Source organism: Hordeum vulgare, chromosome 4H, assembly GCF_904849725.1.
Source record: "Hordeum vulgare subsp. vulgare chromosome 4H, MorexV3_pseudomolecules_assembly, whole genome shotgun sequence".
NCBI classification, from domain to species: Eukaryota; Viridiplantae; Streptophyta; class Magnoliopsida; order Poales; family Poaceae; genus Hordeum; species Hordeum vulgare.
In genome coordinates this window covers 372,808,843-372,880,931 of record NC_058521.1, presented here as the reverse complement: position 1 = coordinate 372,880,931, position 72,089 = coordinate 372,808,843, and positions in this window count along the sequence as shown.

Sequence of the window (72,089 nt, the reverse complement as noted above, 5' to 3'; positions counted from 1 at the left end):
TTGAAGATCTTCTATTCCACTGCTACGAGCCTGGACTTCTTGCTTCCCTCCTTCTTGGGACCTTGAACACCCCGGATGTGAAGCACCCCCCTCATGCATCTCAATGGCTTGAGGGTGCCTCATCACCTCCGGCAGGTAGGGGTTGATGACCTTCTTCGAAGAACTTGTCCTTCGAAGGGCATGGTGAAGTCATGGCAATCTAAACCTGTCTGAAAAACAACTCAAAACAAGAACAAAGGAAAATCTCGTGATGCGATGGTCCAAACACCTGGGAGTATATATAATGATTTTCTCCAGGTAAGAATACATGGTCACAAAGAATTCGGAGTCCGGGAAGTGTGCGAGGGCCCCACGAGCTATCAGGGCACGACCAGGGGGGCCGCACCTTGTTAGCTTGTGCCTCCCGCGTGGGTCCCCACGACTCTATTTTTATTTTTGTATTTTTTCTAAAATACCAAAACCAGCAAAAAATATTATTTTTTTGGAATTTTTGGAGCCGGTTTACCTATCGTACCACGTACCTACCCCTTTTTCACGTTTCTTGAGTGTCCGAGAAGGCTTCCTTTATGTGCTCCTCCGGTGTTATGACTTGGATGACATTAGTTCCCTCGTTAGTGGATGTACGTGAAATATAATGCTTGATTACTTGCCCATTAACCACTCTTGGGTTTTTACCTTTGAAGTTATTAATTTTTATATCACTTGAGGGATAAACCTCCTCGACAACATAGGGTCCTTCCCATTTGGAGAGGGGCGTCCCTACAAAAAATATAAATCGAGAATTGTACGAAAGCACTAAGTCTCCTACATTGAATTCTCGTTTTTGATTTCTTTCGTCTTGCCATCTTTTAATATTTTCCTTAAACAACTTAGCATTTTCATAAGCTTGCGTCCTCCATTTATCAAGTGAGCTAATATCGAATAACCTTTTCTTGTCAGCAAGTTTTAAATAATAGTTGAGTTCTTTAATTGCCCAATAATCTGTATGGTCTAAGTCAATAGGTAAATGACAAGCTTTTCCAGAGACCATTTTATATGGGTACATCCCCATGGGATTCTTATAAGCGGTCCTATAAGCCCACAAAGCATCATCAAGTTTCTTAGATCAATTCTTTCTGTACCTATTGGTAGTCTTTTGCAAAATTAATTTTTATTTCACGATTGCTTAGTTCAACTTGACCACTAGACCGAGGATGATAAGCTGATGCAATTCTATGGTTAACATCCGACGTAGCTAGCAGTTTACGGAAAGCACCATGAATAAAACGTGAACCACCATTAGTCATTAAATATCTAGGGACACAAAACCTCGGAAATTCAATATCTTTAAGCATTTTAATAGAAGTGTTATGATCAACACTACTAATTGGCATAGCTTCTACCCATTTAGTAACGTAACGAACAACAACTAGAATATGAGTATATCCATTTGAATAAGGAAAAGGTCCGATAAAGTCTACACCCCACACATCAAATGGTTCAATAGCAAGTGAATAGTTCATAGGCATTTCCCGACGTTTACCAATATTACCTAATCTTTGGCATTCATCATAATAAAGGACGTACTTACGAGCATATTTAAAAAGAGTAGGCCAATAGAAACCGGATTGTAATACCTTCTGTGTAGTTCTGTCACTAGCATGATGTCCTCCGTAGGCCTCAGAATGACACTTCCTTAGAATTTCCTGTTCATGCTTAGGTATACAACACCTAATAACACCATCTACTCCTTCTTTATAAATATGTGGGTCATCCCAAAAGTAAAGTCATAAATCATAGAAGAATTTTTTCTTTTGTTGATAGGTGAAAATTGGTGGAATATATTTAGCAACAATGTAATTGGCATTATCCGCATACCAAGGCGTACTACGCGAAGTGTTTATAACAACAAGTTGCTCATGAGGAAAATTGTCATCAATAGGCAGTGGGTCACCAAGAAAAGTTTCCATCCTAGACAAGTTATCTGTTATAGGGTTTTCAAATGGTAGGTTCCCATCACGTGGTTGAAAAATAGGTGCGGAAATTAGGGCTTTCTTAAGTATCTCAAAGGCTTCTACACAATCATCATCAAAACAAAAGGACCATCTTTTTGGAGAAGATTACTTAATGGCCTAGAAATCTTTGAGAAATCTTTAATGAAAGGCCTATAGAAACCAGCTTGGCCAATGAAACTTCTTATACCTTTGATATCTCTTGGACAAGGCATTTTCTCTATCGCATCAACTTTGGCCTTATCCACCTAAATACCACATTAAGAAATTTTATGCCCAAACACTATACCTTCATTCACCATAAAGTGGCAGCTCTCCCAATTCAAGACAAGATTAGTTTCTTCAAATCTCTTCAAAACTCTATCAAGGTTTCTCAAGCAATCATCAAAGGAAGTCACATAAACGAAAACATCATCCATGAAGACCTCAACAATCTTTTCACAAAATTCAAAAAATATAGCAGTCATACATCTTTGAAAGGTAGCAGGTGCATTTCATAGATAGAAAGGCATACACCTGTAAGCATAAGTTCCAAAGGGGCAAGTAAAGTTCATTTTCTCTTCTCCTCTTTTGACACAGGTATTTGAGAGAATCCAGAGAACCATCAAGAAAACAAAAGTGTGTGTGCTTAGTTAATATTTGTAACATTTAATCAATAAAAGTCAATTGTTAATGATCTTTCCTAGTGGCGTTATTCAATTTCCTAAAATCAATTACGATCCTATAACTAGTTACTATCCTTTGTGGAATAAGTTCATTTTAATCATTAGGAACAACACTTATACCACCTTTCTCAGGAAAGCAATGAATAGGACTCACCCACCTACTATCAGCAATAAGGTAGATTATTCCTGCTTCTAGAAGTTTTAATATTTCAGTTCTTACCACCTGTTTCATTTTAGGGTTGCAAAAGTGTTGATGATCAACAATTGGTTTAGCGCCAGGTTCCATATTAATCTTGTGCTGACAAAGAGTTGGGCTTATGGCTTTAAGATCATCAAGAGTATATCCAATAGAAGCCCTGTGCTTCTTTAAAGTTTTGAGTAATCTCCTTTATTTATGTTCTGAAAGGTTAGCACTAATAATAACATGATATATCATCTTGTCATCAAGATAAGCATGTATCAAAGTATCAGGTAAAGCCTTAATCCCAAGTACGGGATCTCCCTTGGGTGGAGGAGGATCACCTAAAATTTCACCTCGTAAATTATGCTTAAGGATAAGTTGTTGACCAAGGAGTATCCTATCTATTTCATTTGTTTCATTCAAATGCATATCGTTCTCATGGTCTAGCAAATATTGTTCTAGTAGATCTGTAGGAGGTACAACAATAGAGGCATTGATCCTTACTAGGTAATTCTTTTTCATGTGACTGCTTTTTAAATTTAGAGAAGCTAAACTCATTAGAAATATAACCAAAGCTCAGTTTAACCTGCTCATTAGCACTATTAATTTCAGTATTAATCGTATTCAAGAAAGGTCTACCAAATATGATGGGACAAAAGTTATCTTGTTACGAACCAAGTACTAAGAAATCACTAGGGTACTTGACTTTTCCGCACAAGACATCAACATCCCTAACAATCTCTAGAGGCAAAATAGTATCACGATTTGAAAGCTTAATAGTGACATCCATATCTTCAATTTCAGAGGGTGATATATCATGCATAATTTCGTGATATAATGTAAAGGGTATAGCAATAATACTAGCAGAAACATCGCACAAGCCACGATAGCAATGAGCTCCAATTTTAACTGAGATGACACGTGTGCCTACCACCGGTTTATTTTTATCTAGTTCATATCATTTGTTTCTAATAGGTTTTGCAATTCTAGCAGCTTCATCACATAGGTAAATAACCTTCCCATCAATATTATGGACTGCGATATATTGAACTATAGCTACATTAGGCTCAACATTTATTTGTTCAGAAGGTGTAGGTGTTCTAACATGGGTCTTATTAACCATTGTTGTAGCCTTAGCATGTTCTCTAATCCTAACAGGGAAAGGAGGTTTCTAAATGTAAGCAGTAGGAACAATTGGATCAACATGGTTAACAATTATTTATTCCTTCTTAATTATTACAGGTTCCTCACGTAATTTTTCAATGGGGGGATGATATTTGAACCACTTTAACTTAGGCACGTCAATATAGGTAGCAAAAGTTTCACAGAAAGAAGCTACCATCTCAGTGTCAAAACCATATTTGTTGCTAAACTCATAAAAATGAAAAGTTCCTATAATTTTTTTGACAGAATCAAAATTAAGCTTTATACCCGACTCTTTACCGTCACTAAGTTCCCAATCTTCAAGATTGCGCTTAATGTTTTCCAGAAGATCCCACCTAAATTTAGTAGTCTTCTTTATATACGAACCGAGAGCACAAGCATTAAGTAATGTTTGATCATCATGAGAAAGCCGAGCAAAAAAATTCTGTATAATCAATTCCTGTAAGAGCTCATGGTTGGGGTAGGTGTGCTTCATAGATTTAAGCCTCCCGAAGCTTTAGTAATGCTTTCTCCTTCACGAGGACAACAATTATGAATAAAATTCCGATCATGACGGGTTAGATCAATATGATAAAACTTTTGATGAAGTTCCAACTTTAAGTGACTCCAATCCCACAATCCAATATCATCCAATAGCCTGTACCACATTAGTGATTTTCCCTCCAAAGATAAAGGGAAAACTTTCTTCTTAACTTTGTCTCGGGGTAAACCTGAAAGCTTAAACAATCCACAAATCTCATCAACGTATATCAAATGGTAATCAGAATGAGTTGAACCTTTACAATGATTAGCTAGCAATTTATCTACCATACGCGAAAAAATCCGATAATAAATATTTGCACTAGCTTTAACAGGTTGAGGGAAAATTTCCTCAACTTTCGTTCGAGGCGAAGATGCCCCGAACAAGTCACTCAAAGGGTGACCATTTATAGAAGCAAGCAACCGTAAATTTCAGCACGTACCAAAAATGTTTCCTTACCAATTTCCACTTACCAAAGGTGCTTCACTTCCCGACAACCGCGCGATAAAAGAGTATTGATCAGCCACAAGTATAGGCGATCAATTGTAGTCCTTTAAATAAGTAAGAGTGTCAAACCTAACAAGGAGCAGAAGGAAATGATAATTAGTTTTTATCAAGGAATTCTCTGCATGTGCTGTAAGTAACAGCGATAGATAGTTTTGTAGCAAGATAATTCATAACAAGTGACAAGTAACAATAGTAGAAAAGGTGTAGCAAGGCATCCCAATCCTTTTATAGCAAAGGTCATGCCTCAAAGTTCTCTTATATAAAGCAAGCGCCCCGATGACACATGACAATATCTGTCTAGTCATGTTCATCATATTAAGTACTCCCTTCGTCCGGAATTACTTGTCGCACAAATGGATAAAAATGATGTATCTAAAACTGAAATACATCTAGATACATCCATTCCAATGACAAGTATTTCTGGACGGAGGGAGTAGATTCACGTTTGCTATTTTGATGATTTGATATGTGGGTGGACCGGCTCTAAGGTGTCGTTCTTACTTGACCCAACAACCTACTCATGCTTACCCTATCGCAAGCATCCACAACAATGAAAGAATAATTAATAATAATCTAACCATAGCATGAAACATGTGGATCCAAATCAGCCCATTATGAAGCAACAAATAAACTAGGGTTTATGCTTCTGTCACTCTCACAACCCATCATCTATTTGTTACTCCACATAGACTTCCCTTAGGACCATAACATGGTGAAGTATCATGTAGTCGACCTTCGCATGACACCACTAAGAGAAGTAACAATATCCATATCATCAAAATATCAAATGAGTACCAAATTTACAAGATTACTTATAACAAGACTTCTGCCATGTCCTCAGGAACAATAATTACTACTCACACATTGTCAACATGTTCAAGATCAGGGTGCAATAATAATAATTAAGGATATGAACATAATATCTTCCACCAAGTAATCCACCAAGCATCAACTACAAGATGTAATCAACACAACTAGCCCCTGGTAAAGATGTAATCAAGCGTTGGTGATGATGATGGCTTCGATTTCCCCCTCCGAGAGGGGAATTCCCTCGGCAGAATCTCTCTGCGAGAGAGCCAGAGGGCCTCTGCCCAGGTTTCTGCCTCGAGATGGCGACACTTCATCCCGAAAGATAACTTATGATTTTTCTAGGGCAAACCACACTATATAGGAGAATATGGTCACCAGAAGGCCAGTTGGGGCCCCACAAGCAATCAGGGCGCTGCCAGGGGGGTGCCTTGTTAGCTTGTGCCTAGCTGGTGGCCCATCTTTGGTATATCTTTGGCCTAGAAATTCTTATATATTCCAGAAAAATTCTTTGTAAAATTTTAGGCCATTTGGAGCAAGTTGAATTTTCTGTCTTTTTCTCGGTTTTCGGGTCCAGAATTCCAGTTTCCAGATATTTCCCTCGTAGGGACGTAGCTTGCATATTGAGGGAGAAAAGGCATAAGAATTGTATGATAATAATGGATAATGGGCAGGTCAACACAAATATCAATAACAATTCATGATGCAGAATGAGCATATCACTGCGCTGCTCATGGCGTTGGAGCTGCTCCTCTACCGCCTGACGAACGTCGGCTACGACGCTTGGCTAGGCCGCATCACCGAGCTCGTCATGGCTGCCGGGGAAGCCCCGGTCCCCTCTCGCTCGCTTAGCCCCCTCCACCTCGTGCAGGAGACGTGGCCCATGGAGGTACTCCGCCGCCTCCCTTGCGTAGCGACCCGGCTGAGCCCCGGTGCGACACACACCCCTCCTGATCAGAACGGTGGAGCCCCTCCATGGGCCCAAGACGAGGCCAGATGTCGGTTCATCCGCCGCCCACCAGAGGACACTTGCGAGGTTATTGAGTAGCAGTGCCAGCATCAGGACCAAATTGTCCAAGAGGTTGTGACGGCCGGGTGCGAGAACAGCGCCACGCTCGCTCGCGGCGTTCCCTCGAGCAGCGTGGGTTGTCGGGCCTTCACCCACGAGCTGGGTTGGGTGGTATGGCCCGTCAATTCAAGCCCGAGCTTCCCCCATGCTATGATTCTACCCCTGACCCCACGGAGTTCCATCAGCTCTATGCCCTCAGTGTCGAGGTTGCTCGTGGTGACGACAAGGTCATGGCTAACTTGTTCCCCATGGCTCTCAAGGACGACGCACGCTCGTGGCTCATGATCCTACCCAAGGAGTCAATTTCCTCATGAAGCTGACTCTACGAGCAATTTGTCACCAACTTGAATGGCACGCACGACCGCCCCCTCTCTGTCAACGTCCCGCGGCGCGTGAAGTAACACCCGACGAGACCTTGCGCAAATACGTCCAGCGCTTTAGCCATGTGCACAACAAGTTTCTGTGTGCCTTGGACGAGGCCCTCCTCATGGCATTCTCCAATGGAGTCACGGACGTCCACATGTGTGAAAAGCTTGCTATGAACAATAGCTTGAGCACTACCTTGGAGCTCTTCAACATCGCCGACAAGTGTGCCATGGTGAAAGAAGGCCCTTTGTTCATCTGCCACAACTCCGACAACCTTGACGCGGCTCCTGACAAAGGCAAGGTGAAGGCCAAGAAGTCCAAGGCTTGACACCGCCGGCATGAGGAAAGCTGTCGCTACCTTCCAAAGGCTAGTGTGGCTCTTGACAGTGTCGTGTGAGTCATCAAGCTTTGGCGAGCCCTGATGATCCCAAGCACGGGCTGGCCAGAGTGGAGAGCTTCGATGACCCGCCTCGCCGATGACAGTGTTGGCTTGATTTCTAGGTGACTTTTTGGTTGTTCAATTAAGGGCGCCCACCGGGTTGCGCTCGCATCGAGTCAGAAATGTTTCGTCCTTACAATGCCCTCGCTTTTTGGTTGTGTATCAAACCTGATTATCATTTGGTTAAGTTTATGTTATTCACCTAAATCTTGTGTTTGATGTCTCCATGCCACATGAAATTGCCGCGTCCATGTAACTCCCCTTTGGCCACCTCGTGACCGGGGGCTGGGTACTGCACCTGTGCGTGGGTCCGCCCTGACGGCGCCAGTGAATCCAGGGTACTGTGCTCTGCCTCATGGGCTAGCCCTTGCGTATGGCACCTCACAAGGCCCCTTAATGTCCCTCCATAGCAAGGGTTGTCTAGGCCCGCTCGCACCGTCGTGCTCGCGATCCCGACGCCCTATGCGTTGCACCACAGTCTCGGGGCGACCACCTGATGCTTGTCGCCCTGAGCACCCATGTGAAGGGAGCACGGTGCCTCGTGAGGCTCATGCGCCGCCCCGTCGGCATGGATCCCACGGGTAAATAGATGCCCCAAGCGGTTTCTGGGATGCATGCCTAGAGCCCCTGAAGTCTCCGCTCGTGACCCTCTCGCGTAATAATGAGGTGGGGCTGTACACGCCCTAGAGCCTTCTCGTGCGCCACTCCTTGGTCTTGGGAGGACCCCCGACCATGCCCTGTGGAAGCCCCATGCTCCGTGCTGGCGGGATACGGTCGAGCCGCGACCGTGCCCATGCCCAGTGGAAGCCCCATGCTCCGTGCTGGCGGAATTTGGTCGAGCCGCGACCAGGCCCATACCCAGTGGAAGCCCCATGCTGCGTGCTGGCGGAATACGGTCGAACAACGACCATGCCCACACCTAGTGGAAGCCCCATGCCCCATTCTGGCGGAATACGGTTGAACCGCGACCATGCCCCCACCTAGTGGAAGCCCCATGTTCTGCGCTAGCGGAATATGGTCAAACCACGACCATGCCCATACCTAGTGGAATCCCCATGCTCCGTGCTGGCGGAATACGATCGTACCACGACAATGCCCATGCCTAGAGGTAGCACCATCCTTCGTGCTGGTGGATGTTACTTCTCAAACAACAGCGCCAGAAATTGACACGTTGACGGAGACTTGCTTGCGTTGGTTTTTCCCTTGAAGAGGAAAGGGTGATGCAGCAAAGGAGCAGTAAGTATTTCCCTGAGTTTGAGAACCAAGGTATCAATCCGGTAGGAGAATCTTGTCAAGTCCAGAGTACCTGCGCAAACACAAATGAGCTTGCACCCAACGCTATAAAGGGGTTGTCAATCCCTTCAAGATTGATTGCAAAGTGAGATCTGAAGGCAGAAAGTGCAACGAAGTAAAAGAGTAAAGCTGAAAATAGCAAATAATTCGGTGGGTGAACAAATTACTGTCGAGCAATTGATAGAACCGCACAAAGTCATGACGATATCTAAGGCAATGATCATACATATATGCATCACGTCCGAGACAAGTAGACCGGTACTTTCTGCATGTACTACTATTACTCCACACATCGACCGCTATCCAGCATGCATCTAGTGTATTGAGTTCATGACGAACAGAGTAACGTCTTAAGCAAGATGACATGATGTAGAGAGATAAACCCAAACCAATGATGAAAACACCATCTTTTTACCCTTGATAGCAAGAACACGATGCGTGCCTCGCTACCCCTTCTGTCACTGGGTGAGGTCATCGCACGGTATGAACCCAAAACCAAGCACTTCTCCCATTGCAAGAATCATAGATCAGGCTGGCCAAACAAAACTCACAACTCGAAGAGAATTACAAGGATATGAAATGATGCATAAGAAAGATCAGAAGAAACTCAAATAGGATTCATAGATAAGCTGATCATAAATCCACAATTCATCTGATCTCGACAAACACACTGCAAAGAAGATTACATCGGATAGATCTCCATGAAGATCATGGAGAACTTTCTATTGAAGATCCAAGAGATAGAGAAAGCCATCTAGCTACTAGCTATGGACCCGTAGGTCTATGGTGAACTACTCACGCATAATCGGAGAGGTCATGGTGTTGATGAAGAAGTCCTCAGTATCCGAATCCCCCCTCCGGCAGCAAAACGTGCCCCAGATGGGATATTGCGGAGACAGAAGCTTGCGGCGGCGGAGAAGTACTTTCGATGATCTCCTGGTTTTTTCTGGAATTTTCGGGAATATATAGGCGAAAGACCTAGGACAGAGGTTGCCCAGGGAGCCTACAAGCCTGGGAGGCACGGGCCCCCCTGGCCGCGACTAGGGAGCTTGTGGGGTCCCTGGTGGCCCCCTGCCTTGGTTCTCAAGTCCCCCGATCGTCTTCTGTTTTGGAAAAAATATTTTTGGAAGTTTCGTTCCGTTTGGACTCCGTTTAAAATCCTCCTCTGAAAAGGGTCAAAAACACGGGAAAAGCAGGAACTGGCACTTAATACTGAGTTAATAAGTTAGTCCCAAAAAAGATATAAAAGGCATACAAAACATCCAAAGTTTGACAAGATAATGGCATGAAACCATCAAAAATTATAGATACGTTGGAGACGTATCAAGCACCCCCAAGCTTAACTCCTGCTCGTCCTCGAGTAGGGAAGTGATGAAGACTGAATTTTTGATGTGGAATGCTACCTAGCATAGTTGTGCTTTGTAACTTATTTTGTGTGACATGAATGTTCACATCCGTAAGATTCAAAACAATAGTTTGCTATTGACATGAAAACAATAATACTTCAAGCAAACTAGCAAGGTAATCATGAACTTTTGAAATAACAAGGCCAAAGGAAGTTATCCCTACAAAATCATATAGTCTGGCTATGCTCCATCATCCTCACACAACTAATTTAAATCATGCACAACCCCGGTATTGGCCAAGGAATTGTTTTCGCACTCTTAATTTCTCAAACTTTTTATAACTATCACGCAATACATGAGCGTGAGCCATGGATATAGAACTATAGGTGGAATTGAGTGTGGTGGTGGTTGTGAGACAAAAAGGGAGGAGATGGTCACATTGACTCGGCGTATCAAAGGGCTATGGAGATGCCCATTAATAGATATCAATGTGAATGAGTAGGGATTGCTATACAAAAGATGCACTAGAGCTATAAGTATGTGAAAGCTCAAAAGGAGAACTAGTGGGTGTGCATCCAACTTGCTTGCTCACGAAGACCTAGGGAAATTTGAGGAAGGCCATCATTGGAATATACAAGCCAAGTTATATAAAAATATTTCCACTAGTCATATGGTGGTGACGAAACGAGAGGCTCTCAATCATGAATAACATGGTGCTATTATGAAGCACAAGTGTGGAAAAAGATAGTAGCATTGTCCTTTCTCTCTTTTTCTCTCTCCTTTTTTTTCATTCGGGCTCTTGGGCCTTTTTTTTATTTGGGATCTTTGGCCTCTTTTTTTATTTCCTCACATGGGACAATGCTCTAATAATGATGATCATCACACTTTTATTTATTCACAGCTCAAAGCTTAGAACGATGATGACTCTATAGGAAATGCCTCCGGCAGTGTACCGGGATGTGCAACGATCTAGCTTGGCGTATGACGTTGAAACATTTTGCTAGCTATCTTACGATCATGCAATGGAAATATGAGAGTGACGGCACAAGTCATGAGACGGAACGGTGGGAGTTGCATGGCAATATATCTCGAAATGGCTATGAAAATGGCATAGTAGGTAGGTATGGTGGCTGTTTTGAGGAAGGCATATGGTGGGTTTGTGTACCGGCCAAAGTTGCACGGCACTAGAGAGGCTAGCAATGGTGGAAGGTGAAAGTGCATCTATACCATGGACTCACATTAGTCATGAAGAACTCACATACTTGTTGCAAAAGTTTTTATTAGTAATCAAAACAAAGTGCTAAACGCATACTCCTAGGGGAAGGGTTGGTAGGTGTTAACCATCGTGCGATCCCGACCTCAACACAAAGGGTGACAATCAATAGATAATTTATGCTCCGACTTCCTAACATAGTGGTTCACCATACATGCATGCTACGGGAATCACTAACTTCAACACAAGTATTTCTAGATTCACAACACCCTACTAACATAACTCTTAATATTACCAAATCCACGTCTCAAAACTAAGTGAGAGGAATCAAAACTTCTCTTTCTACTCAATGCACATGAAGATGGAGGTTTTTGTATCCTATTTGGGTAACTATCACCTTTGGGACTACTTTCATAGCACAAGCCAACTACCAAGTCACGCACCGCCGTGCTCTAAAAGATCTAAGTGAAGCACATAGAGCAAAATTGTCTAGCTCAAAAGATATAAGTGAAGCACGATGAGCATTCTAGCAAAATCACGATGAGTACATGTCTCTCTCAAAAGGTGTGCAGAAAGGATGATTGTGACACAACAAAACGAAAAGACTCATATGATACAAGACGCTCCAAGCAAAACACATATCATGTGGTGAATAAAAATATAGCTCCAAGTAATGTTACCGATGGATTGAAGACGAAAGAGGAGATGCATTCCCGGGGCATGCCCAAGCTTAGGCTTTTTGGTGTCCTTGAATTTGGCTTTGGATGCCTTGGGCATCCCCAAGCTTGATATGTTTCCACTCTTTATCCCTTTGTCCATGAGAACATCACCCAAAACTTGAAAACTTCACAACACAAAACTTAAACAGAAACTCGTGATATCATTAGCACAAGAAAACAAACTACCACCTCTTTAGGTACTGTAGCAATCTTGATTTATATTTATATTGGTGTTAGACTACTGTATTCTCACTTTTCCATGGCTAGTACCCCCCGATACTATCCATAATTTCATCAAAACAAGCAACCAACTCAACAAAAAACAAAATCTGTTAAAAACAGACCAGTCTCTAGCAATCTGTATACTTCGTATACTTCTGGTACCTCAAAAATTCTGAATAATTACGACTGCCTGGGAAAAAGGCGTATAAACCAGAAGAAAAAAGAATCAACTCAAAAGCTCTTTCGGAATAGAAATGAAAAATAATCTCGTGAGCGAGAAGTTTTTGTCTTTTTCCTGCAGGATCAAACAACCATCACCAAGACTAGTTATAAAGGTTTTGCTTGGCTCAAACACAAAAATTAACACAAAAGACACTATCATAACAGAATTATGATGGTGTGGACGCAACAAAACAGAAAGAAGAAGATAAATTCATTGGGTTGCCTCCCAACAAGCGCTATTGTTTAACGCCCTTAGCTAGGCATAAAGCGATAGAATCACGTATCGTCGTCTTTGGTGCTCAAACCATAAGTAGCCCTCATCATGGATTCATAAGGCAATCTTATTTTCTTTCTAGAAAAGTGCTCCATGCCCTTCTTTAAAGGAAATTGAAATCTGATATTCCCTTCCTTCATATCGATGATAGCACCGATAGTCCTTAGGATAGGTCTACCAAGAATAATAGGGCAAGTAGGATTGCAATCAATGTCAAGCACAATGAAATCCAAGGGTACATAGTTCCTATTTGCAATAATAAGAACATCATTGATTCTTCCCATGGGTTTCTTGACAGTAGAATCCGCAAGATGCAAATTAAGAGAACACTCCTCAATCTCATTAAAACCCAGAACATCACATAAAGACTTTGGAATCGCGGAAACACTAGCACCCAAATCACACAAAGCATTGCATTCATAGTTTTTGATTTTGATTTTGATAGTAGGTTCCCACTCGTCATGAAGCTTTCTAGGGATAGAGACTTCCAATTCAAGTTTCTATTCAAGAGATTTTATCATAGCTTCGATGATATGATCGGTAAAGGCCTTGTTTTGGCTATAAGCATGTGGAGAGTTTAGCATGGATTGCATCAAGGAAATGCATTCAATCAAGGAGCAACTATCATAATTGAATTCCTTGAAATCCAAATATCTTCTACTCCACTTTCAATGCTTTTAGCATCAAGATAGATGGACTCCGAATCATTGGGGCATTTTTCAACCAAAGTGGATTCATATCCAGCCCCATAATCATTAGGTTTGACACAAGAAAACAAAGATTCAGTGGGAGTCACACCATGCACTTTAAGATCTTCGTGATTCTTATCACGAGAACACGCCTTTTTAAGCCATTCATGTCTAGCACGAATTTGGGCGGTTCTTTCTTTGCTCTCACTCATGGAAACACGCATAGCTTTCAAAGTTTCATCGATATTGATCTTGGGAGGAGCACATCTAACTTTCAAAGCATCAATATAACTAGACATTCTATCAACGCTCCTAGCTAATTCGTCAATTTTGAGTAGTTTTCCCTCTATGGACGCATTGAAAATCTTTTGTGACTTGATAAACTCTTTGATATTACTCTCTAGATCAGAGGGTAATCTATTGTAATTTCCTTGAGTATTGTTGTAGGAGTTGCCAAAGTTATTAGAGGAGTTACTTGGAAAAGGCCTAGGAACATAGTTTCCTCTAAAAGCATTGTTGTTCCCAAAATTATTCCTACCAACAAAATTTACGTCCAAGCTAGCGTTACTACTTCCAATCAAGGAAGCTAAGGGCATATCATTAGGATCTAAAGGAGCACTTCTACTAGCAACCAAATTCATTAACTCATCCATCTTAGCACTCAACTAGTTAATTTCTTCTATAGCGTGTACCTTTCTACTAGTAGGTGACCTTTTAGTGTGCCACTGAGAGTAGTTCATCATGATATTGTCTAGGAGTTTTGTGGCTTCTCCTAACATGATTTCCATGAACGTTCCACCTGAGGCGGAGTCCAAGATATTTCTAGAAGCGAAATTCAAGCCAACGTAGAAGATTTGTATAATCATCCAAAGACTCAAGCCATGAGCGGGACAATTTCTAATCATCAATTTCATTCTCTCCCAAGATTGTGCAACATTTTCATGATCAAGTTGCTTAAAATTCATGATATCATTACAGAGAAAGATAATCTTAGCCGGCGGAAAATACTTGGATATGTAAGCATCTTTGCACTTATTCCAAGAATCAATACTATTTTTGGGCAAAGACGAAAACCAAGTTTTTGCTCGATCTCGCAACGAGAAAGGAAAAAGCTTCAATTTAATCACATCATTATCCAAATCTTTCTTGTTTTGCATATCGCAAAGCTCAATGAAGGTATTAAGATGGGATGCGACATCTTCACTAGGAAGGCCGGAGAATTGCTCTTTCATAACAAGATTCAGCAGAGCAGCATTGATTTCGTATGACTCCGCACTAGTGGCAGGAGCAATCGGAGTACTAATAAAATCATTATTATTAGTACTCGAGAAGTCACAAAGTTTGGTGTTTTCAGTAGTGGTGACATCAGCAAGCAAGCAAGCACACAAGCGAACAAAGAGCAAGCGAGAGAAAAGGGCGAACGAAAAAGGCAAACAAGAAAGGCAAATCTTTTTTTGTAAATTTTTGTTTTTTCAGAAGTGGGGGAGAGGAAAACGAGAGGCAAAAAAGTAAATGCAAGAGATGAGTTTGCGACACTTACTTGGATGAGTTCTTGACTTGATCCTCCCCGGCAACGGCGCCAGAAATCATTTTGCTACTTCTCAAACAACAGCGCCGGAACTTAAAACGTTCACGGAGACTTGCTTGCGTTGGTTTTTCCCTTGAAGAGGAAAGGGTGATGCAACACAGGAGCAGTAAGTATTTCCCTCAGTTTGAGAACCAAGGTATCAATCCAGTAGGAGAATCTCGTCAAGTCCAGAGTACCTACGCAAACACAAACGAGCTTGCACCCAACTCTATAAAGGGGTTGTCAATCCCTTCAAGATTGATTGCAAAGTGAGATCTGAAGGCGGAAAGTGCAAAGAAGTAAAAGAGTAAGGCTGAAAATATGGTGTGAATTAGACCTGGGGGCCATAGTGTTGACTAGAGGCTTCTCTCAAAATAGAAAATATTACGGCGGGTGAACAAATTAATGTCGAGCAAGAACCGTGCAAAGTCTTGATGATATCTAAGGCAATGATCATACATATAGGCATCACGTCCGAGACAAGTAGACCAATACTTTCTGCATCTACTACTATTACTCCACACATCGACCGCTATCCAGCATGCATCTAGTGTATTAAGTTCATGACGAACAGAGTAACGCCTTAAGAAAGATGACATAATGTAGAGGGATAAACTCAAACCAATGATGAAAACCCAATCTTTTTACCCTGGATGGCAACAACACGATGCGTGCCTCGCTACCCTTCTGTCACTGGGTGAGGTCACCGCACGGTATGAACCCAAAACCAAGCACTTCTCCCATTGCAAGAATCATAGATCAAGCTGGGCAAACAAAACACACAACTCGAAGAGAATTACAAGGATATGAAATCATGCATAAAAGAGATCAGAAGAAACTCAAATAAGGTTCATAGATAATCTGATCATAAATCCACAATTCATGGATCTCGACAAACACATCGCAAAGAAGATTACATCGGATAGATCTCCATGAAGATCATGGAGAACTTTGTATTGAAGATCCAAGAGAGAGAGAAAGCCATCTAGCTACTAGCTATGGACCTGTAAGTCTATGGTGAACTACTCATGCATCATCGAAGAGGTCATGGTGTTGATGAAGAAGCCCTCCGTATCCGAATCCCCCTCCGGTAGGGCACCAGAACATGCCCCAGATGGGATTTTGCGGAGACAGAAGCTTGCGGCGGCGGTAAAGTACTTTCGATGATCTCCTCGTTTTTTCTGGAATTTTTGGGAATATATAGGCGAAACACCTAGGGCAGAGGTGGCCCAGGGAGCCCACAAGCCTGGGAGGCGCGGGCCCCCTGGCCGCGTCTAGGGGGTTTGTGGGGTCCCTGGTGGCCCCCTGCCTTGGTTCTCAAGTCCCTCGATCGTCTTCTGTTTTAGAAAAAATCTTTTTGGAAGTTTGTTCCGTCTGGACTCCGTTTAAAATCCTCCTCTGAGAAGGGTCAAAAACACGGAAAAAACAGGAACTGGCACTTGGCACTGAGTTAATAAGTTAGTCCCAAAAAATATATAAAAGGCATACAAAACATCCAAAGTTTGACAAGATAATAGCATGAAACCATAAAAAATTATAGATACGTTGGAGACTTATAAGTGGATAAAACAACCGAAGGCGCCTTGCAGGCCACACCAACTTCGTGGCGATTCGTGGCATACGCGGCTTGCACTCGCCAACCGACCTTTAGGCCCCACACGAGCGGGGCTGGACCAGAGGCCGTGCTCGGCTCGGCCTCAGCATCACGGAAGGACAAAGGGGGGTGAGCCCGGACTTGCGGGCCTGCTCTCGCACACGCCTCCACCTAGTCCTTTGGTGTTTGGTCTTCTCGCCCAGCACCCATACGCATGCCACCGAGTGCACTTCGTTCGGATGGAGCCTATGCGTGTAAGATCCTTCTTTAGGACGGACCATCTGAGAGGCCTCATGAGGTGCGCCCGGAGGGTGGCAGGTTGCCAACTTGGCACGGTGCTAGCAATGGTTGACTTACACAGCGGGCCGGTCCCCGTCAACATAGGGCGCAAGGGCAAGTAAAAGCCCATGTCACGGAGGGGGAGAACCACGCGAAGGGACCCTTGATGCGGGAGATCGGATACGATATCGGACAAGAAGTAAGCGTCGGGATGACGCGCCCTCACGCCGCATGTGTCCCTGTCGGCAATGACCACCGCGTGGCGCATTACGAAAGGTTGGGCTGACGGCCTCGCGCGGCTCAGAGGTCTTCGACACAGCGACCTACCATAGTAGGGACGGTTAAGCCCGACATGGGGCTGGATGCTAGCGGTGCAGAGCGTTAAAGCAATCGAAAGGAAGGGAGCGGGCATAATGATGAGCACCGAGAGAAAATTTATTTTTCGGCAAATACTAGCTTAAGGCGCATGGGTCGTACTCCTTCTTACACGCCCTCATGGGGGCGCATAGTTTGTTTTGAATGGAGGGTATGTAATAATACCAAAAGGGCCCTCAGCCTCGAGCAGTGCCACCTCCTGTATGCCGACCTTGGCGCTGCCTTCGCCTAGTCCGAGCCCTCCTCCTGGACGCAGGTACACGAGAGACGTCACGACTGTAGCTCCCGAAGGAAGTGCTGCTGTTGCTGTCGTCATTGGAGGAACTGCAGCTGCTGCTACCGCTTTCCATGAAGCAGTCCAGACGGTCCCCATTTCTCCTGAAGATCTTCACGAAGAGCATGGTGGCCCCGTCAAACTTTAAGTAGAGGACATGGACCTCCATCAAGCCACAAGCGAGGGCGAAGGATTTCCATCCCCTCGATAGCTACATGAAGCCACAGGGGTGACTTCTATTGCCACGAAGGAAGGCCCATTGCAACAGCCGTCTCGCTGCAACCACAAGCCACGACGGGGGGGGGCTCCAGCATCTCCACCGCAAAGGAGCTCAGAAGCTGGAGCCAGGTGCAAAGTTGGACGCCGATCTCAACGATGAAGTCGTGGTCCATGTCCGTGGAGTGGCTCCACGATCGGGGCGTTGAGAAGCCGCACCATTCCTCTTACCTTGCCCGCGTCCGCCTCGCCCCCATTGCCCGTGTCCCCAACCTGAGTTCCCCCCTCGTGTGCACATGCCGGTGTGGGTCGTGGAAGAGGAGCGCCTATGCTCCCAGGGAGGCGCCCCTGGAGCGATGGCGGATGTGCTAGGACGAACTCGCCCCCTCGCCGCCTGCGATGCCTCTGCTTCCTCGGCCGACGCTTTCCCCTTCTTGAACCTCCTCACGGGTGCCATCATAGATGCAGCAACGAACGAAGGAGATATGATAGCAAGGAAGACGAGCCCAAGGGCACCTCGGCTCGCCTATTTATAGCGGTTGGCACAAGGCCTACGCGCGCCCCCGCCATTCGCTAGGCGCAGGCAAGGCAAGGGAGAGAAATGATGGTCTTGTGCTGCACATGGGCTTTGTGTTAGCCTGGGAAGTTACCAAGGAGTCATGGGGAAGTGGGAGCATCCCACATCCCATCGTGCGCCACCTGTCGCACCCAGTCCGGAGATGGTTGGGGCCCATGTCGTTTCGCCCTAACCACCGAAGGGAACGTGCACACCATGGGCCCGAGGGCTACTGTCGGGCTCATCAGGCAGGGGGTATCCAGGCCTGTGTGCCTGTAGGGCTAGGCATAGCTCGCGCCATAGACCACCGTCACCCGCTTTCGGACTTTGTGACCAAGACCCTCGCAAGGATCCCCACTTCGCCAGGAGAACCCCCGCAGACGACATTGAGCGCCACGTCAAGCCTTGCCTCGCAAGGGGACCCCCAGTGGCTACACTCGGGACTCTCATGGGACAGGCAGGGCAAAGGTGGTCTGGCGGTTCAAACGACCCTGCGGTGTCACATGGGTGACACGCACCATGCCAGACGGTGCCAGGAAGCGCACAGGTGGGCACGACTAAGAAGGCTTCCCCGTTTGTGCTAAGGGAGCAGGGCGACCGCTAGTGCCCAAAGCAATCCCCAAAGGTTTTTCTCTTTGGTGCAAGGAGACTAGGACGGGAGGATCGCCAGGGCCGACGGTCATCCCTGAGTCCACCAACACGTCATGGAGTAAGCTTTTGCAGGTGGCAACTTCTTTTTCCAGGGTAGACTATGATCCTGCTCCCCTTCAAACCAGCCATTGTGGCAACCCTTCCCGCCATGTGTTTTCAGGGGAAGAGTATTGGGGCCAGTATAAGATAAGGCGGGCCACCATCATAGAGGGGGATCATTCCGTGAATTAGCAAGAACACACCTTTGTACTCTCTATCGCTCTCGAGCAATCCACACAAGTAGGAGTACGGTTTTACACCGCGAGGTCGCCCGAACCTGGGTAACTGCAGTGTCCCCAGTTCTTTTTTCCTTATCTTGAACATGCCAAAGTGTCGTCGTGGTACTGTGCTATAGAGTAGGGTAGGAGAGCCTGCACACCCCAGATTTTGAACCTCATGGGTCCCCGGAGCCCCAATTCCGACACCTTTGCCTTGCCACACCAGTGCCGCCTTCATGAACAAGGCGACCACAATCTCGTCCTTGGGTTCCCACACCCCGAGCCCTTGCATGCGCCCACATAGGTGCATGTACACCCACACAAGTTTCCGCTCCCCTTCGGGTACCCTATAGCCGGAACACCCGGTGTTGTCTGGCATCATTGCCGGCGAGATCCCTAAGCAGCCATGGCCAAAAGCTTTACCCATTGTTAGTTAGATTAAAATAAACTCGGAGCTCACAATATCACTAACTTAGAGCGAGCACAATGGTCGTTCGCGCTTGCACACTTGCGGGAGTTTCCTTGTTCGAGTCCAAGGATACTCATTTTTTTGTTGCCTTGTTTTCTTTTAGGTTTAGCTAGACAAACCACATGTGCACCCCGCGGTTGACTGGGGGTTAACCCCGGGGTAGGCTCATCGATCCTAATCCTTTGCATCCAAGAGTAAAGGGAAGCATCAACTTCTTCTAGACGGTCAACTCTTCTTGGCCATCTGGAAAGCTCCGACCGGCTTGGAGTGAGACGACAATCCTTCCTAGCCGGCTGAAGAGCTCTCGCCGGCTAAGGACGAGACGACATTCCCTCCTGGCCGGCTGGGAAGCGCCTGCCGGCTAGGAGCGAGACGACAACTTCAAGGCCGGCTAGCGAGACCGCTAGCCGGCTAGGCACCCCTAGCCTCATCCAACCCTAGGCTCGGACTGGATTCTACGAATAAAGGTGGACACGCGTCAGCACATGTACAAGATTTAGGCGCACGGCTGATACAGTGTCAGCGGCATGGCCGCTGACCTAGGTCAACTCCGCTCCATCAAACGAGCACACTATAGGCCCGTCGGCACCCACTCCATTACAAAGCTTGGCATGGTAATAGTGGAGACGGCCGTACTGGCGACCCATGACGAATCTTGCAAGACGATGATAACCCACAAGTATTGGGGATCGCAACAGTTATTGAGGGTAGAGTATTCAACCCAAATTTATCGATTCAACTCAAGGGGAAGCCAAAGAATATTCCCAAGTATTAGCAGTTGAGTTGTCAATTCAAGCACACCTAAAAGATTTAGTATCTGCAGCAAAGTATCAGTAGCAGAGTAGTATGATAGCAGCAGTAGCAACAGTAACCAGTAGCAGCAAAGTGAGAACAGTAGCAGCAAAGTAACAGCAGTAGCAATAGAGTAACAGTAGCAGCAGTGACAGAAGTAGCGGCAAAGTAACGTTGCAAGGACCAGTAGGAAAAGCTCGTAGGCATTGGATCGTTGATGGATGATTATGCCAGATACTATTCATCATGCAACAGTTATAACACGAAGCGATATGTAACTAGCTCTAGTTTGTCAATGTAATGTAGGCATGTATTCCGTATGTAGTCATACGTGCTTAGGGAAAAGAACTTGCATGACATCTATTGTCCATCCCTCCCATGGCAGCAGGGTCCTAATGGAAACTACAGGATATTAAGGTTCTCCTTTTAATAAAGAACCGGACCAACGCATTAACACTTGGTGAATACATGAACTCCTCATACTATGGTCATCTCCGGGAGTGGTTCCGCCTATTGTCACTCCGGAGTTGCTGGGTCAAACACATAGTAGGTGACTACAACTTGCAAGATAGGATCAAGAACACACATATATTGGCAACAACATAATAGGTTCAAATCTGAAATCATGGCACTCGGGCCCTAGTGACAAGCATTAAGCATGGTAAAGTAGTATCAACATCAATCTCAGAACATAGTGGATACTAGGGATCAATCCCCGTCAAAACTAACTGGATTACATGATAGTTCTCATCCAACCCATCACCGTCCAGCAAGCCTATGATGAGATTAATCACGAACGGTGAAGAGCATCATGGAATTGGGGATGAAGGAAGGTTGGTGATGACGATGGCGACGATCTCCCGTCTCCGGAGCCCAGAACGGACTCCAGATCTGCCCTCCAGATGAAGAACAGGAGGTCGCGGTGCCTCCGTATCGTAAAACGCGATGAACTCTTCTCATTGATTTTTTCCGAACGAAACGGACTAAATAGAGCTGGATTTGGAGGCAGTGGAGCTTTGTGGGCCCCACAAGCCTGCCAGGCGCGGCCAGGGGGGCACCTGGTGGGCTTGTGGGCTCCACGGTCCACTTCCTCCGCTTATTGTTGCACCAGTATTTTTTATATATTGTACAAAAATTCTCCGTAAATTTTCAGGTCATTCCGAGAACTTTTATTTCTGCGCAAAAAGAACACCATGGCAATTCTGCTGAAAACAACGTTAGTCCGGGTTAGTTCCATTCAAATCATGCAAATTGGAGTCCAAAACAAGGGCAAAAGAGTTTGGAAAAGTAGATATGATGGAGACGTATCAACTCCCCAAGCTTAAAACCTTGCTTGTCCTCAAGCAATTCAGTTGAAAAACTGAAAGAGACAAAAGAAAAACTTTTACGAGCTCTGTTTGATCTTGTTGTTGCAACTATGTGTAGCTCATAACTAGAATTTCAGCAAGATTAAAAGCTAACCACATAAGCATATGACATCTAGGTCCCACGGTAAACTCATATCAATAGCATAATCAACTAGCGAGCAATAATGACAAGTTTCAAATGTCAACACTTCAATCAAAACAATCATGAAGCAGTGTGAACAGATGGTATCTCGCTAGCTCTTTCTGAGACCGCAAAACATAAATGCAGAGCACCTTCAAAGACCAAGGGCTGACTAAACATTGTAATTCATGGAGAAGAAGATCTAGTCACAGTCATACTCAACATTAGTAAAAAGCAAAGCATAAAAGTGACAGAGGTGCTCTCTAATTGGTGCTTTTATAAGAAGAGGATGACTCAACAGGAACATAAATAGACAGGCCCTTCGCAGAGGGAAGCATTGATTTGCAGAGGTGCCAGAGCTCAAGCTTTGAAACAGAGATAATAATTTTGGGTGGCATGCTTTCATTGTCAATGCAATGACCAAGAGTTCTCACCATCTTCCATGCTACACATGCTATAGGTGGTTCCCAAATAGAAAAGTAAAGTTTTGGCTCCCCCACCACCAATCAATCAAACTCCACGATTAGCTGAATACTCGGGTACCGTCCATACCAACATCAATCCAGGGGGAGTTTTGTTTGCAATTATCTTTTCGATTTGAGCATGGAACTGGGAATTCCAATTACCGCCCCTTTCTCGTGAATGATAGTGAATAAACACATATCGAGGATAATACGCCTAACATGGAAGATACTGATAGCCCCCTGTCACCACATGAGCGGTTCGGGCATGCAAAACAGATTATTTCTTGAAGGATTAGAGAGTGGCACATGCAAATTTACTTGGAACGGCAGGTAGATACCGCATATAGGTAGGTATGGTGGACTGATATGGAACAACTTTGGATTTATGGAAGTGGATGCACAAGCAGTATTCCTGCTTAGTACAAGTGAAGGCTAGCAAAAGACTGGGAAGCGACCAACTAGAGAGCGACAATAGTCATCAAAATGCATTGAGATTAACTAACATTGAGTGCAAGCATGAGTAGGACATAAATCACCATGAACATGAATATCATAGAGGCTATGTTGATTTTGTTTCAACTACATGCATAAACATGCGCCAAGTCAAGCCACTTAAATCATTCAAGGGAGGATACCATCCTATCATACTACATCATAGTCATCTCAAAATTCATTTTGGCATCCAAGATAAACCATTATAAGCTCCTAGCTAATTAAGCATGGCATCAGAAACTATGATCTCTAAGTTGTCATTGCAAACATGTTTCTCTCACAACAAACATGAATCAGGAATGATGAGCTAGTCATATTTACAAAAACAAAATAGATCGAGTTCATACCAGCTTTTCCAGGCTCCGTCACTTCATGATATATCGTCATTATTGCCTTTCATTTGCACGACCGAACGATGTGAACAATGTGAACAAGAGTGCTCGTGCATTGTACTAAGCTGGAATCTGCAAGCAAACACAAAGGAGAAGACAAAGTAATATGGCTCTTTAACAGATAAACAGATATGCATGCGAGAGCCACTGAACATTGTAACCATGGTCTTCTACCTTGACCCAAAGAAAAAGAAAACTATTTACACGGGAAAGCTCCCAACAAGCAAAAGAAGTACAAGAAAATCTTTTTGGGTTTTCTCAAACTAGACAGACACACGAAAATAAAATGAGAAAAAGAAAATAAACTAGCATGGATGATACAGTGGAAAAGTGTGAACACCGACTAACAAAGTGAAAGCATAAGCAAGAATATAATGTCGGTGAGAAACACGTACTCCCCCAAGCTTAGGCTTTTGGCCTAAGTTGGTCTACTCCCAACGATGGTCCACGCGATACCCAGAATCATAATGGGGATTATACGGGAGCGCTGCAGCCACTACCTGAATAGCTGCCTCACGGAGACGAGCAGCCTTTGCCTCCCTCTCATACTCCTCTGCCTCTCCTCTGGTTATGTAATATCTCCGTTTTACCTGAAAGTCAAAAAAGGAAGGAGCAGGAAGGGTAATATGGAAAACACGCTACCGGTTAAATATTAAACAGTATACGAGGAATTCATCATCCCTCTCAAGGAACTATTAGCGTGTCAAAGCGACGTGGTCAAGGAAAGCTGTATGGAGCGGGGGATCTCATTCGCGGATGGGAACTCCAAGAAAATTTGCTATGCGAGTGGCATAGATCCCACCAAAGAAATACTCTTCATTAGCATTATTATTCAGCCTCCTTGCTATTATAGCTCCCATGTTAATACTTCTATCACCCGTTACTGCGCTCTTAAGAATACTAAGGTCTGGTGCGCACATGTGACAATGCTCAATCTTGCCATTAATGCATCTGGCTATGAAGAGGGCAAAGTAATGCAAGGTAGGAACATGAATGCTCCCCATGGTAGCCTACATAACATCTCTAGTTTCTCCAACAGTTATACCAGAGAAAAATCTCTAACCGAAGATTTAGGAGGATCATTGAGACTACCCCAAATAGGTATCTTGCAAATTCTATTAAAGTACTCTAAATCCATGGTATACGATTTGTCATAGAGATCAAACAGTATGGATGTATCGCAGCCAACTGAAAATTTGAATCTATGAACAAAAGAGGCAGTGAGAGCAACATACTGTTCATATTTATCAGAGATGAATTCTTTGAGTCCGACTTGTGAACAAGTGTATCAAACTCGTCTTTGAAACCTGCCTCAATCATGAATTCATCAGAAGGCCATTCACATGGTTGTACCTATGCGTTCCTTGGTTGGTAAGGATCGGGCTCCCGAATTGCGAGACGGGGACCTCTCTTGCTTGAGGAACCACCATGATAGTTTCTCCTGAACATCTTCCTTTTCTGAATTTTTCAGTGACCCAAAGGAAAAATCAACAAGGCTCAACTAAACTCGTAGCAACTACTCCCATAAGTGCCTAGATGCCATATTACGCATCAAAACTACTTGGGACCAGCTAAAATTAGCATGCAAAGCTCAAGAACATGGTCACCAAGCAGCAAATATACGTGAAGTATAAGGCACTAGGGCAAAAACTAATTGGACCAATGGAGGAGTCACTTACCAAGGAGTAATTTCCCCAAAACAGTTTGGTGAATGGTGCTTTGCACAAGGAGATTGAAAATCCCAGCAAGAAGAGCAAGAACACGGGTTTGAGCTGCGAAACGATTTTTTCTGGAGGTAGGAGGAGCAGATGTGAGCTAGAATGAGTGGAGGGGGTGCAAGTGGGCCCCACAATCCTGGTAGGTGCGACTAGGGGGGTGCCCACGCCTCCAGGGCTTGTGGCCTACTGGTGTAGCCCCCACACTAGCTCTTGTCTCAGTATTTTTCAAAAATTCCAGAAAAAAATATACTTGATTTTCAGGACGTTCAGAGAACTTTTATTTTCGGGGTACTTTTCTATGGGACGCTAAAACAGAAAACAGGGAAAACTAAACTAAACCTATCATTTTTCTTCTAAGCAACCGAAGGTGAAAGATTGGAACAAAGGTTTGTGACTCCTCGATTCATCCATCTCATGGTCATCGAAAGGCATCCGTCAATGAGGTTGATCAAGTCTCCTTGACAAAGTTTTTCGAAACGCGAAAGAAAACGGAGAATTTTCGAATAGTCACTAGGTCACCTCAATGGGGATGTGTATCTCCCCAACAAGCAAATCATACTTCATCTTAACAGGAGGTATATGGCATTCGAAGCTCCCAATAAGAAATGATGAAGTTTTTTTGAGAGCATTGATGCAATGTACTCGAAATTGTTTCTTCGGAAAGTGCACCGTAAGCTCATTCCCGTTGACATGGAAAGTGACATTTCCTTTGTTGCAATCTATAACAGCCCCTGTAGTGTTTAAAAAGGGTCTTCCGAGGATGACCGCCATGGCATCGTCCTCGGGAATATCGAGAATGAAAAAGTCTGTTAAGATAGTGATGTTGGCAACCACAACAGGCACATCCTCACAAATGCCGATAGGGAAAGCAGTTGATTTCTCGGCCATTTACAGAGAGATTTCAGTGGGTGTCAACTTATCCAGTTCAAGTCTACGATAAAGAGAGAGAGGCATAACACTAACACTGGCTCCAAGGTCGCTTAAAGCAGTTCTAACGTAGTTTCCTTTAATGGAGCAAGGTATAGTGGGCACCCCAGGATCACCTAGTTTCTTAGGACTTCCACCCTTGAAGGTATAATTAGCAAGCAACGTGGAAATCTCAACCTCAGGTATTCTCCTCTTATTAGTCACAATATCTTTCATGTACTTAGCATACAAAGACATTTTGAGCATATCTATCAAAAGCATTTGCAGAAAGACAGGTCTAATCATTTCAACAAAGCACTCAAAAGCCTCATCATCCTTTTTCTTGGATGGTTTGGGAGGAAAGGGAATGGGTTTCTGAACCCATGGTTCCCTTTCTTTACCATGCTTCCTAGCAGCAAAGTCATTCTTATCGTATCTCCTATTCTTAGGCTGTGGGTTATCAAGATCAACAGGTTCAATCTCCACATCCTTATCATTGCTAGGTTGAGCATCAACATGAACATCATTATTGATATTATCATTAGGCTCATGTTCATCACCACATTGTGTTTCAGCATGAGAGGTAGAGACATCGTTCGGATTCTCAGGTGTAACAACATCTGGGTTGCTAGCGTGCAAGTTCCTATCATCTTTCTTCTTATTTCTAGGATGACTAGGTGCATTAGTGCTAACTCCTTGAAAATCTTGTTCAATTCTCTTTGGATGACCCTCAGGATACAAAGGTTCCTGAGTCATTCTACCGCTTCTAGTAACGACTCTGACAGAATTGTCATTCAACTCATTGAGCAAGTCATTTTGAGCCTTAAGTACTTGTTCTACCAGAGTAGTAACCATAGAGGCATGTTTACTCAGGAGCTTAAGATCATTGACATTTCTTTCCACACAGGCACTTAAATGACTAAGCATACGAGCATTCTGTTCCAATTGTCTGCTAACATAATCATTGAAACTCTCTTGTTTAGCAACAAAGTTATCAAATTCATCCAGGTATAAGCTAGCAGGTTTATCAAAAGGAATATCACTCTCATCAAACCTACACAAAGAATTTACTTCTACTACCTGTATCGGGTTATCAAGACCATGGATCTCTTCGATAGGTGGTAGAATTTTGACATCTTCAGATTTAATGCCTTTCCCTTTCATAGATTTCTTAGCTTCTTGCATATCTTCAGGACTGAGGAATATAATACCTCTTTTCGTCGGAGTTGGCATAGGAGGTAGTTCGGTAATAGTGCAAGCATTCTCATTGCGCAAGATGTTATTCAATAGGATCTCAGCTTGTTCTACAGTTTGTTCCCCAAAAACAGAGCCATCTCAACTATCTAGGTGGTCTCTAGAAGCATCGGTAAGTCCATTACAGAAGATACCAAGTATTTCATTCTTCTCAAGAGGGTGATCAGGCAAAGCATTAAGTAGCTGGACGAGCCTCCCCCAAGCTTGTGGGAGACTTTCTTCTCGAGCTTGAGCAAAGTTGTATATTTCCTGCAAGGCAGCTTGCTTCTTATGGACAGGGAAATATTTGTCAGAGAAATAGTAGACTATATCCTGGGGGCTACGCACGCAACCAGGAGCAAGAGAAGTGAACCAAGTCTTAGCATCATCCTTTAGCGAGAAAGGAAACAACTTGAGGATATAGTAGTGGCAGATCTTTTCCTCACTAGTGAATAGGGTGGCTATATCGTGCAGTTTGGTAAGATGGGCTACAACCGTTTCAGACTCATAACCATGAAAAGGATCAGATTCGACCAGAGTGATTAGCTCAGGGTCGACAGAGAATTCATAATCCTTATCGGTCACAAGGATAGGCGAAGTGGCAAACTTCGGGTCATATTTCATCCTAGCGTTCAAAGATTTTTCTTTCCACTTGCGTAGTAAGTTCTCAACATCATAGCTATCCTTACAAGCAAGAAAGTCCTCAGCTATCTCTCCCTCCATAACATAACACTCAGGCATATCAGGCAATTCATATCTAGGAGAGCTAGTTCTATTAGGCAAAATAGCAGGTTCTACTTCAATATTATCAGCAGTTTCAGAAGTATCATCACATCTAGCAGCAACTGTAGCAATTTGTGCATCAAGGAATGCACCAAGTGGCAAAGCAGTATCAAGCATAGCATCATCATAAGCATCATGGGTAGCAGAAGTAGCATCATCAAGCACATGCGACATATCAAGATTTCTAGCAGGAGGTGGTGTCACAAACTTACTCTTAACTGAAGGTGAATCAAGTGCATAGCTAGATGGCAGTTCCTTACCTGTCCTCGTAGTTGAGGGCAAGACTGTAGTTCTTGGATCTATCGGATTCCTCATAGTGATTAGCAGACGTAAATCCCAAGTGACTCAGAGAATATAGTTGTGCTTCCCCGGCAACGGCGCCAGAAAAAGGTCTTGATAACCCACAAGTATAGGGGATCGCAACAGTTTTCGAGGGTAGAGTATTCAACCCAAATTTATTGATTCGAATCAAGGGGAAGCCAAAGAATATTCTCAAGTATTAGTAGTTGAGTTGTCAATTCAACCACACCTGAAGATTTAGTATCTGCAGCAAAGTATCAGTAGCAGAGTAGTATGATAGCAGCAGTAGCAACAGTAACGAGTACCAGCAAAGTGACAGCAGTAGCAGCAAAGTAACAGCAGTAGCAACAGATTAACAACAGTGACAGTAGTAGCGGCAAAGTAATGTAGCAAGGACCAGTAGGAAAAACTCGTAGGCATTGGATCGGTGATGGATGATTATGCCGGATGCTATTCATCATGCAACAGTTATAACACGGAGAGATATGTAACTAGCTCCAGTTCGTCAATGTAATGTAGGCATGTATTCCATATGTAGTCATACGTGCTTAGGGAAAAGAACTTGCATGACATCTATTGTCAATCCCTCCAGTGGCAGCGGGGTCCTAATGAAAACTACGGGATATTAAGGTTCTCCTTTTAATAAAGAACCGGACCAACACATTAACACTTGGTGAATACATGAACTCCTTATACTATGGTCATCTCCGGGAGTGGTTCCGGCTATTGTCACTCCGGGGTTGCCGGGTCATAACAAATAGTTGGTGACTACAACTTGCAAGATAGGATCAAGAACACACATATATTGGCAACATCATAATAGGTTCAGATCTGAAATCATGGCACTCGGGCCCTAGTGACAAGCATTAGGCATGGCAAAGTAGTAGCAACATCAATGCCAGAACATACTGGATACTAGGGATCAATCCCCATCAAAACTAACTCGATTACATGATAGATCTCATCCAACCCAAAACCGTCCAGCAAGCCTATGATGAGATTACTCACGAACGGTGAACAACATCATGGAATTGGCGATGAAGGTTGGTGATGACGATGGCGACGATATCCCCTCTCCGGAGCACAGAACGGACTCCAAATCTTCCCTCCAGATGAAGAACAGGAGGTGGGGGCGCCTCCGTATCGTAAGGCGCGATGAACTCTTCTCCTTGAATTTTTCCAGACGAAATGGAATAAATAGAGCTGGATTTGGAGGCAGTGGAGCTTTGTGGGCCCCACAAGCCTGCCAGGCGCGGCCGGGGGGTGGGGGGCGCCTGGTGGGCTTGTGGGCTCCACGCTCCACTTCCTCCGCGGATTCTTGCGCCAGTATTTTTTATATATTCCACAAAAATTCTCTGTAAATTTTAAGGTCATTCCGAGAACTTTTATATCTACGCAAAAACAACACCATGGCAATTGTGCTGAAAACAACGTTAGTCCGGGTTAGTTCCATTCAAATCATGTAAATTAGAGTCCAAAACAAGGGCAAAAGAGTTTGGAAAAGTAGATACGACGGAGACGTATCAGACGACGCCGGACGTACTACACACCTCATGTGTCGGCCTTACGCGAGAGCTCCATTGGCTGGCCGGCGGTCCCATGGCCAGATGGGACCTCACAGCCGGCGGGCCCCTCCAACGATAAGACCAGACTATTGTGGGCCCCCCTGGCCAGCCGGCGAGGCTTCCAGCCAGACCCCTATTTTCTACTTTTATCCATATTGTAGGTCGGTGGGTTCGTCTATTTAACCCTCCGATTCCCCTCCATGTAGAGGGTCGGTCAACTGCTCACACACACCCATGCATGGGAGGTAGACACGAGCCAACAACTCCTTCTTCCTCCTTCGTCGAACAACTCAAGGAGCACTCTGTAATCCCTTGGGTGCATCAACCATTCCTGCATGACTACAGGTGTTATCTCTACGGAGAGCCATGAATCTAGGTACATCGTGCGTTTCTCTCGGTTGGACCAATCCCGTTCCCGGAGCCCGCCGGTGTCCTTTCGGTTCCCACCACTCATGTTTAGCCTACCCATGGCTGATGTCGTGAGTAAACACCGACATTTGGCGCCCACCATGGGGCCATCCGCGGCACCGGCCGGAGTTATGCTCCGGGCGGGACCCTTCGCCAACACCACCGGATGCCTTGCATTCGAATCGTTCAGCATGCCCGTGGAGCCTTCCCTTGTGGAGGTTTTTGCGATGCTAGTCGATGATCCAGGCCGCCTCATGGACTCTGACGAGGAGTTCGCCGACGAGTCGCTATCCAGCAACGTCATCTCTGCTGTTGCGAACCTCGACGTTCTATTAAGCGACCCGCGCCTCGACGATGAGCCTCGCCACCTCGGCGAGGGCATCGACATCGGCGCGCTATGCGCAAGCTTCAGCAGGCTCTCCCTCGAGGATGTGCCTGCGCCTGATGACTACCCTAGCAAGGTGCTCGTCTGCGACGATGCACCGTCATCTGCGGAGTGTCTTGCCTCGCACCACATCACTGTCGTATCCAACCTCATGGAGGTGATGGTTATTGGTGCCGGCACCAGTAAGCCTCATGGCAAGGCATCGGCCGAGGCAGCTGACCCCGCTGCAGGCTCTGCAGACCCGCTTCATGCCGCCCTTGCCAGCCTGAAGACGCCCATCGCCACCACGGCAAACCCAGCTGATGCTAGGGCCTCGCTGGAGGAGGCCCGCCAGCAGATCCTGGAAGAGGGCACCGCTATCGCCGCCGCCAAGCGTCGGATGGAGGCCTCGCAGCGCGAGTATAACTCTGCTTACGACCTCACTCCGGCTGCTGATGGACCCAGTCGGCGCGCCGAGGTCCGCGGCCGCAGCCGGGTCATAGCCGAAATCTTAGGTGGCAAGCAGCCTATCTATGGAACTCCGGTGGCCAACATGCGGGCTGCCCAGGCGGCTATGATGAAGATGTCTGTTTTGGAGGGCGAGGAGTGTGCACTTAAAGAGAAGCGGGTCCAGGATCTCCTGGACGCCGCTAGCGCAGAGCAGGCTCATTTCTACCCCGGCGTCACGCAGTCGATGTCTCCGGAAGCCCCACCGGAGGCTCACCGCAACCCCAGCGGCTGTCACCACGCTGAAGGCTCCTCCATGCCCCGCACTTCTGGTGGGAAGGGCGAGGGCAGCCAAGACAGACGTTCCCAGCACCAAAGCAAGCCGGATTCCAGCCGGCGCCGCAGGGAGGCTGGTGACGAGGATGATTCAGTGCATGAGGTTCCCCCTCCGAGGCGGCGGGAGCAGGCGAGGGCGGCCGGGTCCGAGGACACAACTCCGATCTCAGCCCGGAACGGTCCTCGCGTTCCCCACAATGATAACGATGATCACAGGTGCGTGAACCTACTAGCGCAGTCGGCCCTCCTGGAGGAGGAGGGTCCCATTGGTCCGGCATGCTTCGGCCCCCGGATCCGAGGAGAGCCATTCCCCAAAAGCTTGACTCTCCCTTGGGACACCCCCAAGTACAACGGTATGGCCAAGCCAGAGGATTGGCTGATTGACTACACCACCATTGTCGGCATTGCTAGGGGCAACAAGCGCGTAGCAGTTTGCTACGTGCCTCTCATGTTGACCGGCTCGGCGAGGACATGGCTAAATAGCCTGCCAGCCGACAACGTCAAATCTTGGGTTGACTTCGAGGCGGCGTTCGTCCGCAACTTCACCGGCACCTACAAACGTCCTGGTCGGCCTCGCAAGCTGGCCATGTGTGTCCAAAAGCTTGACGAACCCCTTCGCGACTACGTCACGGGTTGGACAGAGCAGCACAACTCCTACGAAGGAGTGCATGAGGTACAAGCCATTCAATACTTCATTGACAGCTGCCGAGACGGCACCCTACTGATACGTCTCCAACGTATCTATAATTTTTTATGGTCCCATGCTATTATCTTGTCAAACTTTGGATGTTTTGTATGCCTTTTATATCTTTTTTGGGACTAACTTATTAAATCAGTGCCAAGTGCCAGTTCTAGTTTTTTCCGTGTTTTTGACCCTTTTCAGAGGAGTATTTTAAACGGTGTCCAAATGGAATAAAACTTCCGGAAAGATTTTTCCGGAACAGAAGATACGCACGAGACTTGAGAACCAAGGCAGGGGCCAGCACGGGACCCCACAAGCCCCTTAGGTGTGGCCAGGGGGACCCGCGCCTAGCAGGATTGTGGGCCCCTTGTGGCTCGTCTGCCCTACCTCTTCCGCCTATAAATTCCTGAAAATTCCAAAACCGCGAGAGAGATCCACGAAAATAGTTTTCCGCCGCAGCAAGCTTCTGTCTCCGCAAGATCCCATCTGGGGCAAGTTCTGGTACCCCGTCGGAGGGGGGATTTGGATACGGAGGGCTTCTTCATCAACACCATGACCTCTTAGATGATGCGTGAGTAGTTCACCATAGACCTTCGGGTCCATAGCTAGTAGCTAGATGGCTTCTTCTCTCTCTTGGATCTTCAATACAAAGTTCTCCATGATCTTCATGGAGATCTATCAGATGTAATCTTCTTTTGCGGTGTGTTTGTCGAGATCCGATGAATTGTGGATTTATGATCAGATTATCTATGAATCTTATTTGAGTTTTTTCTGATCACTTATATGCATGATTTCGTATCCTTGTAATTCTCATCGAGTTGTGGGTTTTGTTTGGCCAACTTGATCTATGATTCTTGCAATGGAGAAGTGCTTGGTTTTGGGTTCATACCGTGCGGTGACCACACTCAGTGACATAAGGGGTAGCGAGGCACGCATCGTGTTGTTGCCATCAAGGGTAAAAAGATGGGGTTTACATCATTGGTTTGAGTTTATCCCTCTACATCATGTCATCTTGCTTAAGGCGTTACTCTGTTCGTCATGAACTCAATACACTAGATGCATGCTGGATAGCGGTCGATGTGTGGAGTAATAGTAGTAGATGCACAAAGTATTGGTCTACTTGTCTCGGACGTGATGCCTATATGTATGATCATTGCCTTAGATATCGTCATGACTTTGCGCGCTTCTATAAATTGCTCGACAGTAATTTGTTCACCCACCGAATTATTTTCTATTTTGAGAGAAGCCTATAGTGAACACTATGGCCCCCGGGTCTACTTCACATCATATTTTCAGCTTTACACTTTTACTTCGTTGCACCTTCCGCCTTCAGATCTCACTTTGCAATCAATCTTGAAGGAATTGACAACCCCTTTATAGCGTTGGGTGCAAGCTCGTTTGTGTTTGTGCAGGTACTCTGGACTTGGCTCGATTCTCCTACTGGATTTATACCTTGGTTAGCAAACTGAGCAAAATACTTACTGCTCCTGTGCTGCATCACCCTTTCCTCTTCAAGGAAAAAACCAACACAAGCTCAAGAGACAGCAGAAGGATTTCTGGCGCCGTTACCGGGGAGAATCAAGTCAAGAACTCATCCAAGTAAGTGTCGCAAACTCATCTCTTGCATTTACTTTTTGCCTCTCGTTTTCCTCTCCCCCACTTCTGAAAAACAAAAATTTACAAAAATATTTGCCTTTTCCGTTTGCCTTTCCTTTGCTTGTGTGCTATGTGCCTTCAATATGCTTTCATCTTCACTTGCTGAAAATCTATTGATATGGATGCTCATCCACTTGCTAATCTCTTTAAGAGATCCAATTATGTTGATCCAATTGCTAGTGAGTTGAGTGCACTAGACCTTCTCTATGGAATTTTGCTTGAGATGCGTGAATCTGAAAATCGTGATGAAGAAATTTATGAAGTGATTCACGAGGGCTCCTTGAATGAAAATCATGATTGCAATGATTTCATTATAAATTCTATTAATGACAATCATGCTAAAAATATGCAAAACCCTAAGCTTAGGGATGCTAGTTTTGCTTTGTTCACTACTTGTTGCAATAATCATGATTGGGGCGATGATTTTTCTTATGATCTTGAAAATTTGTTTAAGCCTCATATGAATATGATATTTGCAATAATATCGAAAGTGGGATTGGAGAAGTCATGACTTTAGTTGATGATAATCCCACTATTTTTGAAGAGCGTCAACTTTGCATGCATGTGGATCATGAAAAGAATATCCTTTGTGATAGCTATATTGTTGAATTAGATTATGATCCCACATGTAATTGCTATGAGAGAGGAAAATATTGTGGTAGAAACTTTCATGTTACCAAATCACCTCTCGTTATGTTGAGATTGATATTGTCTCTTTCTTCTTCCTTGCATATGGTAACTATTGGTTGTCTTGACAATCTGTTTTCTATAAAATGCCTATGGATAGGAAGTATGTTAGACTTAGATATGTTTGTCTCATGTTTCATGATGCTCTCTTCGTGTCTGATTGCTATCTTTTGTGTGAGCATCATTGAATTATCAATGCCTAGCTAATGGCGTTAAACAATAACGCTTGTTGGGAGGCAACCCAATGAATTTATCTTTGTTTTTTCTTTCTGTTTTGTTGCCACCATCATAATTCTGTTATGATTGTGTTTTTTGTGTTTCTTTTTGTGTTTGAGCGAAGTAACATCATTATGACTAGTTTTGGTGATGGTTGTTTGATCCTGCTGGAAAAAGACAGAAACTTTTCGCTCACGAAATTATTTTTCATTTTTATTAAAAAAGAGCTTTTGAGTTGAATCTTTTTGCTGCTGGTTGATGTGCCTTTCGCCCAGGATGTCGTAAGTTTTCAGAATTTTTGAGGTACCAGAAGTATACGAAGTATACAGATTGCTACAAACTGGTCTGTTTTTGACAGATTATATTTTCGTTGTGTTGGTTGCTTGTTTTGATGAAACTATGGATATTATTGGGAGGTACTAGCCAAGGAAAAGTGAGAATATAGTAATCTAACACCAATATAAATAAAAATAAAGATTTCTACAGTACCAAAAGTGGTGGTAGTTTGTTTTCTTGTGCTAATGATATCACGAGTTTCTGTTTAAGTTTTGTGTTGTGAAGTTTTCAAGTTTTTGGGTGATGTTCTCATGGACAAAGGGATAAAGAGTGGAAAGAGCTCAAGCTTGGGATGCCCAAGTCATCCCAAGCCAAATTCAAGGACACCAAAAAGACTAAGCTTGGGGATGCTCCGGGAAGGCATCCCCTCTTTCGTCTTCAATCCATCGGTAACATTACTTGGAGCTATATTTTTATTCACCATATGATATATGTTTTGCTTGGAGCCTCTTGTATCGTAGGAGTATTTTCTTTTTGTTGTGTCAAAATCATACTTGCTGCACAACTTTTGAGAGATACATGCACTCATCGTGAATTTGCTAGAATATTCTTTGTTCTTAACTTATATCTTTTGAGCTAGACAATTTTGCTCTATGTGCTTCACTTAGATGTTTTAGAGCACGGCGGTGCATAACTTGGTAGTTGTCTTATGCTATGAAAGTAGTCCCAAAGGTGATAGGTACCCAAAGAGGATACAATAAAACCTGCATCTTCATGTGCATTGAGTAGAAAGAGAAATTTGATTCCTCTCAATTAGTTTTGACACGTGGATTTGGTAATATTAAGAGTTATGTTAGTAGGGTGTTGTGAATCTAGAAATACTTGTGTTGAAGTTAGTGATTCCCGTAACATGCACGTATGGTGAACCGCTATGTTAGGAAGTCGGAGCATAATTGATATATTGATTGTCAATCTTTGTGTTGCGGTCGGGATCGCGCGATGGTTTACACCTACCAACCCTTCCCCTAGGAGTATGCGTTTAGCACTTTGTTTCGATTACTAATAAAAAAATCCGCAACAAGTATGTGAGTTCTTCATGACTAATGCGAGTCCATGGTATAGATGCACTTTCACCTTCCACCATTGCTAGCCTCTCTAGTACCGCGCAATTTTCGCCGGTGCACAAACCCACCATATGCCTTCCTCAAAACAGCCACCATACCTACATACTATGGCATTTTCATAGCCATTCCGAGATATATTGCCATGCAACTCCCACCGTTCCATCACATGACTTGTGCCGTCACTCTCATATTGCCATTGCATGATCGTAAGATAGCTAGCGAGATGTTTCAATGTCATACGCCAAACTAGATCGTTGCATATCCCGGTACACTGCCGGAGGCATTTCCTATAGAGTCATCATCATTCTAAGCTTTGAGCTGTGAGTAAATAAAAGTGTGATGATCATCATTATTAGAGCATTGTCCCATGTGAGGAGATAATAATAAAAAAGAGGCCAAAGTTTCCCACAAAAAAAGAGATATATGGAAAGAGGCGAAAGAGCCAAACAAACAAATGAAAATAAAAAAAGAGAGAAAGAGAGAGAAGGGACAATGCTACTATCTTTTCCACACTTGTGCTTCATAATAGCACCATGTTCTTCATGATTGAGAGCTTCTCGTTTTCTCACCATCATATGCTAGTGGGAATCTTCATGATATAACTTGGCTTGTATATTCCAATGATGGGCTTCCTCAAAATTGCCCTAGGTCTTCGTGAGCAAGCCAGTTGGATGCACACCCACTAGTTCTCCTTTTGAGCTTTCACATGCTTATAGCTCTAGTGCATCCTTTGTATGGCAATCCCTACTCATTCACATTGATATCTATTAATGGGCATCTCCATAGCCCTTTAATACCTCGAGTCAATGTGACCATCTCCTCCCTTTTTGTCCGACAACCACCACCACACTCAATTCCACCATAGTGCTATATCCATGGCTACGCTCATGTATTGCGTGAGAGTTGAAAAAGGTTTGAGAAGTAAGAGTGCGAAAACAATTACTTGGGAAATACCGGGGTTGTGCATGATTTAAATTAGTTGTGTGAGGATGATGGAGCATAGCCTGACTATATGATTTTGTAGGGATAACTTTCTCTGCCCTTGTTATTTTGAAAGTTCATGATTACCTTGCTAGTTTGCTTCAAGTATTATTGTTTTCATGTCAATAGAAAACTATTTTTTTGAATCTTACGGATCTGAACATTCATGTCACATGAAAGAAGTTACAAAGGACAACTATGCTAGTTAGCATTCCACATAAAAAATTCAGTCTTTATCACTTCCCTACTCGAGGACGAGCATGAGTTAAGCTTGGGGATGCTTGATACGTATCCAACGTATCTATACTTTTTCATGGTTCCATGCTATTATCTTGTCAAACTTTGGATGTTTTGTATGCCTTTTATATCTTTTTTGGGACTAACTTATTAACTCAGTGCCAAGTGCCAGTTCCTGTTTTTTTCGTGTTTTTGACCCTTTTCAGAGGAGGATTTTAAACGGTGTCCAAACGGAATAAAACTTCCGAATTTTTTTTTCCAGAACAAAAGATACACAAGAGACTTGAGAACCAAGTGCTAGCAGTGCCGAGCAACGACACCAGAAAAGTGATGCTTCCAGTTTCTCAACAATTAGCAATTGTCTTGCAATGGCCCAACAGCTTGTTGGATCACGGCAGTTTTCGAGGGTAGAGTATTCAACCCAAATTTGTTGGTTTGACACGATGGGAGTGAAAGGATATTCTCCAGTATTAGCAGTTGAGTTGTTAGCTCAACCACACCTGAAAGATTAGTATCTGCAAGCAGGATATAAGCAGTAAAGGTAATATGATAGCAATGGTGCTAGGAAAGAATCTGTTGACGGCAGATTATTCCTAACTAAAGTATCAATGGCGCCAGAAAAGTATTGTAGCAGGTAGTAGCAGTGTAACGAGTAACATCAGTGGCAAGGAACATCAATAGTGACAACAGTAGCAAGTAGCAACAGTAGCAAGTAACAACAACAACAAGTAACAGTAGTAGCAACAGTAGTGGTAGCAGCAGGACAAAGCAAGTAACAGTAGCAGCAAGTAACATTAGCAGCAACAGTAGTAACAGCAGCAGAGCAAAGTAAATAACAGTGGCAGTGGGACAAACTCATAGGGAATGGATCGGTGATTTGTTGGATGACATTCATCATGCAACAGTTATAACACAGAGAGATATGTGGCTAGCTCCCGTTCATCAATGTGATGTAGGCATGCATTCCGTGTGTAGTCATACGTGCTTAGGGAAAAGAACTTGCATGACATCTATTGTCCATCCCTCCAGTGGCAGCGGGGTCCAAATGGATACTACGGGATATTAAGGTTCTCCTTTTAATAAAGAACCGGACCAACGCATTAGCACTTGGTGAACACATGAACTCCTCAAACTATGGTCATCACCGGGAGTAGTTCCGGTTATTGTCACTCCGGGGTTGCCGGATCATAACACATAGTAGGTAACTACAACTTGCAAGATCGGATCTAAAACACACATATATTGGTGACAACATAATAATTTCAGATCTGAATTCATGGTACTTGGGCCCTAGTGACAAGCATTAAGCATGGCAAAGTAGTAGCAACATCAATCTCAGAACATAGTGGATACTAGGGATCAATCCCCGTCAAAACTAACTCGATTACATGATAGATCTCATCCTACTCATCACCGCCCAGCGAGCCTACAAATAGATTACTCACGAATGATGAAGAGCTTCATGGAATTGGAGAGGGAAGAAGGTTGATGATGACGATGGCAACGATCTCCTTGATTCGGAGGCCAAGACGGACTCCAGATCTGCCCTCCAGGGCAAGAACGGGATGTGGAGGCGCCTCTGGATCGTGAAACGCGATGAACTCTTCTCTCTTGATTTTTTCCAGGACAAAAGGGAAAAATAGCGCTGGAATTGGGGGCGGCAGAGCCACGTGGGCTCCACAAGCCTGGTAGCCGCGGCCAGGGGGGAGGCCGCGGCTACAGGGCTTGTGGCCCACTGGCTCGTCCCCTCCGATGGATATTTACGCAGGTATTTTTCATATTTTCCAGAAATATTCTGCATAAATTTTCAGGACGTTCCGAGAACTTTCATTTCTGCACAAAAACAACACCATGGTAATTCTGCTGAAAACAACGTCAGTCCGGGTTAGTTCCATTCAAATCATGCAAATTAGAGTCCAAAACAAGGGCAAAAGAGTTTGGAAAAGTAGATATGATGGAGACGTATCAACTCCCCCAAGCTGAAAACCTTGCTTGTCGTCAAGCAACTCAGTTGACAAACTGAAAGAGAAAGAAAAACTTTGACAAACTCTGTTTGATCTTGTTGTTGCAACTATGTATAACTCATTACCAGAATTTCAGCAAGATCACAAGTTAACCACATAACCAAGTGACACATAGGCCTCACGGTAAACTAATATCAATGGCATAAACAGCTAGCGAGCAAATAATAATGAGTTTCAGATACCAACAATTCAATCAAAACAAGCATGAAGCATTTTGAATAGGTGGTATCTCGCTAGCTCTTTCTTAGACCGCAAAACATAAATGCCCAGCACTTTCAAAGATCAAGGCTGACTAAACATTGTAATTCATAGCAACGAAGATCCAGTCATAGTCATACTCAATATCAATCAAAAGCAAAGCATAAAAATGACAGAGGTGCTCTCCAATTGGTGCTTATATAAGAAGAGGATGACTCAACAGGAAAATAAATAGACAGGCCCTTCGCAGAGGGAAGCATTGATTTGCAGAGGTGCCAGAGCTCAAGCTTTGAAAACAGAGATAATAATTTTGGGTGGCATGCTTTCATTGTTAATGCAATGACCAAGAGTTATCAATATCTTTCATGCTACTCATGCTATAGGCGGTTCCCGAACAGAAAAGTAAAGTTTTAACTCCCCACCACCAATGAATCACACTCCACGGCTAGCCGAATCCTCGGGTACCGTCCATACTAACATCAATCCGGGGGGGTGGTCTTGTTTTACAGTTATGTTTTCGATTTAAGCGCGGAACTGGGCATTCCAATTACCGGCCCCTTTCTCGTGAATGATAGTGAATAAACACATATCGAGGATAACACGCCTAGCATGGAAGATACCAATAGCCCCCTGTCACCACATGAGCGGTTCAGGCATGCAAAACAGATTATTTCTTGAAGGTTTAGAGAATGGCACATGCAAATTTACTTGTAACGGCAGGTAGATACCGCAAATAGGTAGGTATGGTGGACTCTCATGGGAAAACTCTTGGGTTTATGAAAGTGGATGCACAAGCAGTATTCCGCTTAGTACAAGTGAGGGCTAGCAAAAGACTGGGAAGCGACCAACTAGAGAGCGACAACAGTCATCAAGATGCAATTAGTTTGACTAACATTGAGTGCAAGCATGAGCAGGATATAAATCACCATGAACAGGAACATCATAGAGGCTATGTTGACTTTGTTTCAACTACATGCATGAACATGCACCAAGTCAAGCCACTTGAATCATTCAAAGGAGAATACCATCCCATCATACTACATCATAGTCATCTCAAAATCTATGTTGGCATTCAAGACAAACCATTATAAGCTCCTAGCTAATTAAGCATGGCATCAGAAACTATGATCTCTAAGTTGTCATTGCAAACATGGTTCTCTCTCAACAAAGTTGAATCTGGGACGACAAGCTAGTCATATTTACAAAAAAAATAGATAGAGGTCATACCAGCTTTTCCAGTCTCAGTCACTTCATCATATATCATCATTATTGCCTTTCACTTGCACGATCGAATGATGTGAACAATGATAAGAGTGCTCGTGCATTGGACTAAGCTAAATATGCAGACAAACACAAAGGAGAAGACAAAGTAATATGGCTCTTTAACAAATGAACAGGTATGCATGCGAGAGCCACTAAACATTGTAACCATGGTCTTCTACCTCGACTCAAAGAAAAAGAAAACTATTTACATGGGAATGCTCCCAACAAGCAAAAGAAGAAAGGAAAATATTTTTGGGTTTTCTCAAAAGGACACAAAACAAGAAAACAAGAAAACGAAAATAAAATAGCATGGATAATACAGTGGCAAAGTGTAAACACCGACTAACAAAGTGAAAGCATAAGCAAGAATGTAAAGTCGGTGAGAACACGTACTCCCTCAAGCTTAGGATTTTGGCCTAACTTGGTCTACTCCCAAGGAGGGAAATAACCAGCTCCGGGATACTCCGGAGCGGACTGTGGATGCCACTGCTGTGTGAGCTCCTCTGGCTCCCACTGATAAACTGGCGTTTGGTACTCGACTGGCGGCTCGGGAACGGGCAGCTGTGGTTGGGCCAAGCCCCAATATGCGTAGATGTCCGAGGGCATAATAGTGTACCTGCCTGCATGAAGATTGAACAAAGAAGGAGCAGGCAAAGTAATAGTCTCACGAGTACCCTGACTAAATACCAGGTTATAAATTATCCATCTACTAGCATCTCTATCCAGAAAATCATGGCGAACCATGCTGTCATAATCCAAATATTTCTCAGGAAGAAGCATTTCTTCTTCCTCGCGAAGTCTAATAGGTATCTCGAAGTGTCTAGCAAGACGAGTAGCATAGATACCTCCATAGACGACACCTTTGGAATGGTTTGTGTTCAACCGCTGAGCTACTATAGCACCTAGGCTATAAGTCTTATTGTTATAAAGGCCTTCGTGCAAAACCGCAAGGTCTCGAGAGCTAAGTGATCCAGCCTCCCCATGTCCAATCAAACATTTTCCCACAAATAATAGAAGTACCGAAGCACAGGAAAATGTATGCTAACAATTCTAGCGTGAGACACTCCTCTCTCCTCTCCAACAACAATAGTATCTATGAAAGCCTCCAAGTCCCGTGGACGAGGATCATGAATATCCCCAACATAAGGTAATTTGCACACATTGCAAAAATCCTATAGTGTCATGCGCTAGGGGATATCGTATAACATGAACTCAACCATAGGAGGATTCTTCCTCGGATAAAAGTTGAAGCTTTGAACGAAAATATTGGTGAGGAGGAGGTATTGTGGGCACTTATCTTCAACGAACGCGGTAAGACCTGCGTTTTCCACCAAGCAATAAAAGTCTTCATAAAGCCCAGCGGCGCACAACAAATCATCACTTGGCCACTCGCACGCTCGAACTTCTGTGACTCGAGGAACCACGTACTTGGGGTGGTTCTTCTCATCCTCCTTGGGGTTACGGCTTGAAGAGCCTCTCAAGAACCTCCTCATCTTTTCCCTTTTCTAACTCTAAAAAATTATGAAATTTTTAGAGACTTCGAAAGAAAAGTGAGTAAGGATTAACCCAACTCGTAGCAACTACTCCTACTAGTGCCTAGAGACCGTATCACGCGCTAAAACTACTTGGGACCAGCTAAAATCAACATTTCAAGCTCAAGAACAGGGTCACCAAGGTAGCAAGAATACGCGAAGGATAAAGCACTAGAGTAGAAACTAATTGGACCAATGTAGGAGTCACTTACCAAGGAGTAATTTCCCCAAAACGGTTCGGAGAATGGTGCTTTGAGCAAGGAGATCGAAAATCACAGCCAAATGAGCAAGAACACGGGTTTGAGCTGCGAAACGATTTTTTCTGGAGGTAGAAGAAGAGGAAGGGAGCTGGAATGAGTGGAGGGGGTCCCTGTGGGCCCCACAAGCTTGGTAGCCGCGGCCGGGGGGGGGGGAGGCCGCGGCTACAGGGCTTGTGGCCCACTGGTGTGGCCCCCAGGCCAGCTCTTAGTCCTAGTATTTTTCAAAAAATCCAGAAAACATCATATTTGATTTTCGGGACCATCGGAGAACTTTCATTTTCGGGGTACTTTTCTCCGGGACGCTAAAACAGAAAACAGGAAAAACTAAACTAAATCTATCAATTTTCTTCTAAGCAACATAAATTGAAAGCTTAAAACAGAGGTATGTGATTCCTTGATTCATCCATTTCATGGTCATCGAAAGAAATCCGTCAATGGGGTTGATCAAATCCCCTCGACAAAACCTTTTTGAATCGCAAAAGGAAACGGAGAATTGTAGAATATCCACTAAGTCACCTCAATGGGGACATGAATCTCCCCAACAAGCAAATCATACTTCATCTTAACACGAGGAATAGGGCATTCAAAGCTCCCAATAAGAATCGATGAAGTTTTTTCGATAGCATTGATGCAATGTACTTGATATCATTTCTTCGGAAAGTGCACTGTATGCCCATTACCGTTGACATGGAAGGTGACATTGCCTTTGCTGCAATCTATAACAGCCCTTGCGGTATTTAAGAATGATCTTCCAAGAATGATCGCCATGGCATCATCCTCAGGAATATCCAGGATAACAAAGTCCGTCAAGATAGTAACGTTAGCAACCACAACAGGCACATCCTCGCAAATGCCGACAGGGAAAGCAGTTGATTTGTCGGCCATTTGTAGAGAAATTTTAGTGGGTGTCAACTTATCCAGTTCAAGTCTACGATAAAGAGAGAGAGGCATAACACTAACACCGGCTTCAAGGTCACATAAGGCAGTTCTTATGTAGTTTCCTTTAATGGAGCAAGGTATAGTGGGCAATCTCGGATCACCAAGTTTCTTAGGAGTTCCACCTTTGAAAGTGTAATTGGCAAGCATGGTGGAGATCTCAAGATCTAGTCCCTTCCGTTTATTGGTCACGATATCTTTCATGTACTTGGCATATGGATACATTTTGAGCATATCAATTAACCGCATCTGCAGAAAGACGGGTCTCAACATCTCAATAAAGCGCTCAAAATCCTCATCATCCTTTTTCTTTGATGGCTTAGGAGGAAAGGGCATAGGTGTCTGAACCCATGGCTCCCTTTCTTTACCATGCTTCCTAGCAGTGAAGTCATTCTTATCGTATCTCTTAGGTTGTGGATTATCAGGATTAACCGTAGGTTCAATCTCCACATCCTTATCATTGCTAGGTTGAGCATTATTATGAACATCGTTGTCCATATTGTCACCAGGTTCATGTTCATCACCAGAGTGTGTTTTTGCATCAGACGCAGAAATATCATTTGGTTCTTGAGGTGTGACAGTATTTGGTGAACTGATATGCAGGTTTCTATCATCCTTCTTCTTGTTCTTAGGATGACTGGGTGTATCAGCATTAATTCCTTGAGATCATTGACATTTCTGTCTACACAAGCACTTAAATGACTAAGCATACGAGTACTTTGTTCCAATTGTCTGCTAACATAATCATTGAAACTCTGTTGTTTGGCAACAAAGTTGTCAAATTCATCAAAGCATAGGCTAGCAGGTTTTTCAAAAGGAATATCACTCTCATTGAATCTACGCGGAGAATTCACCTCTACTACTTGTATTGGGTTATCGAGACCATGGATCTCTTCGATAGGTGGTAGATTTTTGACATCTTCAGATTTAATGCCTTTCTCTTGCATAGATTTCTTGGCTTCTTGCATATCTTCGGGACTGAGGAATAGAATACCTCTTTTATTAGGAGTTGGCTTAGGAGGTGGTTCGGGAATAGTCCAAGCATTATCGTTGATCAAGGTGTTATTCAGTAGAATCTCAACTTGTTCTATAGTTCGTTCCCTAAAAACACAACCGGCACAACTATATAGGTGGTCTCTAGAAGCATCGGTAAGTCCGTTATAGAAGATATCAAGTATCTCGTTCTTCTTAAGAGGGTGATCAGGCAAAGCATTCTGTAGCTGGATGAGTCTCCCCCAAGCTTGTGGGGGACTCTCTTCTTTGAGTTGAGCAAAGTTGTATATTTCCTGCAAGGCAGCTTGCTTCTTATGGGCAGGGAAATATTTCTCAGAGAAGTAGTAGACCATATCCTGGGGACTACTCACACATCCAGGAGCAAGAGAAGTGAACCAGGCTTTAGCGTCATCCTTTAGAGAGAAAGGAAACAACTTAAGGATATAGTAGTATCGGATCTTCTCCTCACTAGTGAAAAGGGTGGCTATATCGTGTAGTTTGGTAAGATGGGCTACGAACGTCTCAGACTCATAACTATGGAAATGATCAGATTCGACTAGAGAGATTATCTCAGGGTCGACAGAGAATTCATAATCCTCATCGGTGATAAAGATAGGTGAAGTGGCAAACTTCGGGTCGTATTTCATCCTAGCTTTCAGAGATTTTTCCTTCCACTTGAGAAGTAATTTCTCAGCGTCATAGGCATCCTTACACGCCAGAAAATCGTCAGCTATCTCTCCCTCCATAACATAACCCTCAGGTATATCAGGCAATTCATATCTAGGAGAGCTAGATCTAGCAGGAGCAAAAGCAGGTTCTATCTCAATAGTATCGACAGTTTCATAAGCATCACGAGCATTGGCAGTAACTCTAGCAATATGAGCATCAAGGAATACCCCTAGTGGCATATCAGGCAAAGTAGTATCTCTAGCAGTATCAAGCATAGCATCATCAGGCAAAATAGCATCTCTAGCATCATCAGGCAAAGCAGTATCAAGCATAGCATCATGGATAGCAGTATCAGGCATAGTATCTCTAGCAGTATCAGGTATAGTATCCCTAGCAGTATCAGGCATAGTATCAAGCATAGTAGCATCATAAGCATCATCAATAGCAGTAGCATCTCTAGCATCATCTAGCATAGGCGACATATCAAGATTTCTAGCAGGAGGTGGTGTCACAAACTTACTCATAACTGAAGGTGAATCAAGTGTAGAGCTAGATGGCAGTTCCTTACCTCCCCTCGTAGTTGAGGGCAAGACTTTGGTTCTTGGATCTTTCAGATTCTTCATAGTGATCAGCAGATATAAATCCCAAGTGACTGAGAGAATATAGCTATCCCTCCCCGGCAACGGCGCCAGAAAAGAGCTGCTAGCAGTCCCCAGCAACGGCGCCAGAAAGAGCTGCTAGCAATCCCCGGCAACGACACCAGAAAAGTGATGCTTCCAGTTTCTCAACAATTAGCAATTGTCTTGCAATGGCCCAACAGCTTGTTGGATCACGGCAGTTTTCGAGGGTAGAGTATTCAACCCAAATTTGTTGGTTTGACACGATGGGAGTGAAAGGATATTCTCCAGTATTAGCAGTTGAGTTGTTAGCTCAACCACACCTGAAAGATTAGTATCTGCAAGCAGGATATAAGCAGTAAAGGTAATATGATAGCAATGGTGCTAGGAAAGAATCTGTTGACGGCAGATTATTCCTAACTAAAGTATCAATGGCGCCAGAAAAGTATTGTAGCAGGTAGTAGCAGTGTAACGAGTAACATCAGTGGCAAGGAACATCAATAGTGACAACAGTAGCAAGTAGCAACAGTAGCAAGTAACAACAACAACAAGTAACAGTAGTAGCAACAGTAGTGGTAGCAGCAGGACAAAGCAAGTAACAGTAGCAGCAAGTAACATTAGCAGCAACAGTAGTAACAGCAGCAGAGCAAAGTAAATAACAGTGGCAGTGGGACAAACTCATAGGGAATGGATCGGTGATTTGTTGGATGACATTCATCATGCAACAGTTATAACACAGAGAGATATGTGGCTAGCTCCCGTTCGTCAATGTGATGTAGGCATGCATTCCGTGTGTAGTCATACGTGCTTAGGGAAAAGAACTTGCATGACATCTATTGTCCATCCCTCCAGTGGCAGCGGGGTCCAAATGGATACTACGGGATATTAAGGTTCTCCTTTTAATAAAGAACCGGACCAACGCATTAGCACTTGGTGAACATATGAACTCCTCAAACTATGGTCATCACTGGGAGTGGTTCCGGTTATCGTCACTCCGGGGTTGCTGGATCATAACACATAGTAGGTTACTACAACTTGCAAGATTGGATCTAAAACACACATATATTGGTGACAACATAATAGTTTCAGATCTGAATTCATGGCACTCAGGCCCTAGTGACAAGCATTAAGCATGGCAAAGTAGTAGCAACATCAATCTCCGAACATAGTGGATACCAGGGATCAGTCCCCATCAAAACTAACTCGATTACATGATAGATCTCATCCTACTCATCACCGCCCAGCGAGCCTACGAATAGATTACTCACGAACGATGAAGAGCTTCATGGAATTGGAGAGGAAAGAAGGTTGATGATGACGATGGCGACGATCTCCTTGATCCGGAGCCCATGACGGACTCCAGATCTTCCCTCCAGGGCAAGAACGGTATGTGGCGGCGCCTCTGGATCGTGAAACGCGATGAACTCTTCTATCTTGATTTTTTTCGGGAGGAAAGGGAATAAATAGTGCTGGAATTGGGGGTGGCAGAGCCACGTGGGATCCACAAGCGTGGTAGCCACGACCAGGGGGGAGGCTGCGGCTACAGGGCTTGTGGCCCACTGGCCCGTCCCCTCTGATGGATCTTTGCGCAGGTATTTTTCATATTTTCCAGAAATATTCTTCGTAAATTTTCAGGACGTTCCGAGAACTTTCATTTCTGCACAAAAACAACACCATGGCAATTCTGCTGAAAACAGCGTCAGTCTGGGTTAGTTCCATTCAAATCATGCAAATTAGAGTCCAAAACAAGGGCAAAAGAGTTTGGAAAAGTAGATAAGATAGAGACGTATTACCAAGGTAGGGGCCACCAGGGGACCCCACAAGCCCCCTAGGCGCGGCCAGGGGGGCCCGCACCTAGCAGGCTTGTGGGCCCCATGTGGCTCGTCTGCCCTAACTCTTCCGCCTATAAATTCCTGAAAATTCCAAAACTACGAGAGAGATCCACGAAAATACTTTTCCGCCACCGCAAGCTTCTGTCTCTGCAAGATCACATCTGGGGAACGTTCTGGTGCCCTGCCGCAGGGGGGATTCGGATACGGAGGGCTTCTTCATCAACACCATGACCTCTCCGATGATGCGTGAGTAGTTCACCATAGACCTTCGGGTCCATAGGTAGTAGCTAGATGGCTTCGTCTGTCTCTTGGATCTTCAATACAAAGTTCTCCATGATCTTGATGGAGATTTATTCGATGTAATCTTCTTTTGCGGTGTGTTTGTCGAGATCCAATGGATTGTGGATTTATGATCAGATTATCTATGAATCTTATTTGAGTTTTTTCTGACCTCTTATATGCATGATTTCATATCCTTGTAATTCTCTTTGAGTTGCGGGTTTTGTTTGGCCAACTTTATCTATGATTCTTGCAATGGGAGAAGTGCTTGGTTTTGGGTTCATACCATGCGGTGACCTCACCCAGTGAGAGAAGGGGTAGCGAGGTACCCATCGTGTTGTTGCCATCAAGTTTAAAAAGATGGGTTTTACATCATTGGTTTGAGTTTATCCCTCTACATCATGTCATCTTGCTTAAGGCGTTACTCTATTCGTCGTGAACTCAATACACTAGATGCATGCTGGATAGCGATCGATGTGTGGAGTAATAGTAGTAGATGCAGAAAGTATCGGTCTACTTGTCTCGGACGTGATGCCTATATGTATGGTCATTGCCTTAGATATTGTCATGACTTTGCGTGGTTCTATCAATTGCTCGACAGTAATTTGTTCACCCACCATATTATTTGCTATTTTGAGAGAAGCCTCTAGTGAACACTATGGCCCCGGGGTCTACTTCACATCATATTTTCAGCCTTACACTTTTACTTCGTTGCACTTTCTGCCTTCAGATCTCACTTTGCAATCAATCTTGAAGGGATTGACAACCCCTTTATAGCGTTGGGTGCAAGCTCGTTTGTGTTTGCGCAGGTACTCTGGACTTGGCTTGATTCTCCTACTGGATTGATACCTTGGTTCTCAAACTGAGGGAAATACTTACTGGTCCTGTGTTGCATCACCCTTTCCTCTTCAAGGGAAAAACCAATGCAAGCTCAAGAGGCACCACCTACTGAAGCACAAGCTCATGTGCTCTCAGCCCACCTCTTTGGCGGTGCTCATGGCCAAGACGGACAAATACGCCACGGCTGACTCCGCTATGCGAGTCAAGGTCACCACCTCGGACAAATTGTCCCCACTCTGTCTACTCCCAAGCCGGCTAGCGACAATCGAGGTGGCCAGAACAACAAGCGCAAGGCGGATCAACATGATTCGCGCTCCGCGAGCAAGCAGGTGGCCAACATGGAGGACGATGCGTCGGCTACTCAAGCCGGCTCCATCGGCAGCGGATCGGCAAGAACACCTGGAAGCCCAAGCTCACCTTCGAGCAAATGCTCGACGCACCATGCAAGATGAACACTAGGGCGAAGCCGGCCACCCACACCCTTTGGCAGTGCAGCTTCGCACAACGACTGTTACGAGGTGAGGGTCTGCCGGCTCCCCCGACGGCTGCTGCTGCGCCTCGTGCTCCGGCTCCGGCTCCACCACCGCTTCCTCATAATGATGGCTGTCTCCATGATGAGTACCCCCCGCAAGACGGAGCTTATGTCGTCTTCACCAGCGAAGGCGTCGACAAGCACAACCAGTGACAACGCCGGCGTGAGGTGAACGCCACGGTCACCCTAGTTCGTCAGTTCATGCATTGGCGTGAAAAGCCAATTACATGAAGCCGGGGTGACCATCCTGTGGTGATGCCAAACCCTGGCTCATACGCGCTAGTCCTCGACCCCACCTTCGGCTCCAAGAGGCTCACTTGCCGGTTCTCCCGGGTGTTGGTCGACGGCGGCAGCAGCATAAACATCCTCTACCGCGACACCATGCTCAAGCTTAGGCTGAAGGAGAAGGATCTGTAGCCGACCATCACTGTGTTCCATGGCATCGAGCTAGGACAATCATGCTCGCCTATAGGCAAAATCCTGCTGGATGTCCTCTTTGGCGACAAGGCGCATTTCCATCGTGAACCAATTTGGTTCGAGGTGGTGGATCTCAACAGCCCCTACCATGCACTGTTGGGCACGCCGGCTTTGGCCAAGGGCATGGCCATTCCTCACGACGCCTACCTCAAGAAGAAAATGCCGGGTCCCAAGGGCATCATGACCATCGCTGGCGACTACAAGAAGTCGCTCGAGTGTGCACGCGACAGCAGCCGTCTGGCCGACGCCCTGGTGATTGCGGAGGAGAAGAGGCAGATTGACCGGCTCGTGGCTCAGGCTACCGACCAGCTGACAATCCCTACTCCGCCATCCTAGTCGGCCAGCAAGGGCTCATTCGAGCTGGCCAAGGAAACCAAGCAGGTGCCACTCGACCCTGCGAACCCCATGCAGTGCGTCACCATTGGTGCTAATCTTAGCACCAAAAAGGAAGGCAAGCTTGTCGACTTCCTCCATGAGAATCAGGACATCTTTGCATGGTCTCCAAAGGATATGCTAGAAGTTCCGAGGAAGTACGCCGATCGCAAGCTTCATGTGCGGCCAGATGCCAAGCCGGTGAAACAACCCCTGCGCCACTTCGCTGTGGGGAAGCAGCGCACAATAGGAGAAGAAATCGCTCCCCTGCTCTCAGCGGGCTTTGTAATGGAGGTTTTCCACCCGGACTGGTTGGCTAACCCAGTCCTGGTGCTGAAGAAGAACAATACATGGCGAATGTGTATCGATTACACAATCTTGAATAAGGCATGTCCGAAAGACCCTTTCGCTTTGCCCCGGATAGATCAAGTGATCGACTCCATAGCCGGCTATGAATTGCTGTCCTTTCTAGACTTCTATTCCGGGTATCACCAGATCAAGTTGGATCCGGCCGAGCAACTGAAGACCTCCTTCATCACGCCCTTCGGGGCCTACTGCTACACCACCATGACGTTCGGTCTGAAGAACGCTGGTGCCACCTTTCAACGCTGCATGCAACAATGCCTCCTGCCGTAGATCGACAGGAACATCCACGTCCGTGTGGATGAAATCGTCGTCAAGACCAAGCAGCATTTTAGTCTCCTTGAAGACTTGCGAGAGGCATTCGCCAATCTACACGAATACAAGATTCGGCTCAACCTGGAGAAGTGCGTCTTTGGAGTTCCACGCTGCAAGCTCTTGGGTTTCTTCATGTCCGCTCGTGGCATCGAGGCAAACCCTGAGAAGATCGAAACCGTCGAGCAGATGGTGAAGCCGGCTCGAATCCTCAACGTCCAGAAGTTCGCTGGCTGTTTGGCGTCCCTTAGCCGGTTTGTCAGCCGACTGGGCAAGAAGGCGCTTCCACTCTACCAACTGATGAAGAAGGCGACCAAGTTTGAATGGAACGACCAAGCGGACGAAACCTTCCGCGACCTCAAGAGCGTCATCTCAAGCCTGCCAATCTTGGCGGCGCCGGCTGAAAGAGAGCCCATCCTCATCAACATCGTGACAACCACTCGTGTGGTCAGTGTGGTTCTGGTAGTGGAGTGCAAGGAGGAGGGCAAGGTACTGCTAGTGCAACGCCCTATCTACTACCTCAGTGATGTCTTGTCCGCCTCCAAGCAAAACTACCCCCACTATCAAAAGATGTGTTATGGTGTTTACTTTGCCGCCAAGAAGTTGAAGCAATACTTACAAGAGCATGCCATCACTGTGGTGAGCACTGCTCCACTCTCAGAAATTATGGGCAACCGTGACGCCACGGTCCGGATTGCCAAGTGGTCCATCTCCATGGCCGACCACGACATCCGCTACGAGCTGCGTAGTGCCATCAAATCCCAGGTGCTGGCCGACTTCCTCGTTGATTGGGCGGAAACCCAATTTCTGCCACTGCCTCCGGACTCCACTCATTGGCGGATGCACTTCAACGGTTCGAAGATGCGAACTGGTCTGGGAGGCGGCATCGTCTTGACATCTCCGAAAGGAGACCAACTCAAGTACGCTCTTTAGATACACTTCGCTGCCTCCAACAATGTCGCCGAGTATGAAGCGCTCGCTCACGGCCTCCAGCTTGCCAGAGAGATCGGCATCCGACAGATCCTTTGCTTCGACGACTCGGACTTGGTGGTGCAGCAGGTCTGTGGAGAATGGGACGCCAGGGACACCAATATGGCAAGCTACCGTTTCCTGATTCTGTAGCTCAGTGGTCCTTTCGAGGGCTGCGAGTTCCATCATGTCCCTAGGGCGGACAATGAGGCGGCCGACACCTTGGCCAAAATTGGCTCCACAAGGCAAGCAATCCCAGCCGGCGTCTCCCTCGAGCAACTATACAAGCCATCCATCAAGCTGTCTCTGGAGTCAGCATCAATCTTTGTGCCAGCGGACCCTTCTGTGCCAATGACGTCGGCTATGCCAGCTCCGCCAGCTACAACTTTTGTGTCGGTTACACTGGTTCTGCCGGCTACAACTGTCGCGCCGGCTCCAACAGAGTTGCCGGCTACAATTGCTTCACCAGCTACGACAACACCACTGGACACGTCAAGCCTCGAATCCTGTCAGCTCGACACCTAGTGGGTGGCCGTCATGGAGGTAGACAGTGTGCCGACTGCCATAGCGGCACGAGAGACAGAAGGTCTCGAGCCTGCGACCACATGAACAACCGCGGGGGCTATGGAAGCTCCTGATCTTTAGGTCGAGGCGGAGCCGGCTCCTGTGTCAGCTCCCTCGTGGGCACAACCCATCCTGGCCTTCCTTCTTCGTGGCGAGCTTCCCCAAGACGAGGCGGAGGCAAGGCACATCCAGCGTCGATCATGGGCATACACCATCATCAACCGCGAGCTAGTTCGGCATTGCATGACTGGCGTGTTACAGCGCCACGTTGAGTCAGAAAAGGGGCAGGAAATCCTCAGAGACATACATCAAGCTGAGTGTGGGCATCATGCCGCCTCTAAAACCCTGGTGGCCAAGGCGTTCCGCCATGGATTTTTCTGGCCTATGGCCCTCGAGGAGGCCATAGACATGGTCAACAAGTGTGAAGGTTGCCAGCGTTTCAGCACACAAAGTCACATGCCGGCTTCAACCCTCAAAACCATCCCTTTGTCATGGCCGTTTGCCGTCTGGGGCTGGACATGATGGGGCCATTCAAGACCGCTCGAGGCGGCATGACGCATCTCCTGGTTCCTATTGATAAATTCACTAAGTGGATTGAGGCCAGCCCCATCAAGAAGCTTGACGGTCCCATGGCCGTCAGGTTCATCAAGGACATTGATGTCCGCTACGACGTCCCCACAGCATCATCTCTGACAACATCACCATTTTTGCCAAGGGTGCATTGGCGCTCTTCTATGCCAATGAGGGCATCCGACTCGACTTGGCATCGGTGGCGCACCCGCAAGCCAACGGCCTGGTGGAAAGGGCAAATGGCTTGATCCTGGCCGACATCAAGCCAAGACTGGTGGCCCCACTTGTAAGGTCAGCCGGATGCTGGATCGAAGAGCTGCCGACTGTGTTGTGGAGCCTCCGCACCACGCCGAACCGGTCAACTGGCTTCACACCATTCTTTCTGGTATATGGGTCCGAGGCAATCATACCCACGGATGTTGAGCTCGACTCTCCTCGGGTCACCCTATACACGGAGACGGAAGCAAAGGAGGCAAGAGAAGACGACGTCGATCTACTCGAAGTGGCGCGGGAGCTGGCTTTGAGCCGGACGGCTATATATCAACAGAAGCTAAGGTACTAGCACAACAAGAAGATCAAGCCCCTTTCTTTCAGAGAGGGGGACTTGATGCTCAGAAGAATCGAGTGAACAGCCGGCCAGCACAAGCTCTCCTTCCCATGGGAGGGACCTTTCATCATCAGCAGGGCGTTACATAACAATGCATACTACTTGATAGACGCCCAGAAGCCAAGGAAGCGCAAGAGAGATGACTCCAGCTAGCAAACGGAGCATCCATGGAACGCGGCATTGCTTCGCCCGTTCTATTGCTAGAATGCAAGAGAAAAAAGCATGTATATATGTATCTTCCTCCCTTTTCGGGACTTTTAGTGAATGCAATGGATGTTTTAAGCCGGTGCTGAGGCACACCTCTTTCAGACTCATGGCAAGAGTTATTTACTCGTTTATTAGTTCCCCGGTCCGGCTCCACGGGCTCGGGGGCTCGCTAGCCGGCCTGAACGACTTCCTTAGTTGTAGACGAACATATAGTGTATGCCAGGTCGAACCTTTACCACCTCGCACAAGCTACAGTCCGGCTCTCGGCTATCCCCCTAATGAGACTGTGATAGGGAAGGCAGGCTACACGAAGATTTCGGCTACAAAGAAGGTTGCTGGCTCGGGTCGGTTTGATTGCTTTCGATCTTACTTTCTAGCCGGCCTCTGCTGGCTCTCTTTTGAGTCTAAGAGTGTCGATGGCTTCAAAAAATCTAGGTCCAATGTTTTTAAAGGCAGAAGCCCCATCCCAGTCATAGACCGGCTCCCGGCTATCGAGATGGCAGGGAGGATGATAAAAACAAAGGAGCTGGATGAAAAGGAGCCAAAAGGGAATCGAAAGACAAAAATACGAGTCAGCAGGCACAACGCTTACAAATACAACGCAGAATCAGATAGCATATATCACATTCAAAGCATTAAAAGGCCCACAGTCAAAGTTCATTACAGTAAAAACACCCCAAGTGGGTGGAACTGTTAGACTGATAACAATATGCATAGAAAAACGAAAATGGCAAGCTAGTGGGTAGCGGCTCCGTCTGTGGCCCCAACAACAGCTCCTGAAGTGGTGGCTTCACCATCGCCGGCTACGCCTGAGGTAGAAGTGTCGTCTCTGCTTCGGGCACCTCTGGCATCGTCCTTCATAGTCGAGTCCGCGTAGGCCTCGTTGCTGGAGTCGGCGGCTTCCTCTTCAAAGGCCGCCTCGGCTGAGCTGCCTTCGGTGTTGTAGGGCTGCAGATGGAACAGGTCCTCAGGGACCACGTTGCCATCTGCATCGCGCTCCAAGCCGAATTCGTACCAGGCGGAGAAGGAGGCGATGCTGCTAGCTCTTACCTGTAGCTTGCCCTCCAGGGCCACCAGCTCCCCCTCTGAGCCAGCGCGCTGTGCTGCGAGCTTGCCCAAGTCCAGGATTCGACACTAGGACTTGGTCAGGCGAAGTGCCATGTATGCTCCAGCAAGCGAGGCTGATGCGCGCCAGGCGTCGAGGCGAGAGCTGCCGGCCTCAAGCCAGCGGGATAGCCGGCTCACGGATGCTGGCTCCACCGCATCAGGCCACAATGTCGTCACCATATCCAACCCCGCGCTCTGGAGACGCTCCAGGGAATTGCTACCTCTTGAGCTTGCGTTGGTTTTTCTCTTGAAGAGGAAAGGGTGATGTAGCATAGTAGCAGTAAGTACTTCCCTCAGTTTGAGAACCAAGGTATTAATCCAGTAGGAGTATCAAGGCAAGTCTCCAAAGTACGTGCGCAAAAACAAACAAACTTGCACCCAACGCTATAAAGGGGTTGTGAATCCCTTCATGATTGATTGCAAGGTGAGATTTGAAGGCGTAAAGTGCAACAAAGTGAAAGTGTAGAGCTGAAAATATGAAGTGAAGTAGACCCGGGGGCCATAGCGTTCACTACAGGCTTCTCTCATGATAGCAAATATTATGGTGGGTGAACGAATTACTGCCGAGTAATTGATAGAATCGCGCAAAGTCATGATGATATCTAAGGCAATGATCATACATATAGGCATCACGTCCGAGACAAGTAGACCGATACTGTCTGCATCTACTACTATTACTCCACACATCGTCCGCTATCCAGCATGCATCTAGTGTATTGAGTTCATAACAAACAGAGTAACGCCTTAAGCAAGATGACATGATGTAGAGGGATAAATTCATGCAATAGATATAAACCCCATCTTTTTACCCTTGATGGCAACAACACGATGCGTGCCTCGCTACCCCTTCTGTCACTTGGTGAGGACACTGCACGGTATGAACCCGAAACCAAGCACTTCTCCCATTGCAAGAATCCAAACGAAACCCACAACTCGAAGAGAATTACAAGGATACGAAATCATGCATATAAGAGATCAGAGGAAACTCAAATAATAATCATAGATAATCTGATCATAAATCCACAATTCATCGGATCTCGACAAACACACCGCAAACAAAGATTACATCGGATAGATCTCCATGAAGATCATGGAGAACTTTGTATTAAAGATCCGAGAGAGAGAAGAAGCCATCTAGCTACTAGCTATGCACCCGAAGGTCTGTGGTGAACTACTCACGCATCATCGGAGAGGCAATGGTGTTGATGAAGAAGCCCTCTGTGTCCGAACCCCACCCTCCGGCAGGGCACGAGAACGTGCCCCAGATGGGATCTTGCGGAGACAGAAGCTTGCGGCGGCGGAAAAGTATTTTCGTGGCTCTCTCCCGTGGTTTCAGATTTTAAGGGAACTTATAGGCGGAAGAAGTAGGGCAAAGGAGCCACGGGGGGCCCACAAGTCTGCTAGGCGCGCCCCCCAGGCCGCGCCTAGGGGGCTTGTGACCTCCCTCAGGGTCCTTTGCCTTAGTTCTCAAGTTCCCCGCGTATCTTCTGTTATAGAAAAAATCATTCCGAAGATTTTATTCCGTTTGGACTACGTTTAATATTCTCCTGTGAAAAGGGTCAAAAACACGGAAAAACAGGAACTGGCACTTGGCACTGAGTTAATAGGTTAGTCCCAAAAAAGATATAAAATGCATACAAAGCATCCAAAGATGACAAGATAATAGCATGGAACCATAAAAAATTATAGATACGTTGGAGACGTATCAGGAACACGCTAGCCCGTGTAGACGGGCCTTGGCACCGGTAGCTATATCCTCCACGAACCAGCCGGCGTCAGCGTCCACTTCTTCGCCAGCAGCACGGTGCTCTTCACGGCTGGTCTCCACAGCCGCTTCTGCTGCCTCCCGTGTCCCGGGAAAGAACCCTGGGGGATGGGGGAGTGGTATGAAGGGGAAGGATGGGAAATGCCAGCAAAAATGAATATCAAATCAAGACAAAAAGACTCACGGTTGAAGTGGATGTTGGTTTCACGGGCCTCCTCTAGGGCCTCGCGATCCCGTGCCGCGCTATCTTGAACCAGACGGGTGAGCGCGCCCTGGAGTGCCTGGGCCGCCTCGGTCTCCTTCGCCAGATGAGCCTACACCTGGGTCAAGATGGCGACCTTCTCCTTCAGGGCGGCGTCCTTACGTTGCGCCTTTTCGAGATGGACCTTCTCCTGGCGCTCCAAATCGGTAGTGTGGGAGGATTCCTTCTCCTGCAGGGCGGCACGCAGCTGCTCCAACTCCGCTTGGTGATCCACCTTGAGGTCCTTCTTCTCTGTCTGGAGAAGATCGAGCTGCAGGAGGAGCTGCTTGTGCGCCTCACGCAGGGAGTCTCGCTCAAAGACGGCCGCGTCCAACCCTCTCTTATGGTCGTTGGTTCAGCCTTCGACACCTTGGATCCGGACCAGCAGCGTGTTGTATGCTTGCGCCTGGGCATCGTGGAGTTCCTACGAGCAATACAAACAAAGAAAACTATGAGATTCGGCCCGGCTAGTTCTCAGCCGGCCCGATTCTCGGGGGCTACACCGAGTGGGTGTGCTAGCGCGCCCCCACTAAAAAAGGAACTACGAGCAAACAACGATGAGATTCGGCCCGAGTAACTCTCACCCGGCCCGATTCTCGGGGGCTACACCCAGTGGGTGCGCTGGCGCGCCCCCACTAACATAAGAACTAGGAGAAGAAGCCCAGTCGAAGCAAATAAAAGGCAAAGGTTTGAAAACTTACCGTGGTTCGTCCCTCGAGGCGATCGAAGTCGCATTTGGCCATCAAGGCCGCATGCCACACCCTCTCACGGCTACGGAAAATTCTGCCACCAACGCCGGAATGCCGCTGTGCTCGGTACCTCAGGGCAGAGCTGCACGTTCGGCATTGGCCACACGCCAGGTCTACATGGGCCGGCTCTTGAGGTTGGGGCCGGCTTCGGGAGCGGGCGGGCCGCGATTGGCCACTACTATGGTGCCATCTCCGAGCGGTGGGCTTGTGGCCGGCTCCCTTGATGCTTCGGCCGATACTGTTTTCACAGCCAGAGGTAGACTTGTCGTCCTCGACGCCTCCATCATCGTCTCCAGCACCTCCATGGTCATCTCTGGCGCTCCGTCTACATTAGCTTTAGGCGCCTCGGGGATCACATCGAGGTCCGCTGGCGTGGAGGGTGCCGGCTCGGTAGTCTTTGCTGTCCCGGCCCCCTTTGTGCGGTTCGGAGCCGACTCGCTAGCCGGCTTATCCATGCGCGTCCGCAAGGCGGGATCGTGCCTCGTTTTGGACCGCTTCTCCTTGGCGGGCTTCTCGGCCCGGCTGGGTGGAGGTTGGGTTTCACCCATCTTCCGAGCCGCCTGCTACCATCTGTTGTTCGACTCCTCGTCCAATGCCTTCTTGGCAGCGTCAGTAGTGGCCCAGGCTGCTCGCTTGGCGGCGGAGGCAGTATCTTCCTCCACTTCTTCGGCATCCCTACCGTATGTAAACCAATAGGGAAATGACCTTCATACAAGAATCCAAAAAAGGGGGAATGATGATCTCTTACCCGGCAACGACGGGCACTGGCCTCCTGCCGGTGGTGGCTCGCTGCTTCTTAGCACCGCCACCTCGGCCTCCGGCGGGAGGTCCTGTTGTGGCACGCTTGTGAGCTGACTTAGCAGCGGCGACCCCCTTGCCCTTCTGCCGGACCGCCTCGCCCTGCGCCGCCGTCTCACCAGCATTTCGACGGGGTCGCGTCATGGGAGGGCTGGAGACCTCCTCCAGGTCTTCTTGGTCCTCCCTGAAGGCTGCAGCATGCTGAAGAGGTGGCGTCTCATCATCATCCGTTGAGTCAAGAAGAGAAGACTTAAGATGCTCACCAGGCGGGTCGGAGCCCTCTCACTCCATTGCGTCTTCCATATCCACGGAGCCTGAGACCCGCGGCTCCATCGCCCCTTCGTCCTTAATTTCCGTCGTGTCCAACGCCTCGATGTCGGCCTCCGACGGTTGAAGGTTTTGCAGGCGCTCGAACATCTGGAGGGCGGACTCGGCATCCGACTCAGAAAGTGAAAAGTGCATTCAAGATAAGAAAAGAGGATCAGGGGAAACACTTACCACCGGAGCCGGATGGTTTCGGTCGAAGGGGCCATGCTCCATTCCCACTCTCGGCCTTCATCCATGTTGGAGGAGGAGATCAGGTTCATGTTCCGGGCCACCGCGCCGACTCGAAAATTCTTGGTGGAGAGCCGGCAGGGGTCGTGTCGGCCGCCCATCTGGCATATCATATGCGGCCGCCGCTACAGAGGTAGGACCGGACGTGATATCATGGTGGCAAGCAGATCGCGGGAAAGAAGGCCCCGAATCTTCAAGTTATCAAGGTGGGCGCATATTTGCGCCACCTCGACGATGGGCTTTGGAAGCGTCACCTTCCAGTTCAGCTTCGCCGTCGGTGGAGCAATGTCGAAGGGGGGCAGGTTGATGTAGTCGCGGGAGGGGTCGACGTTCTTCACATAGAAGAACCCCTTTTGCCACATCTTGACGGAGTCCTGCAGCGGCAACTGCCGGAAGCCGGACATCTTCCAGTGATGCACCAGCGCGGCGCCGCAAGGGGTCATCGGCTTGGGGCCTGAATGCCCCACCGCCTCGGCCTTGTACATCTTCACGGACTACTGCTTGAAGAAGAACAACTTCTGCCAGAGGTCCAAGCAGGGTTCGATCCCCATGAACCCCTCGCACAGGATGACGAAGGTGGCGAGCTGAAGGATGGCATTGGGTGCCAGGTGATGCGGCTGCAGGTTGAAGAAGGTGAGGAAGCGAGCGAAGACGTCGCTCGCTGGAAGGCCGAAGCCGCGGTAGAAGTGTTCTTCGAACACTACCACCTCGCCCTTCGCGGGGGTCGGGGCTGCTTCAGCGCCGGGAACCCGCGTCGCCACAAGGTTTGCCGGAGGAAGCATGCGGCGGTGGCGGAGCGCGTCTATTATCCCATCGCTGATGTCGCTGCACACCCAAGCGCATCGGAACTGTCCCTTTTTAGGGGCACCGCTGGACATGGTGGGTGGCGGCGGAGGCTAAGACGATCCTGGTGGAGGCCGGCAGCGATGGCTCGAGCGGTGGTGAAGGCGATGTAGTGCTCTTCTTTCTCTGGATCAGGGAAGGAAGGGGCGTTGGTGCGGGGCGAGAAGGGGGTGAATGGCCTCCTAGATGCCCTCGCATCCCATTTAAACCCCCACGAGAGATTGTGGGGTGGGGATCCGGTGGGCATTCCTCCCGCCTCCTCTGATTATTACGCGGCATTTACGCCCAACGGAACCCAACCATCGCAGAAGCAATCCGTAGAGGATCCACGCGCGCGAGGGCCGAGGAGGCATCATGGCGGGACCCAGGGCACAGGCCCCGTCTCGTCACCTATACAGTTAATCATAGCGTCGGACCTAGGGCCTGGCACGCGGCACAACAGCGCTGCTTGCGGCGAAGCCGAGGCATCTGTTGGAAGCAAGCCGACTTCTGATCTGGCTCCTCCTGCAACAAGCAACCTATGAAGAGCATCAGTGAGGAACTCAAGCCGGTGAGGCCTCCCGCTTTGAGGTGGTAGACCTCCCCTGCTGCGGGGACTACTGACGGGGGGATAACCCCGGGGTAGGCTCATTGAGCCTACTCCTTTGCATCCAAGAGTAAAGGGAAGCATCAGCTTCTTCTAGACGGTCAACTCTTCTTGGCCGTCTGGAAAGCTCTGGCCGGTTTGGAGCGAGACGACAATCCTTCCTGGCCGACTGGAGAGCTCTCGCCGGCTTGGGAGGAGACGACATTCCCTACTGGCTGGCTGGGAAGCGCCTACCTGCTAGGAGCGAGATGACAACTTCAGGGCCGGCTAGCGAGACCGCTAGCCGGCTAGGCAGCCCTAGTCACATCCAACCCTAGGCTGGGACTGGACTCTATGAATAAAGGTGGACACACATCAGCACAAGTAGAAGATTGAGGCGCACGGCTAATACAGTGTCAGCGGCCATGTCGCTGACCTAGGTTGACTCCGATCCGTCAAACTAGCATAGTATAGGCTCGTCGGCACCCACTCCATTACCAAGCTTGGCATGGTAATAGTGCAGACGACCGTACTGGCGTCCCATGACGAATATCGCAAGACGACGCCGGACGTACTACACGCGTCCTGCGTCGGCCTTATGTGAGAGCTCCATTGGCTAACCGGCGGGTCCCATGGCCAGATGGGACCTCGCAGCCGGCGGGCCCCTCCAACGACAAGAACAGACTATTGTTGGCCCCATAGCCAGCCGGCGAGGCTTCCAGGCGGGCCCCTCTTTTGTATTTTTATCCATATTGTAGGTCGGTGGGTTCGTCTATAAAACCCACAAATCCCCCTCCATGCAGAGGGTCGGTAAACTGCTCACACCCACCCATACAGGAGAGGTAGACGCGAGCCGGCAGCTCCTTCCTCCTCCTCCGTCGAACAGTTCAAGGAGCACACTATAATTCCTTTGGTGCATCAACCATTCCAGCGGGACTAGGGGTGTTATCTCTACAGAGAGACCTGAACCTGGGTACATCGTGCGTCTCTCTCGCTTGTACCAATCCCGTTCCCGGAGCCCGTTGGTGTCCTTTCGGTTCCCACCACTCATGTTTAGCCTACCCATGGCTGATGTCGTGAGTAAACACCGACAACAGTGATGGTTCATCTCTGCTGAATCATCTCCAACATCGGCAAAAGAGATGAGATGAACTGGTTAGCATTGCAAGCCTCCACCCGAAGGATGTGGGGATCATATTGAAAGAACAATTGCTCCCTAAGGTGGTTTTGGTAATTAATCACAACATATGTATCATTGAACTAATGATCTTATTCAACTATATTTCAGAAAAGTTTGAAGTTGTGTTGCCTAAAGGATTGTAAGGAGAAACCCCTTGATGCAAGGAAAGGAATAGGATTGGCTCAATCTGCAATCAAGAGGACACTACATTTTACATTTGTAAGAAATCACTTTTGATTACATAGGAAAGTATATACTATTAAAATGGGGTGAGGTATTATGATGAATTAGTTGCTCAAGTGCTTAGAGCTTGCCACCAACAATATTCAGTCATTCTCCTACAAATATCTATGTCCCAAGCTAAAACAGAAAAATCGGTGCCATGAAGTTTTCCCACTCGGCCCTACTTATTTTTCGAGTGACACATCCTTTGCCAAACCGTAATCTCTCGGTACCACCAAGTTTCTTTTCGGTGCTACTCAAAGCATGTGACCAACTTTTTGTTGAGAAGATTTCAAGAATTGGAATTTTCGATTTTGAAATTGATCTCAACGAGATTTGGAAACTGCCCTAGGTCATCGTATCGGTACCACCGAGATTTACATATTGGTCTCACCGGGAATTCAAAATTTTCCATATTTAGTGCAAATCGATACCACCGACATTCAGTTCGGTGTCACCGAGTTGGGCAATAATGTTGTAACAGTTGGATTTCGGGGGACGCCTATATATACCCCTGAATCACCTCTCATTTGCAGAGGAAGCACTTAGAACACAAACCCACTTGTTGGATCCATTTCTCAGAGAGAGAGCCACCTACTCATGTGTTGAGTTAAAGATATTCCAATCCAACAATTTGAAACTTGATCTCTAGCCTCGCCAAGTTGCTTTCCACAAAATCAATCTCTCCTACCCATGCCAAATCTGTGAGAGAGTGATTGATTGTTGTGGAGACTATATTTTGAAGCACAAGAACAAGGAGTTTATAGTTCTCTTGCATCTATTACCTTTTGGAGGGTGGTGCCTCCTAGATTGGTTAGGTATCGCTTGGAAGCCTCCTACTTCGTGTTGTGGAGTTGAACCAAGAAGTTTGTATGTGCAATGAGATCACCTACTTCGTGAAGATCTACCGTGAGTGAGGCTAGTCCTGTGTGGACGTAAGCTATGGTGGAATAGACAAGGCCGCTTCTTTGTGGACCCCTTGTGGGTGGAGCCCTCCGTGGACTCTCATAGCCGTTACCCTTCGTGGGTTGAATTCTCCACTAACGTGTACATACGAAGCACCACCTATCGGAACCGCGCCAAAAAATCACCGTGTCAACCATTACATTTGATCTTCTTTCCCTACCTTGTACATTACATTTGCATGCCTTGACATTCCGCTGCTATACTCTAATGCATGTGTAGGGTTTACTTGACTAGTCATAATTGCTAGAACTGGCCCACAACTAAAATTGGGAAAAGGCTAATCACCCCCTCTAGACATACTTCGGATCCTACAAGTGGTATGAGAGGTTTGGTCCCCATTGCATTGGCTTCACAACCTAGGAGAATATGGCTTCTACTGAGGCAAATTATTACCGCACAGGTCCATATTTTGATGGTACAAACTTTTCTAGTAGGAAGCACAAGATGAAAATGCATATTCTTGGTCATGACCCTGCCATTTTGGCTATTGTTCGTGTTGGTGTGCAAGGTGATTTCGTTGGAGAAGGAAGAGAATCGGGTCGTGATGCAATAGTGGAAGAATTGAAGATGTTGCAATACAATGCTCAAGCCGGTGACATCCTATTCAACTGCTTGTGCCTCGAAGAATTCAATAAAATCAGCCGCCTTGAGAATGCAAAGGAAATTTGGGATACTTTGGTTGATATGCACGAAGGTACTGAATCTGTAAGGAATCTAAGTTGGATGTACTTCAAAGTCAGCTTGATAAGTTCAAGATGAAGGATGCTGAAGGACTCACTAAGATGTACTCTAAGCTAGCTCTCATCACAAATGAGATTGTCGGCTTAGGAAGCGAAGAGATGACTCACAAATTCATCATCAAGAAGATACTTGGAGATTTGGATGGAAGATACGACACCGTGTGCACATTGGTCCAAATGAGGCCAAACTACGAGTTTCACGACAAGTCAAGCGGTGCTTACAAAGCTTCAAGCCAACGAAAGTCATTGGAAGGATTGTTTCTCATGAAATGTCACTCAAGGACAAAGATGAGTTTCACGACAAGTCAAGCGGTGCTTACAAAACTTCAAGTGATGCTCTCGCTACTTCAAATGACAACCTTGTTACCGATGAAGAGATAAGCATCATGTTCATAAAATTCAACAAGTTCTACAAGAGTAGAGGAAAATAGAGAAGCTCAACTCAAGATCCGAAGAGGAGCGGTCATCTACTCATGACCGAAACTTCTACAATTGTGGAAAGTTCGGACACTATTCCAATGAGTTCTCAGCTCCCCACAAATGAAGAGAAGAGTTACCTAGAAGACGGAGATCAAGAGATGAGTCACCTCATAGGGAGAGAAGGAGTAGGGGAGATCATTATGAATGAAGACACTCCCGAAGAGGCAAGGAATCAGAGAAGAAGGACAAGTACACCAAGAGCAGCTCAAGAAGAACACATCAAGATCGCGTTGGTGAATGGGCATCCCGCTCCGAGTCCGACAACCAATCTACGAGAAGCCACCACTCCGACTCCGATTATAGTCAAGATGAAGGTGTTACCAGTCTTACACTCGTTTCCTCCAACTCCTACGACTTATTTGATTCGCCAAATGAAAGAATTGGAAACTGCTTCATAGCAAAAGGCTACAAGGTATTACACTCCGAGTATTTTGACTTTGATAGTAATGAGGATGAGTTCTTAAGAGAAGATGACTTACTCTTTGATAAGACTAGTGATAACATTGAAAATGAAGTTGATAATAATCATGCTAGTCAAGAGAAGTCGAATGATGATGATAAGAAAGAGATTGAACGACTAACTAAAGAATTAAACACTCTTAAGTTAGCTCATGAAATTACTCTAGAGGATGATAGAGAGATTGCAAGAACTCATGAGAAGCTGTGCTTCGAGAACCTAAATTTAGACCAAGTGCATGAGTTTATAAAATAAATCAATGATGATCTTCGAAAGAAGAGTTCTTCTTATCTAGCCAAATGTTTACTCTTGTCTACTTTTGTTCCACAAGTTAAACCTAAGAACACTAGCAACAAGGCGAGAAAGTTTCTTCATCTAGTAATATCAATGGTGAAGTTAAATCAAATGATGTTGTTGCTAGTAGCTCTCTTGATTCCACTAATGATTCTCTTAGCCAAGTTACACTTGAGCAAGAAAACGATTTACTGAAAGGAATTATGGAGAGAGGTGTCTTCAAGAGTCTTGCGAGAATAAGCAATTCGAGGAATTTGTGCGCAAGCAAGGAGGACATCGGAAGAAGCAAGGTCTTTGGTACTTCAATGCCAACAGAGTTGAATGGGATGAAGGTCAATATCATATCCCGAAGTTTGTTGCTCAAATGGAGAAGTATGATCCTACTCTCGCCAAGGGAACAAGCTCTCAAGATGACCTTATACAAAAAGTGCACAAGGGCAAGGGCAAGCTTCAAGAGGAGATTGACTCATCTGAGGAAGAACCCCAAGCCAAGGTCAAATGGATTCCCAAGGACACTACTAACTCTACTTCATCTAGTGCTACCACAACTCATAGGATCCCCATCAAGTTGATGTGGGTCCCCAAGAAGAAGAACTAGATAAGTTCTTGAGGGATGACAGTCTTGGTGACCCACAAGTATGGGGGATCAATCATAGTGCTTTCGATAAGTCATAGTGTCGAACCCAACAAGGAGCGGAAGGAAATGACAAGCGGTTTGTAGGAAGGTAATTTCTACAAGCACTAAAATAGTGGTAATAAGTTGTTTGATAGCAAGATTATTGTAACAAGTGAAAAATAGCAATAGTAGTAATAGGTGAAGAAAGATAGCCCAATACTTTTGTGTCAAAGGACATGCTAGAATAGTTTTTATAATAGGCAAATCATTCTTGAGGGCACACTGGAATTTCATCTAGTCACTTTCGTCATGTGAGGTTAATTCACATTCGGTACTTTGATAATGAGGGTGGACCGGTGCTTGGGTGTTGTTCTTACTAGAACAAGCCTCCCACTTATGATTAACACTCCCGCAAGCATCAACAACTACGAGAAAAGTATTAAGAATAAATTCTAACCATAGCATTAAACAAAGGGATCCAAATCAGCCCCTTACGGAGGAGCGCATAAACTAGGGTTTTAATTTCTGTTACTCTCGCAATCCACCATCTAATTACTACTCCAAAATGCACCCCCTTAGGCCCAAAGAAGGTGAAGTGTTGTGTAGTCGACATTCACATAACACCACTAAAGGAATCACAACATTGACACCATCAAAATATCGAACGAGTATCAACTTGACATGACTACTTGCAACACGACTTTTCCCGTGGCCTCAAGAACAAAAGTAACTACTCACAAATGATAAAAATTCTCGTGATTAGAGAGGTGTTAAATAGCATATTGGATAAGAAAATATGATCTTCCACCAAATAAACCATGAAGCATCAACTACAAGAGGTAATTAAGACTCTGTTGAAAACTAACAAACTATGTTTTCAGTTAACTTTGCAACACAATTCATCATATTTTCAGGAAGGGTCACATATCGGAGATTTTAAGAAAGTCTACATACTCAACCATCGTTTAGTATTATATGATTGCTAACACTCATCGCATACATATGAGCAAAAGGTTACAACCGGCCACGTAGAAAGAAAGGGGCTTAAAGTGTCACCTCCCAACATATTCACCTCAAGGTTGATTTCAACAATATTAACTCATGTCCATTCACATTCAACCGGATATAAATGCTTAGATATTTCCCCACCACATGATGCTTGAAAAGGAGAAAAATAAAAAGTAGTAGAGCATGATACTTTGACTTTCGCATAAAAGTAAAAGATAGGCCCTTCGAAGAGGGAAGTAGTGGTGTCATGCGTTTTTTTGGTTGTACGTGAAATCTCTTAGTGCAAAGGAATGTTACGTTATATTGCCCCTAGAGATGGCCACCTTTATTATGCGGTTCATCTCTTTTATTATCACCATGATAAGTTTGTACAACACTTAGTTTCCCTTACACTAAATGATCAGACATGTTTCGAAGCAATTTTTATTGCTTTGTGCACCGACGACAACTTACTTGAAGGATCTTACTTAATCCATAGGTAGGTATGGTGGACTCTTAAAAAATGGATTTGGGTGTAAGGTTTTGTATGCACAAGTAGTATCTCTACTTAGTGCGGAGTTTTGGCTAGCAAATATATTGGGGAAGCACCACATGTTAGAGGATCTATAACAATATAACTTCTATGTGAATGTGAACAAACATAAATCATTACATTGCTTCATTGTCCAATGTCAACAATTTTTGCATACTATAATTAATGGGGGCTCATAATTACAAAAGATGTCAAGGATAGTGTATTTGCATGTAAATCTTCTCTTCCGTAGTTAATTGTTTCATGTGTTGCATTACCGACCAACGCTATGTTTGTCAATCTTCAACAAATTCAACTAATTATACTTTTCCTTATGAGGTGTCACTACTTACTATAAGAGTAGGATAAGATATTTTTCATTATTTTCCTTTATTTTGATTGTAGCAAGAAAGTAAAGAAGCAAAACTCAAACTAATCTTTATTATATAACTCTCACTCGATTACATAAATAGATAGATAGATCAAGAAACTAGCACTCGAAAAGATGGATCGAACTAAACTTTTATTTGACTAAATCACGAAATAGCTGAAGATCAAACTAAGATGTATAAAGATAATAAGAGTGATGGTGATACGATACTGGGGCATGCCCTCCAAGCTTGTCACAAGCCAAGGGGAGTGCCCATACCCGTATACTCAAGTCACCTTCTTTGGTGATGAAGATGGAGGTGGTGGTGGTGCATCATTTTTCTTTTCCAACTTGTGTCTGAGGCTAAAATTACCCTCCCTCAGATCCTCATTTTCCAAGTCCAGCTTTAATATCTTTTCACATAAGGGTTTGTAATTGTTGGGGAGGCTTCACTTCTTGAATTCCACATGCATATCTCTGGGTTGAGGTAGTGGATCATCCACTTCCTCGGAGCTATCCTCGTTTGTTTCCTTCATATCTTGGTCTTGCTCCTCCTCCATAGTACAACCGTAGCGATCCACCTCGGTGTAGACCTTAGGGTTCATGATGTATTCAGTGACATAGCTCTCTCCCTCCCAATCTTGAGACGACATAATTCCACATCTGCCAGGAAAACAACACAAAACAAGAACATAGGAATTTCCCGTGGGACAGGGGTCAAATCATCAAGATATGTATAGATAATTTTTATACAAGGAAATATGTGTCCCACAAGAAAAAGGAGCCAGGAAGGTGCCCGAGGGGCCCACTAGCCACCAGGCTGCGCCAGGGGGGTAGGGGGCTGGTGCGCCCTCGTGCCTATTGGGCACCTGGGTTTCCTTCCCATGTGTATATCATTTTTCTAATTCTTCTAAAATTCCAAAACTGACAGAAAAGATTTCTGTAGTTTTTTTAGAGTCCGTTTACTGACCGTATCACATACCTCCTCCTTTTAAGGGTTCTGGAGTGTTCTGGAAGGTCTCATTAATGTGCTCCTCCTGGGCATGGTTTGGATAATATTTGTTTCAACATTAATTGGTGTACCTGAAATAGAGTGCTTTATCCTTAGTCGATTGACCACCTTTGGGTTAGTGCGTTCTGGATTATTCATCTTAATAGCTCTAGACCGGTAAACTTCTTCGATGATATATGGGCTTCCCATTTGGAGAGATGTTTTCCTACAAAAAAATCTAAGATGAGAATTTTATAATAGAACATATTCACAAACTTAGGATTCTCGCTTTTGGAGTCTTTTGTCATGCCATCTTTTAAGTTTTTCTTTGAATTGTTTGGCATTTTCATAAGCTGGGGTTCTCCATTCATCTAATGAGCAAATATCAAATAACCTCTTTTCACCAACAAGTTTGAAATCATAGTGGAGTTCTTTAATTGCCCAATAAGATTGATGTTCTAACTCGAGAGGTAAATGACATGCTTTCCCATAAACCATTTTATAAGGAGACATACCCATAGGATTTTTATAAGCTGTTTTGTAGGCCCACAATGCATCATCTAATTTCTTAGACCAAATCTTTTGGGACCTATTGACAGTCTTTTGCAATATTAATTTTATTTCTCTATTGGTTAATTCTACTTGACCACTAGATTGAGGATGATAGGGAGATGGAATTTTATGGTTAACATCATATCTAGCAAGCAACTTACGCAAAACACCATGAATAAAATGGGAACCACCATGAGTCATTAAGTATCTAGGGACTCCAAAACATGGGAAAATAACTTCTTGAAGCATTTTAATATAGGTGTTATGATCAACACTATTGGTTGGAATAGTTTCTACCCATTTAGCGACATAATCAACGGCAACCAAAATATGTGTACACCCATTAGAGGAAGGAAAGGTCCCATATAATCAAATCCCCAAACTTCAAATGGTTCAATAACAAGTGAATAATTCATAGGAATTTCCTGACGTCTACTAATATTACCAATTCTTTGACATTCATCATAAGAGAGGACAAACTTACGACCATATATGAAAAGAGTAGGACAATAAAATCCAGAATGTAATACCCTATGTGAAGTTCTATATCCCACATGGTGTCCTCCATAAGCCTTAGAGTGGTAGTTCTGAAGGATTTGTCCCTGTTCATGCTCAGGTATACAATGTCTAATATTACCATCTACTCCCTCTTTATAAAGATGTGGTCGCCCCAAAAGTAATGTCTCAAATCAAATAAGTTTTTTTTCCTGATAGGTGAAACTAGGTGGTATGTATTTAGCATAATGAGAAAACGAGGGTGTGTTATGGGAAACATTGACCATAGCTAGTTGTTCATGAGGGAAACTATCATCAATAGGTAGTGGGTCATCAAGAACATTTTCTAACCTAGACTAGTTATCAGCTACGGGGTTCTCACATGCTTTCCTATCAATGATATGCAAATCAAATTCTCGTAGCAAAAGAACCCACCTAATAAGTCTAGGCTTACCATATTTATTTTCCATAAGATATTTAATAGCAACATGATCAATGTGAATAATTACTTTAGAATCAACAATGTAAGATTTGAATTTATCACAAGGAAATACAAGTGCTAAGAATTATTTTTCAGTAGTAGCGTAATTTCTTTGGGCACTATCTAACGTTTTACTAGCATAATGGATAAAATTTAATTTCTTATCAACTCCTTGTCCTAGAAGAGCACCCACAACATAATTGCTACAGTCACACGTAATTTCAAAAGGCAATTTCCAATTAGGTGGTTGAACAATAGGTGCAAAAGTTCAGGCTTTGTTAGGTGTTTCAAAGGCTTCTACATAGTCATCATAAAAAAATTAAAGGAGCATCCTTTTGTAATAAATTAGTAAGAGGCCTAGAAATTGTAGATAAGTCTTTAATAAACCTCCTATAGAAACCATCATGACCAAGGAAGCTACACATACCTTTAATATCTTTAGGACATGGTAGCTTATCAATTGCATCAACTTTAGCCTTATCCACCTCAATACCTCGCTCAGAAATTTTATGACCCAAGACAATACCTTCATTTACCATAAAGTGGCACTTCTCCGAATTCAAGACAAGGTTAGTTTGCTCACATCTCTACAAAAATCGATCAAGGTTGATTAAGAAATCATCAAAAGAAGTTCCATAAACGAAAAAATCATCCATGAAAACTTCAACAATATTTTCACAAAAATCAGAGAATATAGAAGTCATACATCTTTAAAAGGTAGCAGGTGCATTGCATAATCCAAAATGTATACGTCCATAAGCATAGGTTCCAAAAGGACAATTAAAGATGGTTTTCTCTTGATCAGGTTGTGACACAGGTATTTGAGAGAAACCAGAATAACCATCCAGAAAGCAAAAAATGTGTTTGCTTTGATAATATTTCTAGCATTTGGTCTATGAAAGGTAAAGGATAATGATCTTTTCTAGTAGCTTTGTTTAATTTTCTAAAATTAATTACCATTCTATAGCCAGTCACAATTCTTTGTGTAACAAGTTCATTTTTATCATTAGGAACAATAGTAATACCTCCTCTCTTACGAGCGCAATGAATGGGACTTACCCATCTACTATCAGCTATGGGATAAATTATACCCGCTTCCACAAGCTTTGGTATTTCATTTCTTACCACTTCTTCCATTGTGCAATTCAGTCTTCGTTGGTGATCAACAACGGGTTTAGCATCTCGTTCCCTATTTATCTTGTGCTGACAGAGAGTGGGATTAATGTCCTTAAACTCATCAAAAGTATACCCAATAGGAGCTCGATGTTGCCTTAATTTTTTTACAATCTTTCTTCTTCATGCTCTCTAAGGTTTGCACTGAGAATAACAGGATATATCTTGTTTTCATCAAGATAAGCATATTTCAAAGTGTCACGTAATTGCTTTAGTTGAAACACAGGACCCCCCTTGGGTGGAGGAGGACCTCCTTGAGTATCAACATGCAAGTTGTGAATAAGGATATGCTTTTGGTCAAATAACTTATTGTTGGAAATATGCCCTAGAGGCAATAACAAAATAGTTATTTTTATATTTCCTATTTAAAGATAATCATTTATTATCCATGCTATAATCGTATTAAATGGAAAACAAATACATGTGTGGATGTATAGACAAAACAATGTCCGTAGTGAGCCTCTTGTTGACTAGCTTGTTGATCAAAGATGGTTAAGGTTCCCTAGCCATAGAAAAGTGTTGTCAGTTGATAACGGGGTCACATCGTTAGAAGACTGATGTGATTGACAAGACCCAAACTGTAAATGTAGCATGTGATCGTGTCATTTTGTTGCTATTGTTTTCTACATGTCAAGCATACATTCCTATGACCATGAGATCATGTAACTCACTGACACCGGAGGAATGCCTTGTGTGTATCAAATGTCGCAACGTAACTGGGTGACTATAAAGGTGCTCTACAGGTATCTGCGAAGGTGTCCATTGAGTTAGCATGTATCGAGAATGGGATTTGTCACTCCGTATGATGGAGAGGTATCTCGGGGCCCACTTGGTAATACAACATCATAAACAAGCCTTGCAAGGAATCTGACTAAAGAGTTAGACATGGGATCTTGTATTATGGAATGAGTAAAGAGACTTGCCGATAACAAGATTGAAATAGGTATGGAGATACCGACGATCGAATCTCGGGCAATTAACATACCGAAGGACATAGGGAATGATATACGGGATTAACTGAATCCTTGTCATAGAAGTTCAA